General features: G+C 45.9%; 1 protein-coding gene across 1 annotated transcript; it reads right to left on the reverse strand.

Annotated features, from left to right (window-relative positions):
• Positions 1-10935: 10935 nt before the first annotated feature.
• FAM240B (family with sequence similarity 240 member B) lies at positions 10936-36225 on the reverse strand (the record flags this gene model as incomplete). The annotated part of the gene is made up of 3 exons (XM_079789537.1): positions 10936-11029; positions 26809-26954; positions 36199-36225. The coding sequence occupies 3 exons, from the start codon at positions 36223-36225 to the stop codon at positions 10936-10938; spliced, it is 267 nt and encodes an 88-aa protein (XP_079645663.1).
• Between the last annotated feature and the right edge of the window lie 35864 nt (positions 36226-72089).

Genomic DNA, 72089 nt, shown 5'->3' on the forward strand with positions numbered 1-72089 from the left:
TAAACAGCTGGTGCTTGGAAGGAGTTTGGTCAGTCTCCAGGACTCAGCCTCCCCTGGCAGCTCACTCAGCTTCCTGTGCTATGGGGGCCTGAGGGGAGGGCACCGGAGGGGCCTTCCTTTGCACTGTGTTTTCCGGGATACTTTGAATTTTTCTCTTACCATGGGTATATGCTATTTGAACTTCTAATATACTGATATAAGCATGCACCTGCCCAGCACCTATTTAGTGCTCTGGGGTGACTAGGACACTTTCACACACATCTATCAGCCCGAGCAGGGGAAACTCCCCTCCTGTCTTTGCTGAGGGCCAGGGGTCCCAACCCCCACTGGAATACCATTGGCACAAGTTTTGACTTATCTGTGCACCATCTGTCTTATTTGCTTAATATTTAAAAATATACTCACTTTTTTTGCATAAGTAAATGTGTTGTTATTTATTTATATTTTTAAGATTGCTCTCTAGAGAGAAAGGAAGGGAGAGGGACAGAAACATCAACGTGAGAGCAAAACCTCCATCAGCCACCTCCTCCTTGCTCCCTACCAGGGACTGAGCACAAAACCCTGGCATGGGCCCCAACAGCAACCTTTCAGTGCACAGGACGACACCCAACCAACTGAGCCACACCAGCCAAGGCAAGTAAATGTGTTTTTTAAAAAAACCTTTATAGGTCTCAATCAGGCTTTACCCAATAGTATATGAATGTGCATTCACATCTATTAAGCATTTTTAAAAACCTTTCACCGCATTGGTCTGATTGTCACATAGTAGGAGGAATTGGTGGTGAGAAAAGACTGAAAAAACTTAACAGTTGGGATGAAGTAAAGGAGGGGTCCCGCAGCCCCAGGCTTCTGAGAGGCTACATCACCTGCTTTGGGACAGATGGGGCTTTTCAGGGGTCAGCCTGTATTTATGGCCCTGGGGAGACATCCTGGGCATCAAGGAGGTATCTGAAGGGTTGAAAATTTTCTCCCTGGGAGAAATTGTAACACATTTTTGTACCATTCAAAAAATAAATAAAAAAGGAAAGGAAATACTGAAACTCAGCCCTTAACAAACAGCCAAGAAGAGCAACCTTGGCAGGAGGTCGCCTCCTGCCCCACCTCCCAAGATGCACTGTGACCACAGTTTACACAAGAAGAAGCTCAGTGGACACTTCAGCCAGTTCAGAAGCCAAAAGTCAAGGTGACTTTGGTTCCCAAATGGCTCCTTTACTACACCTTCTACTATCACCTCCTTTCAACCAGCCTCCTGCCAGGTCACGTGACAGTAGAGCATGACCTGCTCCCTGCCCTCTGCTGGTTGTACTAGTATTTGTGTGAAAACACAAGTACAATAGCATGCAGGAACTTTGCTTTCTGGTCAAAATGAGTCCTCAGGTGAGGCAATAAGGGGAGAAGTACATTGTAGACTTTGTGCTAACATTCCTTGCAGACTTTTGTATGTAAGGTGCTGAGCAAACACTTTGCTTATGTAACCTTCACAGCAGCCCTGAGGTTCAGAGAGGCCAGAGGTACAGCCCCAGGGCTCTCACCTGGCAGCCCAGGGCTGCTTGCCCCAGAGTTCCCCCGCAGGCCCAGAGCACAGGGGCCTTGGAGAGTCCTGATGCCTGTCAGCATGTCATGAGTCTGAGAAGGTCAGCAGTAAACACTTAAAATGAAGCCTTACTGTTCTCCAGTTTGGAGTTTCTCACACTTAGTTCACAATGGGTCCCCTTGCGCCAGGCCTTTTTGGATGGAGTTAATATTCCCCGGAAATAGAAGGGAGTGAGCCAGGCCTCTGAGGACCCTCTCAGCAGCTGTGGGAAGAGCTTCCCCTCTCAGCTCAGCTGCTGGTGGGCCTCTCCCCCAGCACTCTGTCTCTGTCCAGCCTGGGATCTGTCACTGTGGCCAGACGGCCAGAAGGGATCACTGGGTGCCACCTAGTCTAGGCCCTGGAGTCCGTGCCTGTTTACTGGGGACACACCCAGAGAAGGACTTTTTTCCCCCTTATTCAGGATATTTTTTAACTATAAGAAAAAAGACAACTCCAGTGATTTAAGGGAGAAAAAAAATGGAGGGAGGTTATGTACACATCTGCTCGAGAAATCACAGGCTCTGCCAGGGCAGATAGCTAGACATTAATAAAGGAAGAGGGCAAAGGGGATCATTTTCTTAAGCATAATCAACTAGGGAGTACAGGCTTGCTTCACTAGGAAGCTACAGCTTCACACACTCCCCAGGGCATCCTGGCCCTGAGGACATAATCCCCCCAGGTCCTCAGCAAGGATCATGGGAGGGGGAGGTGATAGAAATTCCTCTGCTGGGCACATGCTCAGCACAAGTCAAGATGGTGACCACAGAGGCCTGTCAGTCTAGCCTGAGAAGAGGATCTGATTGGATAAGGGACACAGAACCCCGGAAGATCTAGGAAATGGATTGGTTGGAGCGTGGAACCAGCCCAAGATCATGAAAGATTATAAATTGATTAGTTTGAAGAAGCACCTGGTCAATCATAACCTGAGATTATATAATCAAACTAGAGGCCCGATGCACAAAAATTCATGCAAGAGTAGGCCTTCCTTCCTCTGGCTGCCAGCACCAGCTTCCCTCTGGCACCCAGGACCCAGGCTTCCCTCCAACCGCCAGCAGGCACCTGGGATCAGGGATTCCCTCACAGCCTCAGCTTTGTCCGTAGGTCGTCCGGAAGGATGTCCGGTATAATTAGCACATTATGCTTTTATTGTTATAGATTAACTAACAAGTGTGCGCTCGTGCTCGCGCTCTCTCTCTCTCTCTCTCTCTCTCTCTCTCTCTCTCTCTCTCTTTCCCTCCCTGGCTCTTGCTGGTGACATGCAGTTGCCCCATTACTTTGCCATTTTGCAGTAGCCATGCGGGTCCAGCAGCTGCCTGGGGCCTGCAGTGGACCACACTGGCTCCTAAGGGCTCAGCTGTAGCGCCGCACAGAATCTCTGGGCACTGCTCTTTCCTCTGGGCCTGATGAAGACAAGGCTGCACTTTTGCCACAGAGATGTGACAGTGGGTACCTAGGGGCCTGCCCTCTCTTTCCACCCAAAATAAATCTTACCATGCCTCAGTCTCCCATGCATGGGTCCCTGGCATGCTTTTCTTGTGATTCTGAGAAAAAACACGATTTCCACCGGCCAGACATCCCTGGGATAAAGCTTGTTCCAGATCTGTCTGAGCTCAGGAACTCTCGGCACCCACCCCCTTGTCCCAGCTTTGCCTCCCCGTGTGTTGGCTTCATGCTTGGGCAACACTCTCCCCACAGTGAACGGCAGCAGTTCCAGGCTCCATCATTACTGCTGTCCCTTCCCTTCAGTTCTACTCCAGGCCCTGGGCCATCCATTAGCCAATCTCTGGCACTTCTCTGATGGGGCAGGCTGTGTCACAGGCCTAGAGGTGGGGTTAGCCGCCCTTCCCCACAGGAAGGTGAGTTAAAGATGAGCATCTTCCCTATAGCACCTGTTTCAGGCTGCTGAAAGGGAAGGGGAGTGACGCCAGTCAGGCAAAGCCACTAGCTCCAGTATGAGGGGAGGTGCTGTGAGCAAGGAGTTGTCTACTCACCTCTCAGAACAGATCCGGTTCGTAGAATTTATCCTAAGCAGATAATGGACAGACATGCAAAACATGTATGTGTATGTATGATGTTCATTGAAATGTTGCTTATCATAGTGAGAAACTAAAAAGTCTTTAAAAAGGTAATTGTTTAAATAAATTATTGACACCCAAAACTATGCAACCATCAAAACGATGATGTAGTCTGTAATCATTAATTTTGAGATTTCCAGACATATTGGTGACTGAAAACACAGGTAACAAAAATCATTTGTGGTAAGATCAAAATTTTGACAAGTTATTTATCATTTTTATTCTGCATGGATAAAGAGCTGCTCAATACTTTTTTAAATACTGCATTAGTAGTGTTCATTGCTGCATGGTAGACTTTGGGTAATTTTTTTTTTTACTTATTTAAAAAAACATTTTTATTGATTTCAGGGAAGAAGGGAGAGAGAGAGTAACATCAATGATGAAAGAGAATCATTGATCAGCTGCTTCCTGCATGCCCCCTACTGGGGATGAAGCCTGCAACCTGGGCAGGACCCTTGACTGGAATTGAACCCAAGACCCTTCAGTATGCAGGCTGATGCTCTATTCACTGAGCCAAACCAGCTAGGGCAATGCTCAGTTTATTTTATTTTTTTTAAATTTCTTTATTGATTAAGGTGTCACATATTTGTCCTCATCACCCCATTCCCATCCCACACCCCTCCCCACGGATGCCCCAACCCCCTGTTGAACTTAACCATTGGTTAGGTTCATATGCATGCACACAAGACCTTTGGTTGATCTCTCCCCCCTCCCCGCACCCTCCCCTATCCTCCCTCTGAGGCCCGATAGTCCGATCGATGCCTCCTTGTTTCTGGTTCTGTTGTTGTTCATCAGTCTATGTTGTTCATCATTTCCCCTAGATGAGCAAAATCATGTGTCACTAGAGATAGACTTATAAGAACTGAATGTGAGACGAGCAATAATAGTTATGCTGACAGGCAAATGAATCAGTCTGTAGTGAGTTTCTTTCTGGACCAACAGTTCTTTTAAGACCCAATATCAATGTCCACCAGTTCCTTATGAGTACATGTCGGCACTGACCCCTCAGCTCTGGATGGTGGACAAATGGTGGTAATGCAGGTCTGACTCCCTCTGGTTTGGTCTCGGCCGGACCCAGGGGCACGGCTTCACCCGGACCCAGGGGCATATGGCCTCACCCGGACCCAGGGGGTGCGCGGCCTCACCCAGACCCAGGGGCGCGTGGCTTCACCCTGACCCAGGACCCAGCCTCACCGGAATCCAGGGGCACACAGCCTCACCCGGACCCGGGATCTAGCATCACCCAGACCCAGGGACGCGTGGCCTCACCCGGACCCAGGGGCGCGTGGCCTCTCCCAGACCCAGGGGCACGTGGCCTCACCCGGACCCGGGATCCAGCTTCACCCTGACCCAGGGGCGCGTGGCCTTACCCGGACCCAGGGGCGCGTGGCCTCACCTGGGCCCACTTTGGGTAATTTTTACAAGCCTTTTACTTTCCTGAATTTTTAGCACACACATGCATATGTTTACAATCAGAAGAAGTACAATTATTTATTCTTTTCGGAGAACTCTAATCTAATGTAAGATTCTGGGCATGGGCGATCCTACTTTTGCCTTTAGAATCTGTATGTTCTCAAGGAGCAAGTTGGCCAGCGGGGGCTGAGGGCATGGCCTGCAGCGCCTTGTCCTTAAGGTACTGCCTCCTGTCCTTGTCACGGTCACCTGGGAGGCCTGGCTTTGGGCCTGGCTTACACTTTCCCAGCGTCCCATGTTCGTGGTGTCTGGGTGAGGTGGCCCAGCATTTCAAGTCATCCTCTGATTTGCCCTCCAATCTTTGGGTGCTGCCCATCTCTCTGAATGCTAGGACAGGAAATCTTCTTTGACCAGTGTCTCCCTCCCTCCCTCCCTCCCTCCCTCCCTCCCTCCCTCCCTCCTTCCCTCCATTCCTCCCTTAGTCCTTCCCTCCCTCCCTCCCTCCCTCCCTCTGTCCCCTGCTCCCTGTCTCCCAAAGCAAAGCCTCTGCCTGCTGCTCTCCGGGCTGGGCACGTATGTCCAGCTTGTCTGCACCAGAAGCGGCCTGAGGGCCTGGGCTGTGGTCTGGAAGCAAGAGTTCTTCTTAAGTTTACACTGAATTGCTTTGTGAAGTCAGACGTGTTCTGCTCTCATTTCTTCTGCCACTGCTACTGACTCATTTGTCCCCAAGTCAAGCGGATCTGTGTTGCTACGCATCAGTCAAACAGAAGCAAAGCTGTGGCTTCAATTCAGTAAAGCCTTTCTGAGCAGCTGAGCTCACTTCTCAGTTGGTACATTCCGAGATTTTGTCATTTTCCAGCCTACATGTCAGCAAGGTTATTAAAGGAAAAGTGCGAATTAATTTTCAGATAAAAGCTGGAAGTACAAAGGTGTTTACCTTGAGTCTCAGCATGAGGCATATTTGCCACGTTTCCCCCTAATCTCCACCACTTAGACCGCCCTCTTATGTGCACCGTCTCTCACCTTGAACAGAGTGGAGGTCACATAAGGAGCACGTTTCCAGTTGGGCTGGTTGGGTGATCACAGTTTTAGCAAAGACAATCCCTAACATCTGTGGAGTGCATTCCCCACCCGCTGCCAGGGTGCTCTCACTCAGCCACTAAGACCAGACTTAGCAAGTCACTGCCCTGCTTAGAAACCTCTGATGAGTCTCCATTGCTTTTGTGACAAAGTCCAAACTCCTTAGCCAGCATTTCAAGGGCTTCCCATTTAACCACAACCTCCCTCTCCTTTCCTCCCTCCACTCCCCTGGCTGACAGCATAGCTGACTCCTCACTCTGTTGGGAGACCTCCCCACCCCCCACCCCCCACCCCCAGGCCGACCTCCATAGCAGCACTGGTGCTCTTCTTACCACACTGACTCAGTCTCTCCCCTTTACTGAAGTATAATTGACAAGTAAAAACCATATATATTTAAGGCATAGAATGTGATGTTTTGATACACATATTCTTTGTGAAATGCTTTACAAAATGAAGTTATTTAACATTTCCATCAGCTTAATTACTTTTTTTGTGTGTGGTAAGAACACCCAATCTACTGTCTTAGAAAATTTTGAGTCTACAACACAGTATTATTAGTTATAGTGGCTGCTAGAGGCTGGGGCAGGGCAGTGGGGAGATGTCACAATTTCATTGATTCAGGACGACTAAATCCTAGCGATCTGATGTGCAGCCCGGTGACCAATCAGTTTAATTGCTTCTCCACCGGCCCCTGCACCCTCTGGGGAGCAGCTCCCACATCTGGCTCCGCATCCAGAACTTCTGGGCAGGTTGATACAAACACAGCATTCCTGCTCCTCACACCAGCCCCACAGAATTAGAACCCGTGGGAGTGGAGCCCTGGATGCATACATTTAAACAGTGTTCCAAGTGACTGTGGTCAGCAGGCAGGCTAGTTAACCACTGCCCAGGACGAGCCCTCGCGTCCGGTGGGCCCAGCCGAGTGACAGCGGGGATGGAAGGAGGCAGAGCTGAGGAATGGGGAGGCCTCGCTGCAGGCCAGGTCCTGCTCTAGGAGCTCTTACATCAGCTACTTAATCTCAGCCACGGGGAAGGGAGATGACAGGATGTCCATTACCACAGACAGGAAACCACAGATGAGGAAGCCAGAGCTCGGGTCCCAGTAACAGGACCAGCTCTGCGGTCTCTTTAGGCTCCTATTCTTTTTTAAATATATTTCTATTGATTTCAGAGAGGAAGGGAGAGGGAGAGAGAGTTAGAAACATCAATGATGAGAGAGAATCATTGATCGGCTGCTACCTGCACGCCCCCCGCCTCCCAAGCCATCAATCCGGGCATGTGCCTGTAAGACCCCCAAAAGGAGACCCTTACTCTGCCCCACGAATCGACGGCAACCCCAATCAACCGCAGGAGGCATCACTTGATGCAAACAGCAAGAGGCTTTATTCCAGCACGCTGGGGCTCAACTCGTGACTCACGCAGGAGCAGAGGAGTTGAACGCCCAGTAGATAGTCTTACAAGCTTATATAGGCAAAAACTACACGTTGGGAGGGGTCACACACGGGAGGGGGGAAATGGGGACCAAAGCTGCCGGGGAATTCCAAAGGGGAGCTGGGCTCGTTAATTACATGTTTTATGACAGGGCTTAAGGGCTTAAGTTTAGCCAGCAATCCCACCTGGTAATCTCATATCCTGTCCGTCTGAGCACTGTTTGCCCTGGTTACTCTTTGCTGGGGGCTTTTTCCGGGGACAGCTTTAATAGTCTGGTTCCTATCACCAGGAGGGAGACTTTGAGGAGTTGAGATAAGACACACAGCTTTTCAACCTTAATGGTCTCATTCCCATCACAGGAAGGGAGAGACCTTGGGGAGATAAGACACATAGCTTTTTAAAAAATTCTTTATTCTTACATGCCCTCACCAGGAATCAAACCATGACCTCCTGGATCATAGTTCAGTGCTCAACTACTGAGCCACACTGGTCAGGCCCTATTCTTTTTACTTAACCCGTGTTAATTAAATATTAGTTAAAATAAATTGACATCTTGTTTTAGGAACTCTCCTGCATTCAGTCCACCTGCCTCTCTGCTCAACTTTCTGGGAAACTGCCTCCTCCTTCATGTCTCCCCATCTTGGGCCATCTCCCCTCTAATCTGCTTTCCCAACTGCTGACAAGTGATCATTTAAACTTGAATGTCTGCCAAAGCCATTCTCCTTATGGAACCTGTGGCCACGTGTAAAGTTTTCATTTTTACACCGACAGCCATGTCTCTCTTTCCTTTATGTCTTTGAGGTTCTCAGACATATAATGGGTGTCTAGGCAGGCCTGCCCTCTAGACTTTTAATGCAAATGGCAATCCAGGGATTAAACTTACAATGTGTGAAGAGTTTGTACACACTGACATAGAAAGACTAACGTAGTCAAATGGACACTACGTCTTCATAAGCAATTCACAGACGAGAAAATTAAACTAGTGAAAAAACAAATGAAAAGAAAGCTGGTCACTGGAGGTAAAAGAAAACAAAACACGAAGCGATGTCTACATCCCTTGGACTAGAAGAAATTGAGAAGGGCTGTCACGCGCACCGCTGGCCGTGAGGAGGGAGAAGGGAACTCTATAAACTGCTGGTTCCGGTGGGAATGTCACCGCCTTTCTGGAAAGCATTCCAGAAACATTAAAAAGTAGAAACGGCAATGCTGTTTGTTCTCATCCTCCACTCCTGGGGTCTATTTCCCAGCATAACACCACTTGCATGAAGGACCCGTGAACAAGACTATTGACTGCTGACTTGTCCCCAGCAAACACCTGGGCACTGGGTGCCTGTCTGTCCCAGAAGAGCTCTGACTTTATTAGGAAACACCCAGAGCATAGTGACACAGTAAGACCCGTGAGAAATGGGAGGCACAGCCATACTCACCTGGAGGCGGGAGGAGGTGCAGTGAGGAAACCAAAGTGCAGAGCGTGAGCTACGCTGGCCCCGCTTTGTGAAATGCTTCCACACACACACCCACACGGAGCCCTTTAGATGCACAGTTTCTGTGATGTGTGAGTGAGTGCCAGTGTCTGCACATGGCCCTGTGAGCACAGAGACAACTGCCTGAGGACCCACCCTGGGCTATTAACCTGGGTTAGGGGAGGCCGGTTGCTGATGATAGAGAAGAAAGGGAGGGAGTCAGCAAAGACAGGGAGAAAAGGTTAATAGTAAACTGTAACAAAATCACATCAGCACGTATGATATGATAATACTTATGAACGTCTATAAATTCTATACATGTATGTATGTGTATTACAAAATCTGAAAAGTTTAGAAATGCAAATCTAATCAGCTCATTCTTCCTAAAACCCCTGTGGGTCAATCCAGAATCTCAGCCTGGGCAATGGAAGCCGCTGCTCAGCTCCCCACCCTCCTCTAGAGCAGCCCCCCTCCTCCCTCTGTGTCATGGACCCACATTTCCTCAGGACCCCAGGCCCTGCCCTGCAGCTTCTGCTCCTCTAGCTCTTCACATATGCTGCTCTTTCTGCCAAGAGCATCCCTCCATGCCTGTTTTCCTGGATGACTCTTGCTCACTTTTATTGTCTCAGCTTAAAGAGCAGTTTCTCATAGGAGTTTTCATGACCCCCAGATGGGGTTAGGTACCCTGATTTATATTCCCAATGATTCTTTGTCCTTACTAGTATTCCATTTTTTATTAGTCACGATTTTTAAAAACTTTGCACACATTTCCCCGGCTGTTGTTTACTGTTTTTTTATTGTATCCAGATGGGTAAGAGCCCACAGCAGGTCCTGAGGATGCGTTCTGGCTCTGGTAACTGTGGTGACCGAGAACCACCTCTTCAGCCCTCATGGCACCCCATTGCTCTCTCAGACATGATGAGCTCTTGTAGTTTTCCAGGGGCAGCAGTTTATATATTTAACACCAGATGGCATCACTAGCATCTGCCACCTCACCCCCTGGTACCTCTGGCCATCGGGGTTCCTTGGCTGCCCAGGCCTCCGCACTCTGCTCCTTTCCCCTAGAGAGGAATCCCTGGGCAGAGCAGCCCTAGTTGCTGATGGAATATGGGAAGAGCTAGAAGAGCAGAAGCTGCAGGGCAGGGCCTGGGGTCCTGTGATCATGATCTGGGCCTGAGAGGAGCTGCAGTGAGGGTGGCTTGAAATTCCAGAGCATGTCTGGAGGCAAATGGAACTGGCACTGCTATTGCACCTGAGAACTGACCAAGACTGGGAATTAACACAAGGCACACCCCAGCAAGGCCACCGCAGCCACGTGTACTAAGCATTATCTTGTTGTCACTGCTTATTTCTAATTAAGCATGCTTATGAAAAAAAGCAATCCAAATCATATGTAAAGAAATTAGTTCTGTTTATTTTCAAACCACATCTTCTCTTTATAGTAATTGCTTTATTTCTGTAAGTGGTTGCATTTTTGTCTTCACACACAGGGGCAACAGGAAGCAAAGATTACATGACTGTTTTCCCAAAAAACTAAGGAAGCCAGATTCCCAACAAGACCATTGCCCTAGGTCAGCTTAGATAAGGCATTCAGCTTCCACAAGGAAAGAAAAGGTGGAAATAAGCTACCCTGCATGGATCCATGAAGCTGGGGGATTGCTATTCCAGGAGCTTTTATATTCAATCACCTGAGCTTCATATCCCATTGGCAGTCATCCTGCTCCTGCAGGGAGGAATGCCTTGGGCAGGAACTTCCATGAGCACAGGAAGGATTCGCATGTAAATGGGAGAGCAAACAGAGTGTCCTGCTCAGTAAGTGGGCATAATGGAAGCATTCATTTTATCTCCTAGGAAAGTGCCCTTGGCTTGTTATCTGTGAAGTGGAGGAGGCAGGAGGCCATTAGCCCACAGTGTTCGCCTCCTGGGGCTTCTCCTCAGGATTGTCCAGCATCCTCAGTCTTTCTTCCAGTCTCCTCTTCCATCCTTCTCTGAGCCTGAGGGGGAGAAACAGTACACTGGCTTAGTGCATATGCCTCCATGTCTGCTGGTCCCATGAAGGTGGTTTTATTTTCCTTGTAAAAGAACATCATTAAGAGAACCATATGACTTTTACAAATTAGTGAAGAAAAAAATGCATAGACAAATGAGCAAATCCTCTGAATATATAATTTCCCCCCAAAGTTTATTTCTTCCTATGTGGATTCAATGTAACCTAAATCAATGTCCCATCTTTTGTATATAAGAATAAGCAGTTTCTGAAGTTTATATGGAATGGCAAAAGAAATAGATTAGCGAAAACAATTTTTAAGTAAAAGAAAGTTGGAGAACTCACACTGCATGATTTTGAGACTTAATATAAGGCTACCACCATCAAGACAGTGTGGCGTTGGTGAAGATCTATTCCAAATAGATAAATGGGTTTAAATAGAGAGCCCAGAAATAAATATACACAAATATGGCCAATTGCTTTTGACAAGGGACAAAGACAACTCATTGGAGAAAGGTATCCTATCTAATAAAAGAGAGATATGCAAATTGATCATACCTCTGCTATACCCACAAGCCACGCCCAGCAGCCAATCAGGAGTGAGTATGCAAATTAACCCAACCAAGATGGCTGTGGCCACAGAGAGAGCAGGAGGCTTGGGTTACCCCTGGCAATGGAGGAAGCCAAGCTTTCTGCATGCCCTGGTGGGCTCAGGCCTCCGCAAAGGCTACAAAGTTTCAATTATAGAAGTTAAATAAATCCCAGATACCAGGGCCTCCGCTTGGGTCGCTGGGGGGTGTGGCCAGCCTGCAAACCACTACAGGCCCCTCGCCCAGGCTGACCCATGCCCCAAGGGGACCTCCACCCTGATCTGGGACACCCTTCAGGGCAAACCAGCTGGCCCCCACACATGCACCAGGCCTCTATCTTATCTAATCCTATCTAATAAAAGAATAATATGCAAATTGATCATCACTACAACACACAAGATGGCTGCTCCCATGTGGTCAAAGATGGCTGCCTCCATGTGGACACAAGATGGCCACCACAAGATGGCCAGCAGGGGAGGGCAGTTGGGAGGGATCAGGTCTGCAAGGGAGGGCAGTTGTGGGCTATCAGGCCAGCAGGGGAGGGCAGTTGGGAGGGGCCAGGCCAGCAGAGGAGGGAAGTTGGGGGTGACTGGGCCTGCAGGGGAGAGCAGTTGGGGGGACCATGTCTGCAGGGGAGGGCAGTTAGGGGCAAACAGGCTGGCAGGGGAGTGATTAGGGGGTGATCAGACTGGCAGGCAGAAGCGGTTAGGGGCAATCAGGAAGGCAGGCAGGCGAGCATTTGGGAGCCCAGCATTCCTAGATTGTGAGAGGGTTCCCAGCTTGGAGAGGGTGCAGGCTGGGCTGAGAGACACACACCCCCGTGCACGAATTTCATGCACCGGGCCTCAAGGAGTCCCAGCTTGGAGAGGGTGCAGGCTGGGCTGAGAGACATCCTCCCCCCCCCCCCCCCCCCGTGCACGAATTTCATGCACTGGGTCTCTAGTATATATATTAGTATATATATGTTTTAACAAATGGGGCTAGGACATCATACATCCATATTCAAAAGAAAAGATGGACTTTGACCCATATTCCACATCTTATACAAAATTAATCATAGGTCTAATGTAACTGTAACACTAAGACTTTTAGGAAAACACCCACAAAACAATGTCTTTATTATACTCCTTGGGATAAGGAAGAATTCTTAGATACAAAACAAAAGGCGTGATTCATTTAAAAAAGGAAGATTTGGGACTTAAATTTGCTCTGTAAAAGATACTGCAAATAAAATAAAAGACAAACAGAAAAAAGATATTTAAAAATCACATATTCAGGGACTTGGTTCCAGAATATATAAAATTTCAAACTCAATGATAAGAAAATAACTGGTAAAAAATTTGAACAGACATTTTACCAAAGAAGTTGTATGGATGACAAATAAGCCTATATAAGATAATCAAAATAATTAGAAAAATGGAAATTAAACCACAATGAGGTACCACCCACTTCATAGAATGATCAAAACAAACAAACAAACAAACAAACCAGATACCAAAAAACCCACCAAGAAAAACACACAAACAAGAGAAATATAAAAAACAAAACACAAAAAATTTTGCCCTAGCAGGTTTCACTCAGTGGTTAGAGCATTGGCCCTTGGAATGAAGGGTCATGGGATTGATTCCACTCAAGGGTATGTACCCTGGTTGGGGAGAGTGTGGGAGGCAACCAATTGATGTGACTCTCTCCCATTGATGTTTCCCTCTCTCTGTCTCGCTCTCTCTCTTCCGTTCTCTCTAAAAATAAATGGAAAAATATCCTTGGGTAAGGATTAACAACAAAACAAAAAACTCTCACAATGGAAGCCAAAACAGGTGTTGGCAGGACCCCTGGAAGGTCAGGGGTTGCCACTATGATAAGGGCAAAACAAACCTTATCCCAAGCAGTGCAGCTGTACTGCCTATGGAAACTGCAGAGATTCAAGACTGGAAGACCACAGAGGTAAAAATCTTCCAATCCAGTGCCAACTGTTGGAAAATAGTAGGAAGACCTTTCAGAGATAAATGTGTAAGCAAAGGAGGACAACAAGTACCATGAAGAACCACAGTAAAGAAGATGACCAGAAAGGAAAGGAAAAATCCACAGAAAGCAAACTGAAACACATGGAAATATGTGATATAAATGACAGAGATTTCAAGATTGCAGTTCTGAAAATACTCAACAAGATGAGAGAAAATACCAACTGGGAATTCAGTGCACTCAGAAAACAAATCAAGGAATCCAATGAGTACTTTACCAAAGAGACTGGAGTTTTAAAAAAGAATCAATCAGAAAATCTGGAAATGAAGAGTGCAATTAAGGAAATGGAGAATAAACTACGGAGTATAGAAAACAGAACCAACAAGATGGAGGAAATAATTAATGATATGGAAGATATGAAGCAAGAAATGATGCAGAGGGAAGAAGAGAGAGACCTGAGCATAAAGAAAAATGAAAGACCTCTATAAGAGCTATCTAACTCCATCAGAAAAGGCAATATTAGAATTATAGGCATTGTGGAGGAGGAAGAGAGGGAGCACGGAATGGAGAGTCTATTAAAACAAATAATGGATGACAATTTCAAAAATCTATGGAAAGACTAGATCCTTGAATCCAAGAAGTAATCAGAACACCTAGTTATGACAATCCAAACAGGCCCTCTCCAAGGCAGTTGGTATTTAAGCTGTCAAAATTAATGACAAAGAAAAAATTATCAAGGCAGCCATGGAAAAGAAGGAAGTTGACCTACAAAGGAAAACCCATCAGAATTTCATCTGAATTCTCAGCAGAAACTCTATAGGCCACAAGAAAGTAGAACCAACTATTCAAACGACTGAAAGAGAGCAATTACCAGCCACAAATAATATATCCAGCAAAATTATCCTTTAAATATGAAGGAGAAATAAAAATATTCCTAGACATACAGAAGCTGAGGGATTTTATCATCAGAAAAGCTCAATTGCAGGAAATACTCAAGGGAGTTATTCTACTTGAAACAAAGACCATAAAGTCACAATACTATTAGTAAGATCACCAAGAAAAAAACAAAACTTACAACATAAACAGGGAGAGTTTGTGACAATAAAAATATAAAAAGGGAGGGGAAAAGTCTGAAGTGGCAAAGAAAGATGAAGATCAGATGCACTAAAAAATGAAAATAAGAAAACAAACTATGGTATATATGCAACTTCATTTTTTATAAACCTAACTAGAGGCCTGGTGCACGAATTCATGCACTGGGGGGTCTCTCAGCCTGGCCTATGGGATTGGGCTGAAACCTGCTCTCTGACATACCCCAAGGGGTCCTGGATTATGAGAGGTCGAAGGCTAGGTCAAGGGACCCACTGGTGCACGATTGGGGCTGGGGAGGTTAGCCAACCAGGGAGGGGCTGCAGGAGGGCTCCAGGGTGTGTCTGGCCCATCTCATGTCCCAGTTGGCTGGACCCCAGCTGCAAGCTAACCTACTGGTTGGAGAGTCTGCTCCCTGGTGTTCAGTGCACATCATAAGGAGCAGTTGAGTAGCCTTAGCATATCATTAGCATATTATGCTTTGATTGGTTGAACGGACGATTGGACACTTAGCATATTAGGTTTTTATTATATAAGATGGTAACCACACACAGAAATCCCCAAACCAGGACGTATAGCTTAAAAACAGAGGAAACAGAAGAAAGATGTATGGAATATGATCAAACAAAAACAACAGAAACATAAAGGAAAAGAACCAATGAAGGCACAGAACTATCATAAAACAAAAGATAATCGGGCTATAGGAAATCCTCATTCATCAATAATTGTCATAAATGGAAATGGTCTGAAGTCACCAATGAAGAAGCACAGAGTAGCAGAATGGATCAAAAACCAAAACTCAACCATATGCTGCCTACAAGAGACATATCTAAGCTGCAAAGACAAAGGTAGATTCAAAGTAAAAGGGTGGAAAAGGATTCTCCAAGCAAACAACATCCACACAGAAACAGGTGTGGCCATCCTTACATCTGACAAAATAGATTTCAAGATAACAAAGATAACATGTGACAAGGATGGATACCTTATAATGACAAAGGGAACACTACATCAATAAGACATAACACTTCTTAATATATATGCCCCCAACCAGGGAGCACCGAAATATATAAAACAACTACTCACAGAACTAAAGGGAGAAACAGATCAAAACACAATGATAATTGGGGACCTTAATACTCTATTGACAGCTCTAAACAGATCAACCAAACAGAAAATCAATTAATAAATATTGGCCTTGAATGAAACACTAGACCAAATGGACATAATTAACATTTACAGAACCTTGCATCCCATAAAATCAGATTGTGCATTCTTTTCCAGTGCACATGGGACATTCTCATGGGATACATGTACATGGGATAGACCATATGTTGGTCACAAAATTAGCATCAACAAATTCAAGAAGATTGAAATTATACCAAGCATATTCTCTGACCACAATGCCTTGAAATTAGAAACGAACTGCAAAAAAGACGTAAAGAAACCCACAAATACGTAGAGATTAAGCAATATACTACTGAAAATTAACTGGGTCAAAGAAGAAATAAAAGATGATATCAAAAGATATATAGAGCCAAATGAGAATGACAATAAAACATATCAAAACCTCTGGAAGTCGGTGTAAGCAGTAATAAGAGGGAAGTTTATATCATTACAGGCCTAGCTCAAGAAACAAGAAAAACCCCAAGTAAATAGTCTAACATCACATCGTAAGGTACTAGAAAGAGAGAACAAAAGCAACCCAACCAAAGTCAGCAGAAGAAAAGAAATAATAAAAATTAGAGCAGAATGAAATGAAATAGAGAATAAAAAGACTTTGCAAAAAATCAATAAAACCAAGAGTTGGTTCTTTGAAAAGTTTAATAAAATAAGAGATCAACCAAAGGACTTGTATGCATGCATATGAGCATAACCAATGGACACATATGGGGGGAGGGGGTTGAGGGCATGTGCTGGGGAGTGGCGGGGAGCGGTCAATGGGGGTAAAACAAGACTTATGTAATACTTTAAACAATAAAGAATTTAAATAAAAAATTGACAAATCACTGGCTAGACTCACTAAGGGGAAAAAGGGAAAAGACCCATATAAGCAAAATCATAAATAAAAGAGAACTCACTACAGACATCGCAGATATACAAAGGATCATACTAGATTCTAACTATATTCTAGTAACTGGAATATTATGAAAGACTATATGCCTCCACATTCAATTAACAAGAAGAAATGGATAAGTTTATAGAAATATATAACCTTCCTAGACTACATCATGAAGAATTGGAACATCTAAATAGACCAATCAGCAGTGAGGAAATTGAAACAACCATCAAAAACCTGCCAAAAAACAGAAGTCCAGGACCAGATGGCATCACCAGTGAATTCTACCAAATATTCATAGAAGATTTAAAATCTATCCTTCTCAAACTCTTCCAACAAATTAAAGAAGCAATACTTCCACCATATTCTATGAGGTCAATATAACCCTGATACCAAATCCTGGCAAAGATAACACAAAAAGAAGAAAACTACAGACCAGTATCTCTGATGAATACAGGTGTAGAAATCCTAAACAAAATACTGGCAAATTGAATATAACACTAAATCCAAAAAATAATACATCACAATCAAGTGGAGCTCATTCCAGGGCACAAAGATGGTTCCACACACACAAATCAATTAACATAATGCACCACATTAACAAAAGAAAGGATAAAATTCATATGATCTTATCAATGGATGCACAAAAAGTTTTTTTTATAAAATACAACATCGATTTATGATTAAAACACTCAATAACATAGGAATAGAAGGAGAGCACCTCAACATAATAAAGGCCATATATGATAAACCCTCAGTCAATATCATACTCAGTCAATATCATATCATAAAAGCCTTTCCTCCAAGATCAGAAACAAGGAAAGAATGTCCACTCTCACCACTCTTATTCCACACAGAGCTGGGAGTCCTAGCCAGGGCAATAAGGCAACAGAAAGAAATAAAAGGCATCCAAGCAGGGTGCCTTTTTACACATGACATGATGCTGTATATAGAAAACCCTAAGACATCACTAAAAACTATTAGACACAAGTAACAAATACAGTCAAGTTGCAGGATACAAAATCCATTGCCATTCTGTATACTAACAACAAAACTCCAGAGAGAAAAAAGCACAATTTCTTTTGTAATTGCAACCAAAAGAATAAAATACCTAAGAATAAACTTAACAAAGAATGTGAAACACCTATATACTGAAAATTACAAAGCATTATCAAAAGAGATAGAAAAATACACAAGATGGAAAAATATTTTGTGTTCATGGATTAGAAGAATCAATGTAGTCAAAATGGCCATATTACCCAAAGCATTACACAGGTTTAGTGCAATCAAAATAAAAATCCCAAGGTCATGTTTTAAAGAAATAGAATGAGAAATCATCAGGTTTGTATGGAACCACAAAAGACCCTGAATAGCCAACGCAATCCTGAGCCAAAAGAATAAAGCTGGAGGCTGCTGGGGAGCACAAGAGACTTGGTTGGAAAGTTGTGAGTAGGACATTCTGAGGAAAGGAGTATGTGGAAGGCTGCTGGTTCTGTTTATTGGAATTCCGACTTAGAGGAGACTTAGGGGCGTGTCGAAGGTGTGTCCCTGATTATTCCTTGACCTTTCCAAACAAGTCTGTGTATGTGCAGACCCCCAGCTGTTTACTGGAATCATTATGCTCAATCCCTGGACGCCCTTGCCTAGAGGAGAATGTAACATGTGTCCTCCCAAGATTACTCACCCTGCTGATTGTATCTAAAGATAATAATTCCAATACAGTAGGTTCTCAGGTTACGTAGGAGATCCATTCCTAAGGTGCGACACAATGCGATTTTTGCCATAAGTCAGAACCCACCTACATAAGCACTTACGTCACTTACATGGAGCACATACACAACAGTAATGACTTGAAACAGTAAAAATAATTAATAAAGGTAACAATTCCTGACCTTTACTTGTGGCAAATAAATAATAAAAAACAGAAAGCACATATGTACATATATCAAAATGACGGAACTTTTTTTTAATAAATAAATGGGAGATGGCGACGTAACCATGAAACAATGTACATCGGGTCCGACGTAACCCGAGGACTGCCTGTAAAGGCCTAACGAGGCAGGCAATAGAGGCTGCTCTGGCTACTAAAGCCAGGGGCCCCTTAGCCCTCTCTTGCACAGTCAAACTGTGTCTGAGTAATCTGCTCATCTGTTGTTCAGGAGCTACTGGCCAGCCCCGGCAGGAGGTATCACGCAACCTGACTTCAAATTATACTACAGAGCTACAATAATCAAAACAGCATGGTATTGGCAGAGAAACAGACACACAAATCAATGGAACAGAATAGGGAGCCCAGCTACAAAATCACATGTATATGGACAGATACAGACAGAGGAGGAGCAATACAATGGACATGACAGCTTGAAGAGAACTTTTTCCAAATGCCTAGAAACATTGAGCTCACTTTTCAAATGGAGACCAAATGATGTTTCCTACTTATTGTTCTAGATTTATCTGCTTTGTGGGGGAATTGTAGTTAATATCTAGGAACACTAATTACCCTTGATAAATAAGGGGTTTGGCTAGAAAGTAGGATGGTGTTCATGAGATTCTTGAACCAGAATCTTGTTGTTCTCACTGGGAACTGGTGAAGATCAATTGGGCACATAATTAGATACTTTCTCTCATGTGCTCGGCACTATGTATATGTGTCAGTCTGAGTCCTCCAAGTAGCAGATTTGGAGGATTCACCCACAAAAAATAAATGGGGGAGGGACCAGAAGTGGTAGGGAGAGCCTTCAGACTGCCATGCTGGGAAAGGACAGCGAGAAGGAAGGAGGGCTGAGCTGGGAAGAGCCCACACCAGCACAGCTCTGAGAGAGCTTGTCCCTGAGCAAAGGTCGCCCGCCAGAGGTGCCCTGCCATGTGGGAATCGCCCAGGACTAGTCAGTCACCCGTGCCGGGACCAGTCATTGTCTAGGAGCAGTTGGGGTAAGTGTGGCCTCAGCGCAGAGGCAGTGGCAGATCCAGAAAGGTGGCACCCGGAGCTCCATGCGGCTGTGCTCCCCATTGCAAGTGATCTTGAAGGAGCTCCAAGGAGCACTTCTGTGGCCGCCCCAGTGGAGAGAAGACAGTAAAATGGTAATCCCTGTCGTCAAGGAATTGATAGTTACTGAGTTCTTGGGCTCCCCTTTCAGATCTCAATAATCAATCAGAACCACTGCACTTTTGCTTTGACACATTGCGGACCAGTAGTTTTATTGCCAGCTTTACCCAGTGGCCAAATAAGTTTCTATTGAACGAGTACACAAAACGTTTTACTTAAATGTTAAAGGCATGCCTTAAAATTAAATACCCATTGCAGTTTGAAGTTATTTATTACATGTTCTTACAAGCTAATATCTTTTTTAAAGTATGATACTTTGTAAAACATTGTGTAATATGAAAACATGAGAATTCGTGTGATCTGTCCTTAATATGAAAGGTCAGATGATGGCTTTGCCCCTCCTGCTCCAGCACAGTAGTGAACATGCCTCGCAGTTGTCTGTCCTTAGCGAGGACAGATGGGCCTGATTTTGGTTTTCCTGTGACCTGCAGCTCCCCCGTGGGTCTGGTCATAGGGCAGATCATGTCCGTGGTCAGCTCAGGCTTGCAGCCCCGGCACACCCCACTGACCAACCCAATTTACCAGCCACTTTCCTCACACACTCAGTTTGAATGGGAAAAAAAAAATCTAACTAAATTTTTTATCACTGGTTGTTGTTTGTAGATGAACTCTTATTTTATATAAAGGTTAAAATACTGATTTCATCTGGCTCGGAGCTATGAGTCGAATATTTTGTTACCTGCAGCTGACAGCATTCTGAGGGACACAATTGATAAGCAGGAATCTGAACAAAGGAGGTGAGTGGTCTTGCGTTGAGGCTTGCTAAACCAGTCTGCCCACTCAGGCCCACCAGACGTGATGTCTTCCTGACACTGTGAGTTCTGCTAAGTCCCAAAGAGGTATTTTGAAGACTCTCTCTTGCATAGAAGCACGGCAAGGTTCTCAGTTACAATTCCAGACTGGTCCCGTAGACTTAGGTGTCCATTTAATTTATTCTCTAAACTGACAGGCTGTTGGAAATTAAGGAAGTGCAATCCACAATTACCGCAGAGTGATAGCTGTGCACCGGGACTGTCCCACAAGCCAGGCAAACGCTGCCCTTGACTTTCTCAGGTTGCCTCCCTCAGTGATTTGCATGCTGTTTTCACCTTCTCCCACTTACGCTGTGTTGCTTCTTTGCAGCTGCACTGGGAGAGAGCATGGTGTGTCTAGTTTTGGTGTCACACACTTTGCCTTGTGATCTCAGCTCCAGGGCCTCTGCCAGATGCAACTTCCACCAGGTAAATGGCTCCCCTGCATCCTTCGCCTCTGTGACCCCGCAGGCATGTTTACCGGCACCCATTTCCCTTCCACCATTTCCCTTCCACCACAAGCCCTGGCTGGTCACTCAGCAAAGTGAGAGGAACATAAGGTAATGTCGACCTTGTTCTATCAGCACAGGGGTTGGAAGAAAGTTTCGAGGTTTTTGTCTTCCTTGTTCACTAGAACATTTCTTCATGGCACAAGGACTTGCATTTGCTGAGTTAACAAATGTTCTTATTCCCTTTTTGGTTTGAAAACATTTTTTTTTCCTTTTTGGTGCAACCTGGTTCATGAGAGATATATGTAGGTGTGTGTTTTTGTGTTTTAGCAAAAATAATGATAAATCCACTAAGTTGTCATTCATTATTTACCAAATTAGGAAGGGTCGGATTTTATTCACTGTTCATAAGGTGACAGTGCTGGTGAGTGAGACTCCAGCCCAGAGGAGGGGACACAGGAAGCTGCCTCCACTCCCCCCCCTTAGGCCTTCCTCTGCTCCACGCAATGCAGCGGCCCTGCCAAGTCTTCAGACTTTTATTTGGGGGACGGAGTGATGACGTGTTTCAGGAAGAACACATTTTTTTGTCTTTTTACATATATTTTTATTGTTGATATTATTACAGATATCTCCCATTTCCCATTCCCTTTACCTCCCTCCTTCCAGTCCTCCCCCCCCACCCGCCAGGTCTTCACCACCCTATTGGCCGTGTCCATGGGCTATGCATGTAAGTATCTAAGTTCTTTGGTTTATCTCTTCTCGCACTCCTCCCTAACCCCACATCGAGGTACGTCACTCTGTTCCATGCCTCCATGCTTCAGGTCCTATTTTGTTGTTCAATTCATTTTGTTCATCAGATTCCACAAATAAGTGAGATCATGTGATTTTTTTCCCCTGAGATTGGCTTATTTCACCTAGCATAATATTTTCCAGGTCCATCCTGCTGTCCCAAAGGGTAAGAGATCTCTCATTTTTTTTTTTACAGCTGCATAGTATTCAATTGTGTAAATGTCCCAGAGCTTTTTGATGCATTCATCTACAATGGGCACTTGGGCTATTTTCAAATCTTAGCTATTGTAAATGACACTGTTATGAGCATAGGGGTGCATATATTCCTTGTGATTGGTATTTTGGGGTTTTAGGATATATACCCAGAAGTGGGATCGCTGGGTCAAACAAGTTCCATTTTTACTTTTTTTTGAGGAAACTCCATTCTGTTTTCCACAGTGGCTGCACCAATCTGCATTCCCACCAGCAGTGAACTAGTATTCCCTTTTTTCCACATCCTCCCCAGCACTTGTTGTTTGTTGATTTTTTGATGATAGTTATTCTGACAGGTGTGAGGTGATATCTCATTGAAGTTTTAATTTGCATTTCTTTGGTAATTAGTGACTTTCAGCATTTTTTCATATGTCTCTTGGCCATTTGTATGTTCTCTTGGAGAAATGTCTATTGAGGTCTTCTGTCCATTTTTTAATTGGGTTGTTTGTCTTCCTTTTGTTGAGTTGTATAAGTACTTTATATATTTTGGATATTAATCCCTTATCAGGTGTATCATTGGCAATATGTTCTCCCATACAGTGGGTTCTCTTTTTATTTTGATGCTGGTTTCTTTTGCTGTGCAGAAGCTTTTTATTTTTTATGTTTTTTAAATATATTTTATTGATATTTTACAGAGAGGAAGAGAGAGGGATAGACAGTTAGAAACATCGATCAGCTGCCTCTTGCACACCCCCCACTGGGGATGTGCCCACAACCAAGGCACATGCCCTTGACCGGAATCGAACCTGGGACCCTTGAGTCCGCAGGCCGACGCTCTATCCACTGAGCCAAACCGGTTTCGGCCAGAATCTTTTTATTTATGTGTCTGTCCAGTTTTTCCAACACCGTTTGTTAAAGATGCTGTCTTTACTCCATTGCATGTTCTTGCCTCCTTTGTCAAATATTAATTGATGTAATGGTGTGGGCCAATTTATGGGTCTCTGTTCTGATCCATTGGTCTATATGCCTGTTCTTGTGACAGTACCAAGCTGTTGGGGTTATAATGGCTTTGTAGTATAGCTTGATAACCGGTATTGTGATCCCTTCTACTTTGTTCTTTCTCAAGATTGCTGCAGCTATTTGGGATCTTTTAGGATTCCATATAAACTTTTGTAGTGTTTGTTCCAGCTCTGTGAAGTATGCTATTAGTATTTTAATAGAGATTGTGTTCAATCTATAGATTGCTTTGGGTAGATAGATATTTTAATTATGTTAATTCTTCTAATTAATAAACATGGTATATGCTTCCATTTGTTTGTATCATCTTCTATTTCTTTTTTCAATGTCCTATAGTTTTCCAAGAATAGGTCTTTTACTTCCTTGGTTAAGTTTATTTCTAGGTATGTTAATATTATATATTTTTTTTGTTGCAATGGCAATTGGGATACCTTTTTTAGTTTCTCTTTCTGAGAATTCATTATCTTATATAATAAAAGGACAATATGCAAATAGACCGAACGACAGAACAACCAAACAACCAATCAAAGCATAATATGCTAATGATATGCTTAGGCTGCTCATCTGCTCGCTATGACATGCACTGACCACCAGGGGGCAGACAGTCAACTGATTGACCAGTCGCTATGAGGTGCACTGACTACCAGGAGCAGATGCTCCAACCAGTACGTTAGCTTGTTGCTGGGGTCTGGCCGATTGGGACTGAGCGAGATGGGCCAGACAGGCCCTGGAGCCCTCCCCTGGTCCCTCCCTAGCGATCGTGCACCGGTGAGGTCCCTCAGCCTGGCCTGTGCCCTCTCGCAATCTGGGACCCCTCAGTGGATGTCGGAGAGCTGGTTTCAGCCCGATCCCGTAGTCCACTCCCATTGGAAGGGCGGCAGACACAGGGCTCATGGCTTGCAAGCACTGCTGCAGCAGTGAGAGCCTCTCCCAATGGGAACTGATTGGGCGTGAGCACACAGCAGGCACAGTGGGACCGGGATGAGCAGGAGCAGCAGGTAGGAGTTGCAGGCAGCATTGGACTGTGGGTTTCATCCTGATCCCTGCAGGCCACCCTGAGGGACCGCATCCATGCACAAATTTGTGCACCAGGCCTCTAGTTAGTGTATAAAAACGCCATCGATTTCTGGATGTTAATTTTGTATCCTGCTATTTTACTAAATTCATTTATTAAGTCTAGTATTTTCTAGTGTGAGGGTATGACTCAGAACAGGAAATCCCAGAGCCCTCAACCCTGGCTTATGCTTACACAGCTTCAGCCCACTCTGCACTCCCTCTGCTGTAGCCCAAGGTGAGTGGCTGCACATGAAATTTTGTGTGAGACATTTGCAGTTGACTCTCCCTAGCAACAACAACCCTACTGCTTTTCACAGCCACATGTTATGTGGGTACCTTTCTCAGTTCTGGTGCTCTGTGCTGGGGAGCCCAGCTTGGGCATTAGACCCCAGAGTTCTCAGGGGGAAAACCCCCACAGATGAGATGTCTTTCCAGAACTTCAGCTGCTGTCTGTTGGAGCCTGGCCAGCCCTTTACCACCTCCACCCTTCCTACCAGTCTCTAAGTGGTCTCCACTTTCTGTCTTTGGTTATCAGGGTTCTCTCCAGCTGGTCTTCAGTTGGTTATTCAGAATGGTTGTTTTTTTAAATTTTAGTTGTATTTCCAGTTTGGTCCCGGGAGCGTGTCTGTGTAGCCTCCACTTACTCCACCGCCATTTTTAATCAAAGTTCACATTTTAAAGATTTATTATTTTGCCCATGGAAGAAAAGCAAACTAACCCAATCTTTGACTAGGTCATTTCGGTGGCACATGGGAGCCTGGAGAATTAATGCATTTGTTTTATGCACCATTTGAATTTGGTGGCCTTTTCTACATATTTTTTTTCTTTAATTACAAAATGGCACAGTATTGTTACAGAAACTTTGGAGAAAATAGAGCACACACACAAACTCTGCCGTCCCAAGAGTCAAATATTATCACTCTTAATATCTGAGTGTATTGTCTTCTAACCTTTTCCCAATACATACAGGCAGACTTTGTATGTGTGCATATACACAAATATTTTTACCAAATCAGATCATGTTGCACGTTTTGCTTTTAATATTGCACCCAGGGCTTCTGGAAGGGAAGCTGTGGTACAGGGTTCTTACTGGCATCTGGTTCCATGAGCTTGTGGACCAGGACTGAGCGGAGGAAGATGCCAGGACCCCACCACCGACTCTTCTTGCTCTCCTGGAATTGCCAGGACTGCATACTCTAACATGTGGGCTCTAGCATGCGGAAGAGCCTGGTTTTTACATTACACAGGAATGGAGCTGGCTTGGTGGCAGAGCTCATGTCTGGGTGTGGACACAGTCTATTTCCCCTCAGGAGCTAAGGAAGGCTTTTCTAAGTGAATGTTGATTCAGTACATGTGAATTACACTTGTTTTCATGCTCAGAAACATGGAGGCACGGTGCCTTGCTGACTAGCAGAACGCCCAGCTGCCACTCCACTTGCATGTGGACATCTCGCCAAACAGACCACTTGCCTGGTCTGTTCCTATTTTAGGGGCAGAAAACATAGACAGTCCCTGAAAAACTGAGCTGATTCGTGTGCTACAAGGCCCTGCACATGTGCAGGCAGGTGCTGCTCCTTGTACTCAGAGCGATGTTGACACATGTCTTCTCACATGAGTAAGTGTCCCCCTCTGAGCAAACTCTTTTAGCCAGAACACAAGCTCATTTGACAATGAGGAAAAGGCCTCATTAGCCTTCCCCCACAGATCTTAATATGTATAACCCTAGACGTGGCGTCTTTCACACTTACACATACCTGTTGACCTAATCTTGAAATTTAGTATAATCTCATGTGCTGGGGATGGTAACACAGGTGGGGTGGGGAAGATATTTTGTAGTTCATCTAGATATAAACAACAGAACCTCATTGTTATTTATATAAAAATGCCCATTTTGTCTATAAGTCATTGGTTCTCAATGGGGTGACTATGCCTTCCAGGGCACATTTATTAATGTAGGGAGGTAATTAACAGGAATTATCTGGCCCTAAATGTCAAATGTGCTGAAGTTGAGAAACTCCGGTGTAGATTGTGGTAAGACTGGATGGGTAGAGGATTTAACATGTCTTTAATTTTTGATACTTTATGATATTCTGACATCGTGAAATGCGTGCTGGCCACAGAAGGACTGTCCATCCCAGGACTTGCCCTCTCTTAGAGACAGCAAAAAGCTTGGCTGCTAAGCATCTAGATCAATCCTGCTCCTGTGACCCCAACTACTTACTCACCTAATAGTCCCACGTGAAGCCGTATTTCCTCTGTCCTAAATCATCCCATGGCAAGGGACCAGGCAGCTAGGACCACATCCACAGACTAAACAAATCCACTGGGATTATTCAAACTAACAGTCCTAACCTGTGTACCTGCCCTTCCTTGCCTTTCCTCGCCTTTCCCATGGAGACCCCAGGAAAGGCTCTGGCTTAGACTTTCCCTTTGGTTCTGTCTCTGCCATCTGATGAGAAGCTGGTGCTTCTGCTGTGGCTCCCCTTGGCCCGTGGTGCGCCCGCCCCGCCCCCCGCCCCAAAACCTCATTCTTCCTTCTTCTTGGTGACCTCCACTTCAGCACATCACAGCCAGCATTCGCACTCTCAGAACAATGGGTCATGAAAACGTCCCCTCTCCCCACCTTCACATCTGGTCTGTTTCTGGGGAAGCCTACTTTTCAAAAGTAGCAGAGAAACACCCCACATACTTCCTCAGGGCGCTCCTTCCCTGACGCTCTTCCTCCAGCTCCCGATAGTAAGTCTGTTTGCTAATTTCTTTTTCCCAGAAGCTTTTGAGCTCGTGACAAGTTTCACAGCAAAAGACTTCCCGACGGATGTATTGATTGTTCATCCCCTAAAATTAAACAAAAACAAATCTCAGCCCCTCAAATAAAGCCACTCTAATTTGGGAGTAGAGAAAGATGGGTTTGAATCAAGACATTGCCTTTTATACTTTCAGTGAGTCTGAACAAGTCACCCAGCCACTATCAGCCTGCTTTCACAGCTGTAAATGTGAGTAATAATCAGAAAATATTGCAAAAAGATTTGAAATGAACTAAAAGGTGTTGAGTAACTGTTCCAGATTATCTGGTTATATATTGGCTGGGCACTTCCATTGTCCTTGAGCTGGTTTACAACTCTGTAAATTATAGAAAAAAATATAGTAGTACCAGTCATTCTTGAACATAGAAATTCAAATACATTTTGTCCAGTGGGATGTAATTTATATCTCTATGGATACCAACCCATTTTTCATAAACTTGTAAATTCATCTCAGTATTCTTTATTGCCTATATGTGTTTTCTAAAATTCTCCTTGAAATACATTGTAATATCTTACTAGTTACCTCATTAATTAATTATTAAGCTTGGTACAATACTTGAAATGTTTATTTTACATTTTAAGAGAGTCATGATTTTAACTTTGTTAAAAAATTATCCTTTAACAGTTGCTTTACAGTTGCATGTGAAATGGATAACATATGCAAATAGTAAATAGGCACTCAACAAATGTTATGCTCTTCCTATCCTTCCTCAGAGAATAACAATGACCTCTATGGTTTACTGAGCACATAGTGTGACATGGGCATTTTACACACACGGGTTCATTTGATCCTCACTACAACTTGGAGATGGGCAATTTCACACTCGTTGGTCTGATGAGAAAATGAGAGAATTTGCCTGTCGTTTCATTACTGAACATGAAGGAATGGGAATTTGAACCTAGGTTTGTCTATCTTCAAAGTAGATGCTCTCTCCTCCATCGATCCTCATGATAAGAGATGGCCACTGGGAGCTGAGAAGGAGGACAAAGGACTGTTGCCATGATTATGACTTCGGTCCAAAACCCTTCCTGTGCTCTGAGCCCAAGTTTCCCTATCCATGAAGTGGAGAACAAATGTGATCATATAGAGGAAACTGCCCAACACACTGCCATCCACTCCCCAACGTTCATCTGCCCAGCAGCAAATGCTTGCTCTTGGGAGCTCACAGTCTGTGCCCCACTCCTTCCCAGGAAATCACCACCTACGTTCTCACTCTCTCTAGTTTACGTATGATATTAAATGCTTTGCTCCTTATTGACTCTGCCTATATTTAAGGTTTTTCTATCTCTGTTGCTGGGCTGACAAGACTAGGAATTCTTTAATCTCAGGGGCAAGATGCTTCCTTTCTTGTCCAAGGTCCAGTGTTGGGCTGTGTCCAGAGAAGCCTTTAGCAAAAGCTCTTGGTGGTGAGTTTCACTCTTACACCGTTTAGGATGAACATTTGGGAATCACTGTGAACAGTCATTGAGGGATGCCCGACACGCCTAAGAAGTGGTTATGTTACTACAGTTGACAGTTGCCACTTTGCTAAAGACTGGACTCAATCCCCCATGTTATTGCTCAGCCTAACTGCTTGTTTTGCTGGGAACTGCTGGGAACCTGAACTAAGATCATGCCGACTTGTCAGAACTGCTACAAGGGGAAATGCATTCTGTTTTAGAGGGCTTGTAACATCCCCCAACCCCCTTTTTTTACTTGTTTTGGATTTGTTGCTCCATTTACTATGCTGAGCGTGAGAAGCACGTTAGCAGCTGGGATCATCTGCTTTATACTGTTAAGAAACGAAATTGATAGCAATTTTAGGAAAACATCAAAATAAAGCAGGGAGCAGAGAATGAATGGTGTCCAGTTTTCCCTGTGGGTCCTGACTGCTACTCCCTGCACCTGCAGAGGGCGCTGAGGACAGCAACAAGGCATCACTTTCCCAAGTCCTGCTCTCAGTGGGACCAGGGAGAAGGGAGCACACTGTGATCTCCTAGAGACAGATCCGTGGTGCTTTTCTAGTCACAGAAATAAATTCTAAGGAATGTGCAGACATGTGACGTATAGGTACCTGAAACCTCCCGAATCACTTAAAGATCTTGGAGATAAAACTCACATTTTTTTCCTGAGGAATTTTTCAAAATGAGGTGTCTCCATTCTGTTCTTAAGCAACTTTTTAAATAAACCCCGTTTATATTTTTGCAGTCATTCATCTAAATTTCAATGAGCTACTTTCATACCATGGTGTTTGCAGATGGGCGGGAAATACACTTCCCAGTTGACCTCTCCTGAGATTCTGTACGAATATAGGATTTTTTAAAATTGATACCCAGAGATCTGTATTTCCCTTCACCCTCAATGGCACAAAACTCAGCATCAGCAAGTGTAAATAACTACAATGGCTAGAAGTTCACATGAGTGAGTCATTCTGGTTATCTTCACAATAAACCCTTAGGAATAGTAGCTGCTTCCCCTTTAAGAATATCTATCAGGATCACTGAGTTTGCTTTTTTGTCCCCAATTTTGATATAAACATGGGTACAGAGACATATTTCTCTTTTTTAAGATAGACAATAGGGTGAAGGCATTGGTATTGGCAATGATGCCCAGTCCCGGGGTGACAAGAAGGAATGACAGTGATTTAGGGATGAAGCAAGACTGTTCTCACTAGTGGCCAGATGAAACCTGCCGACAGGCCCTCACCTCCTGGCTGGTGGGCTGCTGGTCTGTGACCTCTGGCTTATTGCTATGCTCTTCATTGAGCACATGTTGAATGCCTTCAGTCCTCAAAGTGCTGTGCAGTCTTCAGTCATTTCTCACAAGCCCACTCTTGGCCAGATTTGCAGAGGAGGTGCAAAAAGGCAGGCCATTGCCTAAGGTCACCCCATTGAAGGGGATGGAGTTGGGATTCAAGTCCTGCCCAACTCCAACACCTGTGCTCATCACTGGCACATGACTGGGCAATCAGCCACAAAGATGGTACTCATGGAAAGAGCTGGGTGGCTCGAGAGGCATACCTCCTGGTTAAATTGTTCTGAGCAATATGAAGATCATTATTCTTTGTCAAGGCTGGACTAGATGAACGTTTTCAAGAGTAGTCCATGCTATTACAGTGAGACAGACTTCCTTTTCTCTCTTTAATACCATTTGTCAGAGGAGCACACCGCAAGCTGTTTTATGTGTTTCATGGTAAGGACATACGCACAGACACACACAAACACAATGCTCGTGGGACCCTGACTCTTCTTACACCAGCACTTTGTAAAATGTACACCTCACCATCCCACACAAACGCCCCTTCCATCACCCGGCAATTCTGCTTCTACAGGTGCCAAGGACGTGGCTGCCACCTCATTTCTTCTCAGGTGGACCTTGTCACTCGGGATGAAAACACCTTAAGGGATGATGCTCCTAGGCCCAGGTGCTGAGATGAGAACAGCCTTTGGTGGGATTTGCTAGGTTTCTCCTCCCATTCCCGCTCTGGGCCCCATTGGACAGAGATTAAGATGAGATTTCTTTGGTCCCCTTTTCTCCTTCACAGAGGGAAGTGGGAGCAATGTGTGAGAGTGCTGCTCCTCTGGTCAGCACCTTTTAGAAAACATTTTCTTTTTAACCTCTCCTCCACAATTCAGTCAAGCTCTTTGGATTTAAGTCTTGAGTCCCTGTCCACAGTTTGCCCTCCAATTAATGTCCTTCAAAGCCTTTCAGAATTTGCTCACAATTTGACACTTGGGACTTAAGAAAAGGCGCAAGTGAAATAAAAGGCCACGTGGGGCAGTAAGAGAGAAACATATATCCTTCCTACAGCTTAAATATCTCATATTGAAGAAAAAGGCTTTTTCCTGTGAATTAACTGTAGATTAGCAGCCAAAGTGCCTAACATAGAATAGAATCTGACCCACTGTAAATGCTCATCGTCATCATCATCAATGCTCATAGCAAACTGCATTGAGTACAGTCTTAAATGCTATCTCATTTAATTCTCAACATACTGTGTTAGTTTCTATTCCCGTATTTGTGGGTGAGGACGTGAATCTGGGAAGGGAGTGACCGTCCCTCAGCCTCAGAGCCAGGAATCTAGCCCAAACCTGCTGCCCTCTCAGACCCGGGTCTGTCCACTCACTGGGTGCTGACGTGACACCTAAGTAACAGTGAGCCGCACATCCTCCTCTGCAGATGCCAGTGAGATACTGAGAACTGTCTTCATGATAACAGTAGCTCCGGGAAGTAAGTCTCATCATTTCCCCAGTTACCAGAGGAGAAGCCAGGTTGAGAAGTTCTAAGTGCTTGTCAGTATCACAAAACCAGTAAATGCTGGTGCTGAGCTCTGAACCTACACTGTCTGGTTCCAAAGGTCCTGTCATCACCTCCCACAGTTTGAACCACCTTCCTCACTCATTTGAGGGAACGTGTACTTGCCTTAGAAAAGAAGACTAGTTAGTGTTAGTGTCTGTCATCAAAAAGGATAATCACCACAATAGCCCTGCCAGGGCATCGCTTAGACCCACCCACATCTAACCGGTGCTCTCAGTCCTGTGAGGTTGGTCTGGTGTCTTGGTCACTAGATCAGACAGCACCCTTGGAGAAGACAGGAGCTCTGGGCACCCAGCTGGGAATGAGGACCAGTGAGATCATAAATATCCATCTAGTTAGTTGATTGGTTCAAAAATTAAATTTCAAACTGCTATATAGTTCAAAATTGAGTCCATGTACAAACTGGAATATGGACCATCACAGGATAGTATGTACATTAAACTTCCTGAGTTGACAACTGTGCTCTGATTATGGAAGAAAATGACTGTGTTCTTAGGACATTCACAATGAAGTATTTTAGGTGAAGGCTCATGATGAGTCAACTTATTCTCAAATAGTTCGTCAAACTATGTAGAAAGATGAAGCAAATCTTAAAGCAAAGGGGGTGGTGGAGGGTTTACTTGGGTTAACAGTATATGATAATTCTTTATTCTGGTAATATTTCGCAGCCTTAAAATTACCTTCAAATAAAAATGAAGTAAATAAAAATGACTTTTCTTTCCTTTTAAGAGAAAAAAGGTTATTTGGCTTGCTTCTCTCAAATTTACCCCCCTTCTCACCCAGACTCTTGTGCAATACACAAACATCTGTAGATAAACCCCGGTCAATTTTACCTTTTGACATTCTTTGTCGTGAGCATTTTTAATGCCAAGAGTAAGCAAGGGCTTAAGACACAAGTGGGGGCATTGCAAAAACACAGAGGAACCGTCTTGAAAGAGCTCCCGATACCCCAAACTGGAAACAATTTGAGCAGCAAGATAAGTAACATGATATTGAGTACAACCGAAAGAATGAATCCAAACCAATATAAATTATTGAAATAAATAAATAAGGGAGGATCAACTATTGTTTTCAGAAATATTCTGATGAATAAATGCAGAAGAAATGAAGGGATATAAAATCATCATGAGAATATCACAGTAATAATTGCTACAGACAGGATCCATTAACCTATACTAATAAAAGGGTAAGATGCTAATTAGACCGGATAGACTGGACATCTTTTGGTTGTCAGGTCCTCCTTCCAGATCAAGCCACTGTGGCGGGGGCCAAGGCAGAGGTGGTTAGGGGCAATCAGGCAGGCAGGAGAGGGCGGTTAGGGGTGATCAAATAGGCAGGCAGAGTAGTTAGGGGTGATCAGGCAGGCAGGCAGGTGAGCAGTTAGGAGCCAATGGTCCTGGATTGTGAGAGGGATGTCATATTGCCATAAACCGGAAGTCAGACATCCCCCAAGGGGTCCCGGATTAGAGAGGGTGCAGACCGGGCTAAGGGATCCCCCCCTCGTGCACAAATTTCATGCACCGGTCCTCTAGTGAATAATAAAATTAGTGGATGAAACCTTAAGGAAAAGCAGGGTATTCTCATAGCCTTAAAATATCCCTCCAAAAAAATTGCTAATTATTGTGGTGGTTTTAAAGATGACCACAAATTCCAAGGGGGAGCTGAACGCCTTCTCCTTGCATCTGTTGTGACTTGGTGACTGATGGGAAAATAATAACTGCAGTGGAGAAACAAACAGCACCTCAACCATGTGATCAAGGTTCACATCACTGGGAATAAGCAATGTTGATATCACATGACCCCCTGCCACCGTGTGACAGCTGGGACATTGCCTCTGTGGTATCCTTCCCCTAACTCCACAAACATCAGTCTGTTCATGAGAAAACTGTAAACAAACTCAAATTCCAGCAATTATACAAAATACCTGACTACCACCCGTTAAACATGTCAAGGTCACTTGCCATGCTAGGCATGTAAGTCAAAGAAAGACTGAAAAAATTGTCAAAGATTGAAAGAGATTAAAGAGACATGAACCCTAATCAGTGTTATTTCTTTCTTTTAAAAGAGTGGGCGTGATCCAGAGTCTGATTGCACAAAAATAATTGAGTTTCCAGAAACATCTTTTCTTTTAGGTCATCGAATATCTGGATGGCAGGCTCCTTAATCATCTCTATTTCCCTGTTGAGTGAGATTTAAATGACGGTGGTTGTCCCACATTCCTATCGCATAGGGTGTGCTTTCTAAACAAGCTGGATGACTCTGATCAATGGAGAGTAATTCCTCAGAAACCCAAGTGGGGTGAGGGGCAGCCCGGCTGCCCAGGGGAGCAACGCAGCTGCACACTTGCTGCTGGTGCTGCGGGGAGTCAGACACTGAGCCACAGAAAGGAGACAGACTCGCCTTCACTGTCCCTTCCCTCCCCGAGCGCTGCAGGAGGTCTTTGGTTCGCGTGTTTGGAGATACACACATGTGAAAATTACTGCACGCCATAATTCACCCAATGGCTCTCTTCAGAAAATCCCCACAATAATTTGGTCAACGGGTTTCAAAGTTTTACACCATGAGCAATGATGCTCCTTTAAGGCTACATCAGGAAAACATGTAAATGTAGTCCTTGGACACAGCAAAACACTTCAGAGAGTACTGAAGCATCGAAACCTAGTAGTCACAGTCCTTTACCTCCTTTCTTGCTGTAGCCAGCTACACTTCCCAAAGATACCCACTGTTAAGGGTGTCAGGGTGTCTCATTTATCTTTCCCTTTTAATGAAAGCATGTGTGTGTGTATACAGAGTGGGGCAAAATAGGTGTACAGTTGTTCGTACCGAAAACAATCCAGTAATTAATAAATAATAATAGAAGAATAAACTCTGTTTTGCGTATGCACAACTGTAAACCCACTTTTGGCCCACCCTGTGAGTATATGACATTTTCGTTTCTGCAAGCAGGACCATGCTTCATGTACTGCTCTGCGTTCTGATGTTCTCACTTAAGAAAGTATTTCCTGGCCAACAGACATGTGTTTCATAGCCTCCATGGCGTGGATATGCCATAATTCATTCAACCAGTCTTACACTGATGGACATTTAAATCCATTCCTGTTTGGGTCTACTACCCAAAAACCCAGAGTGAATCATTTTGTTCACATATATAAGCATATCTATAGCGCAGAGTCCTAGAAGTGTAATTGCAGGTCAAAGGCCACGTGTCTTTAAATGTTGAGTGTATAATTGCGTATCGACCTCTGCATTTCCATGAGTGTTGGAACATATGTGGACAGAAAACCCTCTTCTATGAGGAACGCCCCATCTCCGCTAGGGCAGCAAAGACCAGGCTGTCAGCTCATGTGGCTCTTGGTGAAAAGGCACAAGCACAGCTTCTGGTCTTGGACTCAGGAGACCACACCTGAATGGCACCCCCAGACAGACCCTGGAAGCAGCTCGCACTCAAACATCTGTTGGATTAATGAATAAAAAAGCCATGCTGTGCTGAGACGGAGACAGTATGTGTTTTAATTCTGCTACACTTCAAACATACAAACTCAGTGTTAAACCAATAAACATTAACTTCAGTTTCATTGCATTCTTATGCTGATAGGAAAGACACACTTCGAGGTCAGTAAACAAATGGTCAGGTTCTAACAGTCAACAGATATCTACATGGCCAATTCCAATTCCTGTTTCTCTTTTAAAAATAATAATGTTTGTCTTACAGTTATTTCAACCATATTTTTATTAACACATAGTTACTACTTAGTACATGTTTAATTGCCTCTTATTTCATGTGTTTCGTTGACTGTTAGGAAAGCTTATTTTGTAGAATTTGGCAGATTCTTCCCTCAGTGTCCTCACCTGTGAATTGAGGTGTTTGGTTGAGAGGTTCATCGAGGCCCCCTGGCTCTAACAGGCAAGTAAATCCATCAACATCAAGTTCAACATGGGAGGGGCTTTGTATTTTAGTTATTTCAGTCCAAATGAGAATATCTGGTTGCCCTACCCATATGTGAAAGGCAATATCAGTAATTAGACAGGCTTTTAGGAAAAGGGGACTGCTCTTTGATAAATAAAGAATTATATTTCTCTGTATTCCCCACAGCAAAGGCATTTTTACTAGCCTTTGTATCTATTGAGAGAATTCGATTTATTTGCAGTAACTCATTACTAATTTGGAAAAGTCATAATTCCAATGGCAACTCTTAAATTTACTTTACTGATTAAGTAACACTTAAAGAGTACTAGAACTCCCTTTTAATAAATACTTATCAAATAACATTTGTTGAACTTTGACTTTGTGTAAGCTCACACACTATGTCTAATAAGGGATTAGATAATGCTGAAATGTATAACCTAAAGTAAAAGAAAATTCCAGTTTAACTTGCCAAGTTCCAGGTTACTCTGTCAGGTAAAATCCCCAATGAACGTTAAAATCTCCTGACCATCAGCTTTCTGAGAAGCCTCCAGCATTCTGGCCCCTCTAGTGAATGTTTCCTTGGGACTCAGTTACTAATCAATCACGATGGGATACATTCTGTGTTTTACTTCATCTTAAGAGAGCCTTGTTCAGTGAGATCAACACTAACTTCTGTTTTGTTACACTCTGCAACAGGAAATTCATGCATTACTGACAGCTGTAAGTCAGAGAGGGAAAAACGCTCTGGGCCTGTGGAAATCACTTCCCAAATGGTGAGGCTGGGCCGCTCCAAAGGAGGAGGAAATGAGTCCAAGTGGGCACCAAAGGCACCGGAATAAGAAGCGTGTCCAGCTTTCAGCCCCCGACGAGCTGTTCACACTCCTGACAACACAAACTCAACAGACTGTACCTTAAAGATGGACTGGCAGGTGAACTAATATCCTGCTCGGTGCCAAGGACGTCCGTCTCCCAGCCCCACTCCTCACTGCTCAGCTCTGACTTGTGAAGGCCACTGGCGCGGTCCGGAAAGCTCACTGAGGCAGCCCTTTATATGCGGAGTGGAGGACTCACAGGAATCCCTCGACCTTTCAAGGTCATTTGAACCAAATTAGTAGCAGAATGAGACAGTACCTTTCCAGGGACATTGCAGCCTTCCCTGGTGGTGAGAGATGCTCTAAGCATCTTTTGCTGCCCCGCCTGCCCCAGGGCAGGCCAGCTTCTGTTTGGCAGGTCCCATGAGTGCTATGACTTGGCCTGAGACAAGAGAGATGATTTAGAACATGCGGGATTATACATGTGCCCTGTCCGTCTGACACTTGTGAAAAGCCACTGTCTGCCCCTGGGTGGGACCGGAATGGTGGGACAAGTCACTCTTGGGTGTAACATTACAGGGAGACTTAGAAAGGCATCTTGTTCTTTGAGCCATTAATCCTTGAAGGGATCTGGTGATGACATATCACGTCTGCCTAGTCCTCTCCCAGCTGGAGCAGGCGTTGACCTTCCATGAGTGGTTTTCAATAAAACGCATCCAAGTGAGATCAACTTCTCATTTTAGAGTGGGCCTTACCCTATTGCAGAGGAGGACATGTCCTTCTGAGCAAAAACACTTAGAATACTCACTCCTCTGGTAACAACAATAGCTCTGCTTTTCATCAAATACTTCTCCTATTCTACTAGTTGCATACCCATCACTTGGTTTAGTGGGTTATACATCTATAATTTAGGGTACACATGACAGCTCACTAATATTAATGCTCAGATTTTATCTTCTTGTAGTGTTAATATTGAATATTGAATGTATAAAAGTAGTTTAATAAGCATGTTCACCTTAAACTGTATTCCTACTTTAATAGGAGAACCAAATTCTACAGATGACATTTTCTTTTATCCTCACCATAGGATATATGTTTCATTGATTTGAGAGGGAGAGTAAGAGCCAGGGCAAGAGCGAATGAGTGTGTGTGTGTGTGTGTGTGTGTGTGTGTGTGTGTGTGTGTGTTATGAGAAACACCAATTGCTTGCTTCCCACAAGTGCCTCAATGAGGGATGGAATCCCACATGCAACCTGGGTAGGTGCCCTGACCAGGAATGGAACCTGCCACCTTTTGGTGCATGGGATGAAGCTCCAAACAACTGGGCCACACTGGCCAGGGCAAGAATTTTTCTTTTTTATAAGTAAAGAGAGGAATTAATTCTGAAACCATATTGCAGGGTATGTCCCACAACAAAAGCAATAGAAGTGAAATTTCATATACAGTGTACACATGTATCCTGCTAAGAAAATAGAGTGAAACTGAATAACCAGCAGATGACAGATTAAGACATGAGAGTTTCTTTTCCTTCCCCTCCCCTCCCTTCCCTTCTCCCCTTCTCTCTCCTCACCCCTCCCCTCTCCTTTCACTTCCCCTCCCCACTTCTCCTTCCCCCTCTCGCTCCCTCTCCCTACTTTCCCTCCCTGTTTATCACTGATATTCCAAAAGTCTTGAAGGTTATTTCTGTTACATGGGATTCCTCAGTCTTTGTTAAAACCCGTGGTCTGCAAAGAGTGGCTCGCAAGCCACATGCGGCTCTTTGGCCCCTTGAATGTCGCTCTTCCACAAAATACCACAGCCTGGGCAAGTCTATTTTGAAGAAGTGGTGTTAGAAGATGTTTAAGTTTAAAAAATTTGGCTCTCAAAAGAAATTTCAATCGTTGCACTATTGATATTTGGCTGTGTTGACTAATGAGTTTGCCGACCACTTTAAACCATTAGCAAGATTACAAGAGAACAGTTATCCAAATACTTCTTACATGATGTTATTCCACTTGGTGTAGAGTGATTCTATAAATACTTAAAGCTACTGACATGGAATTTTGCACAATTAATAACTTGCTGAAGTGTCCCAAATCATTAATTGTGCAAATTTAATTCTACTGAAGTTTTAATCTCCAAGTATTTGGATGTTTAAATTTTGGTTTTCTTTTCTATTGAACTGCATTGGGAGAACAGGGGCATAAAGAGGTGAGGTCACATGGCTAGGAAGTGGAAAATTTGGGATTTGAACCTAAGCTGTTCAGCTCTCCAGCTCTTACTCAAAAGAAATGCTCAGTTTCAAGAAAGTGTGTGACTCTGCCCCAGGGCACATGGGGTCCCATCATTCATTCCCCTACTGATAAAGAAGGAGAAAAAGGAAAAGAAAAAAATAGACTATGTGCTCAGGTCAGAGACCCTCCAAGACTCCTCCGGCTGGAAGGTGGGACAGGGACAGGAAGAGCTGTGTAGTAGAGGCAGGGCCCACATATGGCCCGGCACCAGATACACAGCTTGCTCTCCTCGGCCATTTTCAAGCATCACTGCCTCCTTCCACTCCTTCTCCACCGACTGGAGCCCTCACTGCCCTTTTCCTTGCCAATTCCCTCCCTTCCTCCCCAAGACAAGAACTGCGAATGCTTTCTCCTCCCTAGCCACAAACATCCTTCTTCCAAATCCAGATAATTTATTATTTTCATTTCTTTGCTTCTATTAGATTTTCCCCTTAGAGCATACATCATTTCTGATTACAAGATCCATTGCTCATTATCATTTTCCATTTTTTTCATCTTGCCTTCCTTGAATTTATTTTTCTAATATAAATGTCATTTTTTTACAAGACTTTTTGAACTGCATTCCAAATTGGGGATTCCTGTTGGCATTGAATTGGTGACTGTGACCTTTGGTTGACAATATATATGTCACATATGTGACCAATAAAAGGTTAATGTCAATCAGCAAAATATAAGTCAACTAAGAACAATGGGCAATATACATGGGCAAAGGTGTGAATAGGCAGCTCTTAGAAGAAATTCAGATAGTGAATAGCTATTTGAAATCCCAACCAACCTGATTATTAAAGAAATACAAAGTAAATAATAATAAATTTGTTCAGGTATTTGATGATGGAGAGTGATGACACCCAATGTTAGTGAGCATTGTGGAAACAGGAACCCTTATACTCTGTTGGCTGGAGCATAAATTAAAAAGTATGTACCATAATTTTTATTCCTTTTGGGAAATAAGTTGCTTTAATTTTCTAAGGAGTAAAGGATTGACTTAAAGACTTTACTGGCCTAAAAGATTGAAAGAGCACCCTGTCTTTAGAGATGTGTTTAGACATGAAAGTTTTCTCTCCACCACCATTTCCTCTCACCCTGCCCCATCTCACTCCTCTCCCTAAATGCCCACTGTTAACCTTTTGTTGTGCATCTTTCCAGTGCTTGTCAATCATATGCATGCAAATGTGTGTGCTCACACATAGATGTATTCTTCTTTTTGAGTGGACTCATACCATTATATAAATCTACAACTTGCTTTTGTCACATAATCTGTATGTTTAAGTTTTCTTTCTACATCAAGACTTAAATGATGATGGCATTCCTTTTAAATGGCTGCATCGTCTGTCTTAGTATGGCTATAGTCTCAGGAGAGGGGGCATTTTGCCCCCTGGTGTGTATCTAAGGACATCTAGAAACAATATAAACGTCACAGCTGGAGAGGTGTGTGGGCTACTGACATTTAATTGGTAGAGGCCAGGAATGCCACTGAGCACCTTATAATGCAAAACACAGACCCTGTTTCAAAAAATTTTGAACCTTATTATTGAGCTCAAAAGTTAATAGTGCTGAGGCCAGAAAACCTTGGGTGATACTTAAAATTCCCACTATTTCTAAGTATGTAGACTTTGTTAAATAGTTATCATACCTGTACTTGACATCTTTGTGTACACTGTGCAAGTCTGTGGGAGATCCAGTTTTTACGGTTACTACAGCTTATGTAATATTGGAGTCCTCTTTAGAAATATGATTATGAAATAAAAAATATAAAGCTGCAGGGGTCCACACAAATGAGCAGACTGAAGCTTCAGTAGCTTCACAGTAAATGTTTTCATGTCAGTTATTTTTGTAGGACAGGTGCCTGGAGGTAAAAGTGCTGAGTGGGTGAGCATGGTCCCTGTCATAGACTGACTGTCCCCTGCAAAATTCCTATGTTGACTCTAATCTCCAATGTTATGCTATTTGCAGGTGGGACCTTTGGGATGATCTATAATAATAAAAGCATAATATGCTAATTAGACTGGACAGCCCAACGACCTTCTGGACGTCCTTCTGGACGACCTTCCAGATGAAGCCGGGGCTGTGAGGGCTGAAGCAGCCGCCACAGCTACGAGGGCCGAGCCCCTTGCACGATTTCGTGCATCAGGCCTACTGTTAGGACATAAGAGTCACTCAGTCATGTGGATCATTCACTATCTTACCAATGGTATTAATGCCCTTATAAATGAGACCTCTCTTACCCCTTCTACCATGTGAGCACACATTAAAGGAGAGGGTTGTCCATGAGCCAGGAAGGGGGCCTTTACCAGACACCAGAAGCTGACCATGCAGGCACTCTTATCATGGACTTCCAGCCTCTGGAATGGTGATAAACAAATTGCTCTTGTTTATAAGCAACCAAGTCCATGGTGTTTTTGTTAGAGCCCTCTAGCTGATGAATTTTAAATTAAATCAATTAATTTTTTCAATTTATTGTTGAAAATATCACAGATGTCCTTCTTTCCCCTTCATTAAGCCTCCATTAACCCTCTCCTCCCCACTCTTACCCGCTCCCAGGCCTTCACCCCAGTGTTTTCTGTGTCCATGGGTTTATGTATATATGCATATAAGTTTTTTGGTTGATCTTTCCCACCCTCCCTTTCGTCTAAGAATCCTCAATCTGTTGCAAGATTCCATGTGTCTGGATCTATTTTGTTTGTCAGATTATTCTGTTGAATAGATTCTTATAGGAGTGAGATCATGTAATACTTGTCTTTCTCTGACTGGCCTATTTCACTTAGCATAATACTCTCCAGGTTCCTCCATGCTGTCTCAAAGGTTAAGAGATTCTCCTTTTTTTACAGAGGCATAGCATTCCATTGTGTAAATGTGCCACAGTTTTTTTATCCATTCCTCTACTGATGGGCATTTGGGTTGTTTCCAGATTTTAGCTATTGTAAATTGTGCTGCTATGAACGTAGGGGTGCGTATATGCTTTCTCATTGGTGTTTCAGGCTTCCTAGGGTCTCTTCCTGGAAGTGGGATCACTGGGTCAAATGGCAGTTCTGTTTTTAATTTTTATTAAATGTCAAATTTAAATCATGAATTTATATTTTGTGTCAGTTGTTCTGAGATTACATAACAAAGGTTAATGAAAACAATAACAAATTAAATAGTACAATTTAAATAAGTATAAACTTCTACTTCTGCATTGATGAAAGTAAAAAACTTATTACCTGCAGAAAATAGGTTGAGATGTGCAACAACATGGATGAAACTGAAGGGCGATATACAAAGGAGGAACCAAGATGGCGGCAAAGTTAAACAACTAAACTGCCGCCTCACACAACAATTTCAAAAATACAACTAAATGACAAAACGTCTACCACCCAGAACCACGGGAAAGCTGGCTGAGTGGAAGATTTACAACAAAGGAGAGAAAGGAGCACAAACGCTGAAAAGCTGAGGTACGGAGGCGCGTGAATTGGGCTGATGGCCGGCAACTGGGCGCGAGGCTTTTCTTCAACCCGAAGGGAGACAAGCTCCCAATCACTCTGAAATCCAGATTCTGGGGACACCCAGGGGACCCAGGCGCCTACAGGGAGAAGCTGGACTCCCGGCCATCGGGTCGGAAAGTGAGAATGACTTTTTGGCAGAGGTGCGCCCAGCAATCAGTGTTTACTGCACTGGAGTGCGGGGCACGGGGACTTGGAAACGCAAGAAGGCAGAGATGGCTGACAGCAGCTATCGCTGTTTGCCACGCCCTAGCCTAGTGACGCCCTGAGACCCCGCTCCGCCCTGAGACCCCACCCTGCACATTCTACAAACCCACCCAGGCTCCACATAGCGGCTTTTGCATATAAATGGCCTGTTCTGTGGAAGCTTAACCAAATTAACTGCAGCTCCAGTCAGACTGCTCCAAAACCGCCCAAGCAAAGAGGAGAAAACTGTAGTTCTTGCTGTAACTGCTGCTGGGGGGCCTCAGACAGTAGCTGTCCTGCACCCCATTGGAGATCCAAACACTAAGGTATCTAGTGGTCGGTGTGAGACATCACCAGATTTCAACCACTCTCCTAAGGGACACATTCAAGAGGCAGACTCAGTGAGCACCAAAGCCCTACTGGAACAAGTCCTGCCCCATAAACGTGTCTCCAGCACAGCAATTCTTCCATAATAGACACAGCGGGCCCTCACAGCCAATTGGCCTGGAGGTCAATTCCTCCCAGTGACACCAACAACAATCAAGACTTAACTACAACAAGGCTGTACACACACAGTCCACAAAGGGGTACACCAAGAGTGTCCACCTCAGGTAACTGGGAGGCTGACCCGTTGCACCAATAGGACACCTGGTACACAAAGCTACCCAACCAACTCAGGGAAGCAGCAAAAATGAGGAGGCAAAGAAACAGATCCCAAACAAAAGAAATGGAGGAGAACAAACGAATGGACGTAGAGTTCAAAACCATGGTTATAAGGTTTTTCAAGAATTACATGGAAAAGGCCGATAAATTTAATGAGACCCTCGAGGATATGAAAAAGGACCAACTAGAAATTAAACATACACTGACTGAAATAAAAAATATTATACAGAGACCCAACAGCAGACTAGAGGAATGTGAGAATCAAGTCAAAGATTTGGAATACAAAGAGGCAAAGGACACTCCTCCAGAGAAGCAAGAAGAGAAGAGAATTCAGAAAGTTGAAGATAGTGTAAGAAGCCTCTGGGACAACTTCAAGCGTACCAACATAGAATTATGGGGGTGCCAGAAGAAGAGAGAGAGCAAGATGCTGAAAACCTATTTGAAGAAATAATGACCGAAAACTTCCCCCACCTGATGAAAGAAATAGACTTACAAGTCCAGGAAGCACACAGAACCCCAAACAAAAGGAATCCAAAGAGGACAACACCAAGACACATCATAATTAAAATGCCAAGGGCAAAAGACAAAGAGAGAATCTTACAAGAAGCAAGAGAAAAACAGTTAGTTACCTACAAGGGAGCACCCATACGACTGTCAGCTGATTTCTCAACAGAACCTATGCAGGCCAGACGGGAGTGGCAAGAAATATTCAAAGTGATGAATAGCAAGAACCTACAACCAAGACTACTCTACACAGCAAAGTTATCATTCAGAATTGAAGGGCAGATAAAGAGCTTCACAGATAAGAAAAAGCTAATGGAGTTCATCACCACCAAACCAGTATTATATGAAATGCTGAAAGGTATTCTTTAAAAAGAGGAAAAAAGTAAAGATAAAAATTATGAACAACAAATACATATGTATCAACAACTAAATCTAAAAGTCAAGTGAATTAAAAATCTGAGGAACAGAATAAACTAGTGAACATAATAGAATCAGAGGCATAGAATGGGAGTGGACTGAAAATTCTCAGGGTGAAAGGGGTGTCTGTGTGGGGGGTACGGGAAGAGACTGGACAAAAATCATACACCTATGGATAAGGAAAGCGGGGGGGAGGTAAGGGCTGAGGGGGGGTGGGAACCGGGTGGTGGGGAGATATGGGAGGAAAAAGGAAAAACAATTGTAATAATCTGAACAATAAAGATTTATTAAATTTAAAAAAAAAGAAAAGAAAAAGAAACTGAAGGGCACTATGCTAAGTGAAATAAGCCAGAGAAAGACAAAGACTGCATATTGTCATGTACGTGCAACTCTAAAGAGAAACAAAGGTGTCTGCCAGGACTGGGGTTGGTGGAAATGGTGGAGCCAGGTCTAACACAGGGACAACTTCCAGTTATAAGATGAGGCCTGAGGCTCTAACAGCTGACAACATTGAAATTTGGTATTCCTGTATGCATGCATGTAAGCATAACCAATGGACGCAAAACACTGGGGGGTGAGGGTGTGTATGGGAGTGGGGTGGGGGGGGGGCAAAGGTAAGATATGTACACATATAATACCTTAATAAAAAAAAGAAAAAAAAGAAATTTGATATTTTTGAATTTGCTACAGTAGAACTTAAATGTTCTCACAAGAAAAGAAATAAAAGTAAATATGTGCGGTGAAAAAAACCCCACAAAAACAGAGTTGAAGACAGAGGAGATTCTGAGAGGATCCATCCCTGTGAAATATCCAAAACCCCTGTGAGTACTTCAGACTTTCAACAGCGATGACATTGGAGATTGGTGGATTCATGCTAAGATCTCCAGGAGATACAGTCACCAGGTAATGCCTGGCTTCCATGAGGAATCAATGGAAAACTGATAAAGGCCTGGAAGGTCCAGAGCACAGGGATGGGGCCTGCTGGCGGGAGCGAGGGGCAGTGTTCAGCCTCCCTCTCCTGGCCCTCTCTTTCCTCAGGAGCCCTTTGTGACCTGGCTCAGCTGTGATGTGAGCCTGGGCCTCTAGGCCTGCATGGCTGCCAGTGCTCCATTGCCTGAGGGCAGCTGTGCGATTCAGATCATGGAGAACCTTCTCTGTCCTCTGAAAAGCGCTATTGCTACCTGGCAGCAATCCAGTCCTTGCTGGGTGATCGATGCCATCGTGGGCGTCGTGTGTGGGGTGCTGCTCTTCCTTGTGTTCGTCCACTGCTCAGAGAGTGATGGACCCTCACCACCACCGAGGGAACATAGAAACTCCAGGAAGGTAAGGATCCCTTGGCCAGACCCAACGGAGATGATCTTTTTTCTATCCTTTTTCCCACTTTTCTGAATGACCATTGGAGACTCCTGTGATGGGAGGAGAGAGCAGCTGCTCTCAGGAAAGAATAGAACCTCATCCTGCTGGGAACCAGCCAGGCGGGGAGGGTTAGAGCAGGCGGAGGATTTCTATGCTGAGCTCTCCTACCAGGAGGCAGGTGTGGTGGGGGCTCTAGGGCCCAGCCCCAAACACAGTGACCAGTGGCCAAGGACGGAAATCTAAGGTTTGGGCCTCCGTGGGGGACAGGCCCAGAGCCCTGGTTCCCCACCGCCTTCCTTGGCAGGTGCCTTTAGCGAGCCTCCCCTCTGTGGGGCTGATCTGAGGGAGCCCCTGGGGGCCGCTGAGCAGGGGCTGGGTGGGCTGTGGCCTCAGGAAGCAGAGTCCTACCTGAGGGAGCTCCAGGCGGGCCTGCAGGTCTGAGGATGTGTGTGTTTCTCAAGCTGAGGAACAGTGATGGAAGAAATCCCTGCTCGGTCTCCAGTAGAAATAGTCCCTTACCTTTTTCAAAGAAGAAAAACGTGAAATGATTTTTATGCACTTCACATATGAAAGGGGAAGAACCAGAGAGCCCGGTAGGTAACTGTAGAAAGTCATATTGTTCACGAACCCTGAGCGTCTGCTGCTGGTCTAGAGAGGAGAGTGAGATGGGGTCCCAGCCCCTCGTTTTTCTTGCCTCAGCGTTCAGTGGTGCCCAGGAGGAGCAGCAGGAGCCGGAGCAGGAGGAAAAGTGGAGCTTTGAAAGGTGAGCTTCTGCCCTCACTCAGCCCTGCCTGAGGCTTTGCCTCCATCTGCACTGTCCCTGAGGCCAGGCGGTCCCCAGGGTGCCAGCGGCAGAGCTGTCTCTCAGGAAGCAGAGCCTCGGGAGGCTCCTGGAAGGAGGCAGAAGGCAGATGCTTCCCAGATCCCGTGCTGGGAACGCAGCCTCGGGGCCTGGAAGTGGGTGCTTCCCTAGTAGGGGGTCCCAGGAGGGGCATTGGGCTGTTGTGGACCAATAGTGCCGGACTGGGAGCTGGGACCCCCAGGTGCAGCTGTGGGCGTGCTGTTTACCTTTGCTCAGATCCCTCCCTGGTGCCCCTGTCCTTTCTCCCCCTCAGGGACTTAGGGAGGGCCGCAGGGGATAGTGGATGTGGAAACACTTTGTAAATGACAAAGCACTACCTGTCCTGAGCCTTGCCATCGCTGTCAGGGGTCATGTGGCCTTGACCCTGATACTTAGGCTCCTGAGTCAGCTCTCCAGGGTGTCACTCTTAAAGGGCCATGGCACTCAGCCTCCTGTAAGAACCCCTGTCCCTGGTCCACCATGTGACGTAGTCTCCTGATTTCCAGGCTACAGAGAGTGCCTGCAGTACCTGGAAAAGGCTCGGGAATTGATTAGTCTTCTGCGAAGGTAAAGAACCTTGCCCTTCTCTCCTAGGTTCTCTTTTGTCCCAAATCTAGATGTGACCCCAGGGCTACAGGCCGCCTTCCACTGACCTGGGAGGAGCCATGGGGTGGGCGTGGCTATGGCCTTGGGGTGAGGAATGGCAGGAGCACTGGGTACTCAGGGGTCAGGGCCATGGAGGACCTTGGTCCCCAGGTGCCCACCCTGCCCAGCCTGTCTGCCTTTCCCTGGCTGCAGCCTGTGCCTCTGTCTCCTGCAGCCACCTGGGGAGGCCCCCTGACCAGTGCGGCTTTCGTCAGCGCTCCCATCAAGACAAGTCAGCTTCCCAGGAGCTCCATGACCGCAGTTCAAGTGGAGGGCGCTGCCAGCAGGAGCCCCTCAGACCGCAGGACCCATGTCGCAGACAGAGCAAGAAGTGTGTCCCCACTGAGGAGAGGGAGGGCAACAGGAGGCCGGATCCAGGGAAGCACAGAGGGGGGTCGGCAGCACTGAGGGCCTCTCAAGCCAGTGGGATGAGCACTGCCCAGGATCAGAAATCCGCAGAGCCAGTCAGAAGCCAGTCCTACCGGGGCTTGTGGGAGGGACAGGCCCCTGCAGAAAGCCTGTTCAAGAAGAGGATGAGGCACCTTCTTCAGGGTGTGCTCCCCAGGAAAGGCAAAGGACGGGAAGGTCCCCAGCACAGAGGCCCGCCTGCAGCAGCCACTGCCCGCAGCTGGGGGCCAGCCAGAAGCAGATCAGGGATGGACAGCAGAGCTGCGGAGGCTCACGTGCTCCAGACAGCTGCTGGCCCAGAGGCGGGCACAGCACTTCACCCGGGACTTCATGCCCCAGAGGTACATGGGCGCAAAGGAGGACTCCAGGCTCCTGCAGGTCCCCATCTCTGCCGCCTCGGGGTTCTCTGCCACAGAGGGGTGGCCCGTGATCACCACGCCACCCACAGTGGCCACAACAAGAGCGGGTGGAGCACAACTGGGGACAGCAAGGGGGCCTTCCCACCCAGGGAGCCAGAGGCCCCAGGCAGACACTGCCAGCATGGGCCGAGGGTGGCAGGGCCCTCAGGCCGACCCCGCCACTGCCCAAGGCCCTGTCCCAAGGCAAGATCTGACTCCTGGGGTCGGCCCGAGCACGCTGCGCATGTCTTTCCTGATGGGACTTACGTACAAGAAAGCACATTTGCTCTGTACAGGGAAACCCTTTCCTCCTGTGTGCGCCCAACACCAGCATCGTTGCCTCTCCTCTCACGGACAAGGACAACAGTGGTGATGGTGCGGTGGGCACAGAAGAGATAAATAGTGATGGGAGAAATGATAATAAAAATGTAAAACTTTCTCTCCTCTGGTCAACCTCAATGTGCTTCTCATGTTTTTCCTGATAAAAAGAAATTTCAAAAATTTCAGTTCATAGAGAGAAATCCTTCTTTTTTTCTCCTTAGCACATGCTGTGTGCACTAATGCCTTCTTCCTAGCACAAATTTGTTTCCAAAATATATGATTTTTGCAGTGAGAGCTGGTGGCCTCTGTGCCCTGCGGGGGAAGAGAAGGGATGGGGGTTTGGTCTTCCCGAGTGCCTGCTGTGGCTTCCAGAAGGAAGGGGGCCATGGAGGGGGTTGACCACACTGAGGCACACCCACCCTCACCCCCTTCCCTCAATACACCTTGTCTCCATAGTTCACCCTCACAAAGACAAATGGACACATTCAGGGGTTGTCAAGAGAATGGTGACTGAATTGCAAAGGAGTTACTGAATTGTCTTTGCATGTGATTGCCAGGCAGATTTATAAGCTGGAACTATGCCCCATGGTGAGGTTCCGGATGGAATCTTTGCAAGGGGAGGAAGGGTGATTATGAAAGTAGAAGTAGGAAAGCAGACCCTCCACCAGAAGTATCTTTTCTTGCAAATAAATATTAAGAGGTATCAATTGTAGAACCCATGGAAGTTGAAGATGGGGAAATTGATTTCCTTAAATCGATCTCATGAAAAGTCTGTGCACATCCCAGTGGGATGCATATCCCAGTTTGAAGACCACTGGTCTAGAGCAGTGAATCTCCAAAGGGCATGAGATTTGCAATCCAATGCGTCATGGAAACAACAGAGCAGAACTTACATCTGAACTTATTCTTATCACAAAATCAGGAAGTTCCAAGTATAAAATACATCCTGGCTGTTGTGTACCGCGGTGACTGCAGTTAATACCATTATGTTGTGATTTTGAAGGTTACTAAGAGAGCAGATCTTAAAAATTCTCATCACAGGAAAAAAAAATTGTACCTGTGTGTGATGATGCATGTTAACTAGACCTATAGTCACCATTTCACAATATAGACATACTACTAGCCCATTTGCAAGAAAATCCTGCAAGCGGTTGTTGCGGCCGCGTGCGCTGCTGCCGCCTTTGCGGCCACCGTGCCTGCACTGGCTCGCCACTGCCGCCTGCCCCGCTCCGCCCCGTTCCACTCTGCTCCGCCCCGCCCCGGCTTTCTCTCTGGCAGCCACCTTGCTTTCGATTTTCCTCCCTCTTCCTTCTAAGTTGTCTGCAGTCTTCACTCCTCCCTCTCTCCGCGTATGCAAATTAGCTGCCATCTTTATTAGGTAATTTGCATACTCGCCCTGATTGGCTGGTCGGTGTGGCTTTGGCTGGTGGGCGTGGTTTGGGCGTAGCAAAGGTGCAGTCAATTTGCATATTACTATTTTATTAGGTAGGATATCAATTTATTGTGTCAGACACCTGAATAATCAGTAATAATAAAAGCATAATATGCTAATTAGACTGAACAGCTAAACGTCCTTCCAGACTTCCTATCGGACAAAGCCGCCGTGGCTGCCAGGGCCAAGGGCAGGCAGCCATGGTGGCTGGCAGCCACAGCAGCAGTGGGGTGATGGGGGCGGCACCATCCCCTGATAGGCCCGGTCTCCTCCCAAAGTAGGACATTCCCTGAGGGCTCCCGGGCTGTGAGAGGGGACAGGCCAGGTTGAGGGACACCCCCCACCCCCTCCGGCCAGTGCATGAATTATTTTTGTGTCCTGGGCCTCTAGTGTAATTTTATATGTCAATTATATTCAATGAAAAAAAAGTTTCCATATGCATGTTTGTTGTTTTACATGTGGAAGCCTGACTCTTACATGTTGGCATAATTACAGTGGGTGAGAATGAAAAATACACCAGTTCTGTGCTGTTAATGTCTGTCTTGCACCACATTTTGATGGTATAATTGTCTTGAAAGATGCCCAGGACTGTGACTGATGCTACTACATTAGAACCTTATACTAAGCCAATGAACCTTTTGTAACTGGACAAACAATGGGTCCATGCTGCCTGTCAGTACTTGAGCCAATTAAGCAGACACAGGGTTGAATCATATATGAGGGATTATTCCAATGTTGCTGGCAGTATGAGAGAGCAGTAAGTTATCCACAAAAATCTGCTCTGCAGCCCACCATGCTTATATAGGTAGAACTACAAAGGAAAAGTAGGCAAAAGGGCAGTTTACAGATATGCAAAAGGACTGGGGGTCTTTAAAGGGCTGAGTGATACGCAAGGGCTGGGGGGCTTATAGGGGAAATAGCCAAAGGGAGTGCCAGGTGGGCAGGTCACAGGTGAGCAGGCTGGAGGTCTGCAAAGGCCTGCAGGTGTGCAAAGGGCTGGGGACCTTCAAAGGGCTGGCGATTCTGGTTTCTGCAGCAAAGTTGTTCATCTTTCCATGAGAACCAGCAGCTCCAATGGGGAGGAAGGGCTGCATCTCCAGGTCAGCTCCAGCCAGGGTGGAGTGTGCCTCCTTTAATCAGAATAAAACAGTCATGGTGCACAGAGCGATTCATACTTCTCCCAATACTAGCTGGTTCCCCAAATTCTATTGCTGCCCCCTTTCACTTCCATAGACGTTTTTGTAATGCCAGTGGCTTAGGAATAGAGTGAGGGTTTTTGTTGTTTGTTTGTTTTACGAAAAATGTGTTTGGAAAAATGAAGAGATAATTTTGCTTTACTAATACTTAGTATATGGGTTGATGCTTGCTCCATATGTGAGAAAGACCCTGAGTCTCTTGAAAGAAGAGTGGAATTCACACCAGTTGTTTGCTTTTAGCATTTTAGTGCCCAGTTCAGTGGTTTAATACACCTCATTATTTAATTGTAACTAAATGAATTCACACACATAATGAAGCTTAAAAATACTCGAAAAGAAACCAAGAATTACAGATAATTTCAATCAGGCAAGCACAAGCAACTAATGAGATGTAGCCTTACCATTTCACTCCCCTTGAGGCCCTGAGGTTGGGACAGGCCCGATCTGCTCCTCATTTTCCATCCCCAGTACAAGAGTTCCCCATCTTTTGTCAGGCTAATGAGGAAGCACCCTAACTGATTTCTGCTCTCACATCTTCCCCAGCTCAACACCCCCATTTCCAACACCCAGCTTTGAAGCCTGACTCTGAGCAAGCACTTCCCTGTTTGACTAGACCACTCAGAAAACCAATGACACTTGGCCTTAACCTTCTCCCACTCTTGCCTTTACCCATGCAGACTTTTGTCCTTGCTGAAAATCAATCCACCTACTCATTAAGATGCAGCTCCAATGTCATGTTCTTTTCAAATTTCAGACAGAATTTTTTGCCCCTCCTTTTGGATCCCAAGGGCCTTTGATGTTGCTTGTCTATTGTGTATACCAGTTTTTGTGTCATTTCTCCTAAATTGTGAAGTCCCTGAGAGCCTTGATTGCTGTTGGCTGCGTGAACGTGCATGTGTGTGTGTGTAGTAGTAGCAGGAGTAGTATCTTGTTTGTTTCGTTTTGTTTTGGGCACCTCGCACAGACTTGGTGTGTAAGCAGCATTAAACGCTGCTTGAAGAAGCAGAGGCTCAGAGGGGCTAGATGGCTTGCCCAAGGTCGCCGAGCTACTTCAGACTGCTGTGAGACCTCCATTTGAATATCCTAACTCTAAAGGCAATGGTCTTTCCACCTCCTGTGCTTACACATATTATTACCTTCACCAACAGGTGCATCACTAAAAATCCTCCATTGCGCTGAGTGTTAGCAGCCACATTCTGACCTCCATCCACAGAAGAAAGGGCCCTAAAAAGCACCTGTGAATACCAAAGTACTTCCCAGAATCCTCAAACCTTCCTGTGCATGCAAACTCCCTGGGCAATTATTAAACTGCAGCCTGTGACATGTGCTCACAGTGATGCTGGTGCTAGTGGTGAGAAGTAAGATTATGCAACCACCTCATTAAGCTCAGTTTCCAAGTTTCCCCAAGGAACAAAGGACGTAAGGCAACAATTTCTAATCCTGGCTACATGGAAGAATCACCTGAAAGTGTAAAAATTCACCGAGACTGTGGCCCCATCTCCTCAGATTCCGATTTCAATGTACAGCCAAGACTGAGGACTACTGCTTTAAGAGACTGACTTTGTGGAAGCAGCAGGAATGCTTCGGACAGAAGTTCAGGCCATGCAACTCACTGGCCAGTGTCCACCTGAGCCCAGGGTGGGATTGACTTCCAGAGCTGCCAGCATGCTGCCCACAGTCATGGTAATTGAAGGAAGCCCTCATATAGAGCGTGCTGGGTACCAGGCCCTGTTCTGAACACTTTTTATATATTATTTTGTTTACCCCTCACCGTATAAGGTAGGGACTATTCTGCACATCCTCATTTGACAGGTGAGAAAACTGAGGAGCAGAGAGGTCAAGTAACTTGCTTAAGGACAGAATTCAATATTTAAACCCAAGTAATATGGCTTCTGGGCCCATGTGTTTAACCAGGAAGCTCTACTGCCTCCCACCAAGAATATTTCCTGAGTCCTGTTATGAGCTGAATTGTGTCTTCTCCCCTGACCCTTCTCCAATTCAGATGTTGAAGCCCTAACGTCTAGTACCTTGGACATGACTGTATTCAAGACAGGGCCTTTAAAGGGGCAATAAAGTTAGAATGAGGCCATTAGGTGGGCCCTAATCCAATCTGACGGGAGACATCTAGATGGACAGGAAGACCCCAGAGATGTGCACCAACAAAGGAAAGACCATGTCATGTGAGGACATAGTGAGAAAGCAGCCATCTGCCAGGCTAGGAGAGGGGCCTCCAGAGAAACCAAACCTGCCACAACTTGATCGTAGACTTCTAGCCTCCAAATCTGGGAGAAAATGAATTTCTGTGGTATAGTCTGTGGCCTTTTTAGCAGCCTTAGTCAACTAAGAGGGAGCTTCCACCTATTGCAGTTTGTTAAGGACAGAAATTATGTAGCTGATATGGAAACGGAATCAGCCCCTTTCTTTCCATTTCAACAAGGTAGAGTTCAGAAGTATTTCCAACAACTTGTCTGCTCGCTGACCTGCTGAACTATTTGAAGTGTCTCCTAACTGGTGCCTGAAACGCAGCCCTCTCCTCTCTAAGCCTCCCTCCTCTCAGGACTGAGGAGTCACCCATCTCTTACAAATCTCCAGTGGATTGCCATGGCTGCGGAGTAGTCACGGTCCCATAATTTCACATCCCAGGCTCTTCACAGTCTGACTGACCCACTTTGCATGCCTCCTCTCTTTCCTACCTCATCCCCACTGTTGTACCATCATCCAACCCCCAAGTGCAGAGTCCAGCCAATATTTACACCTGTCGCCCACTGCTATTCTGAGGCCACTCCTTTCCCCCTCTTCTCCTCTATGCAAAATCTCACTCTTGCTAAAGACCCAAGTCACGCCTGCCTTGATGTCAGAAACACAGAGCATTCTTGTTCACCAGAATCTCTCTCTCCTCTTCTATACCCCAAGGCACCCAGCTAGAGAACTCAAAACAACACCCCTCGCAGCAGGCATGGGACAGTAACCATGGTTACGTGCAAGATCTTTGGGGACAAGGATCTTATTTCTCTTTGCTTCCTGGGCACCTGGAGCAGTCCCTCACACAGGTGTTTGGTAAATGTTATAGACCCCAATTCAATCAGGATAATTGCACAATTATGTCCCTGAAAGACAGTCTTATTGGAAAGTCTGCTGAATGCTAAATGTAGCCATTAGTGAGAGTTATATGAGCTACTAATTGTTCACCAATCAATACTTGAAAATAACTATCGTAGCCAAAACACAAGATAAGAATATAAATGACCTAATAAAAGAGAAGGATGAAAATTGACCATACCTTCACGACGCCCACCAGCCAATCAGGAGTGAGTGTGCAAATTAACCCAACAAAGATGGTGGGTTAATTTGCATACACAGGCGCTGAGCAGCTGGGGGCGGGATGCTTGCTTCGTTGCCATGGTGACAATGCAGGCGTTTCACACCTCCCCAGCCGCTCCAGGCCTCTGGTCAGCCTGGGAAGGTGGAAAGGCGACTCCAGGCTGGAGCTAAGGCAGAAAGGCGGCTCTGGGCCAGAGCAAAGGCAGAAAGGTGGCTCCAGCCAGAGCGAAGGTGGTGTCAGCAGCCAGGGGAAGGAAGGCCCATTGTTGCACGAATCTTTGTGCATCGGGCCTCTAGTCATGTAATAAGTAGGATTTTTTTCTCTCATTCTTTCACAAGGTCTGAGCTGATTATGGCCCATTTCTATTGGAATCTCAAAATTGGCCCAAGGGAATGTCAAAAATAAAGAAAGGCAGTCACTAGTTAAAGTGTTAGGGACAGATTTTAATCGGTAACAACCATTGACATGGGGGAAAGAGTCCCGTGTGAACTGAATTTCACTTGGATTTGTACTGAGGTGACTGTGCATTTTGAAGCAAGAATGAGAGAGTAAGGAGAGGGGCAAGTGGGCTCAGGAAAGTCAGGAAACTTACAAAGGGCTAGTCAGTGTCAATGCTAAGGGAGGCCAACTGTGCCCGGTAACTGGCAATCATCACAGATAGAATTGTATCCTCCCACGGAGCCTGGAAGACAGAGATCTGATCTTCAGGTGTTGGCTGGAACAAACATAATTGTTTTTGACCAACTTGAGTTTCTCAGGCAGGCACTTTAAGGAGGGCTGGGGTCTCCTTTGGGATGTGGCCTTGAGCTATTACAGACTGTGATAGTGTTTGTTCAAGGCCTATGTTGAGGCCTAGTTCACAAGAGGGCTCAGAGAAGCTTTGCCAGGGCCAATGAACCCAGGAGAAAATGCAGGAAAGACGAGTGTTTTTGCAGCCTCCTTAGCACAGGGCTAGATGCACTTCACATGCTGCATGGGAGCAAGACGTGTTCTCTCTAGAGATCGTTTCATTTCCGAGTGCAGCCAGGGTTTGGCATCCCTGCCTCCCTTCTTCACTTTGCACGTTATCACATTTCAGACCAGTAAGAGCTGAGAAAGGGGTCCAAATGTCACATTCTAATAAAAAGTGCTTTACTACGGGGCGCCCCATTTAAAAAATCCCACACTCCCTTTCCCAGGGAGACTTTCTGGGTCTACCTGTCTGTTTGCTCTCACATTCCTTGGCCGTGACCAGTTCAGCACTAGCTTGTCTGGAAGTGACCTCCCCTCCTCAGCATTTTTTCGTGTGTAAAGTGTCAATTTCACCTTCTCTCTTTATCATGAACTATTGTGCTTTTTATCTACCTTGGAGGACAACACATACACCCATACAGAGATCTTTGTGATCCCCTCTGCTTAGCATCTGGTAATTAATTGGTGAGTAAATATTTGTTGAGCTTAAAAAGAAAAAGTGCACCTAGGTGGGGAAAACATCTATAAACTGTGACCTTGCCTAAAGCCAAAAATCAGACTCTGCCCATACTGACAGGAGCTCCTTTTCTTCCATCAGAGCCCCGCCAAAGAGGAGGATCCCTGATGCCACAGGGGGAAATGTAACAGTGCACATTGTGGCACACGGTGGGTGCTTTAAAAAGCTATCAGCATCCAAAATTAAAGGTTCGGAGTGAGCTGGGGTCACACACCTATGTATCAAAAAGCTTTTATTTCAGGTGCCTGGGTGTAGACTGGCTGAGTCCGACAAAAAGGAGTCAGAGGAGAGTGCAGGGAGGGGGAAGACTTTTAACAGCTACTAGTGGCTCGGTGCACAAAATTCGTGCACATTAAAAGGGGATTAATTCAAGGAAATAATTTAATATTGCTATTTGCCCTTTCTCTATAATAGAAGTGTCAGAGATGAAAGAAAATTAGTAAAATGTATATGAAAACCTTCCTCCTGTCAGAGTCTGAGGCACAACACAGGATCCAGAGTCAGGTCCCCGCCCGCCCACATGTGCCTCAAAATCGTTTGAGACCCAGACCTGGCTGAAACCCCTCCCCTTTGGGCTAGATCCAGACCCAGCCAGTCCCACCCTTGTCAAGCCCCTCCAGGCAGGGGGTGTAGCCTCTCGTCCCCTGGCCCAGCGCCAGGACTGGGGGCATGCCCTGAGGTCCCCAAGCCCAGACCGGGGGGCGTGCCTTGAGGTCCCCTGTCACGTCCCACCAGGTGAGGGGGCACAGCCTCAGGTCCCCTGATCTATCACTGGGAGTGGGGAACAGCCTCAGGTCCCCCATCAAGCCCCACCAGCAGGGGGCACAGCCTCAGGTCCCTGGTCAAGCCCTGCTGGGTGGGGGGCACGGCCTGAGTTCCCCTGACCCAGCACTGTCAAGCCCCATTAGGTGGGAGGCACGGCCTGAGGTCCCCTGTCAAGCCCTGCCAGGTGGGGGGTGTGGCCTGAGGTTCCCTGTCAAGCCCCACAGGGGTGGGGGAGGGCGTAGCCTCAGGTCCCTGCTGATTGCTCATTAAGGCTCCTTATGGGAACTTGGCCTCAGCTGTGGGTGCAGCCATCTTTGTAATGGAGTGATGGTCAATTTGCATATTCCATCTTTATTAGATAGTATTGCTGGCTGCAAGCAGTTCAGCTGACATAAGGGTATGGTCCTTCCTTCCTCTCACCACTAGGTGTCTTCTGAGCTATGGGGTGTTCAAGGCTGCAAGCTTTCTGCAAGCTATCTGCTAAGGACAGTAAGTTTTTCTTTGCCCCGTTTTATTCTCTTTAACCCTTTCACAAAATATCAATGGTAACGGAATATTTTGGTGGGATTTTGCCTTTCTTTCCTCTGTGATTATTCTGGGCTGGGAAGAAAAGAAAGGGAATTTTTTCCCCCTGGAGTCAATAATCTTCTCAATGACTGGACAGTTTAAAAAGCAAAGCTAAACCATGACACCTGATTAAAAAAAAAAAATACAGGGGTGGCAAACACTAGGGGTGAATTGCGACTTAGGCAAAATGAAGCCAAAAAGTGCGGAAACTGTGCTGGGCCTTGGAGAAACAGGTGGGAGCCCAGTCTCTTGGGGGATCAGGGAGATGGAGGAGGAAGAGAGGGGTGGAACACAAGGAATGCTTCACGATCTGTGTGAAGAATCCCTTGAGAAGAGGAAGGGGTGTGTGTGCAGATGGAATATCTTAGCCTAGTAGGGAATGAGAAGAGTACGGGATTTGTCAGGAAGGAATTTCCAGAGGAAATGACGCATAAGCAGAGTGAAAGTTCTCTGTTCAACTTCAGCAGAAATCTCCTGGCCAACTCCTTGAAAAGGAAATAAGAAGAGTCAATAAATGTGAAAAAAATCGAATTACACTATAAATTAATGCAAATTCAAGTATCAAGGATATATGATTTTTTAATCTATAAGATTAATAAAAACCAAGTTCTTTAATGATAACCAGACCTGGTGTGGCTGTGTGAAATGGACCTTCTCATACGTTGGCAATAAGAGTGTATCCTCTGACACTGTTTCCAAGAATCATGTGGCAATTTTCTGTTCATGGCACTTGTTGCCTTCCCTTTGCCTAAATCTAAATTCACGTTTAGTGTTGCAGAAATTAAAAATAAATAAGTTATGTATCATGGCTTAGCTTTGCTTTGAATTGAAAAGATCACCAAACCTTGAAAGAATCCCTCCGTCTCTCCACAGCCAAAACAATCACAGAAGAAAGAAAAAGCCCCACCAATTCATTCAAGTCACCATTGATATGTTGAATGTTGACTGAGTTTTTTAAAGCATCCACCATATCCTGGCAATGTTCCTTTACCCAATATTTTCCATCACCAGAAAGTTCCTCTCTGAAAAGATCTTCAAATGTTCTCCAAAGCAGCCGAAACCGGTGTGGCTCAGTGGGTAGAGCGTCGGCCTGTGGACTGAAGGGTCCCGGGTTCGATTCCGGTCAAGGGCATGTACATTGGTTGCGGGCACATCCCCAGTAAAGGGTGTGCAGGAGGCAGCTGATCGATGTTTCTCTCTCATCGATGTTTCTAACTCTCTATCCCTCTCCCTTCCTCTCTGTAAAAAAATCAATAAAATATATTTAAAAAAAAAAAAAAAAGAAAAAAAAGAAAATGTTCTCCAAAGCAATTAGAGCGTTGATCGCACAGACTTCATGGGAAGAACTACCAACTGGGTATCCAGCTGCCGCAGTCCTCTTAGGACCAAGAGGGTTCCCAGGATACAAGCCTTTCAACTCTAAAAGCAGAGAAGTCCCAGGCAAACCGAGGCTATTTGATCACCCTAAGTATCAGGAATCTTTCTGGGGTAATAAATTGACAGCAGTGAGTTATATGGGTATACTAGAGGCCCAGTGCACAAATTTGTGCACCGGTGGGGTCCAGCCAGCCTGGCCCCAATCGGGGAGGATCAGGGCCAGGCCCGTCAGGAGGAAAAGATGGTGGGAAGTTAGCCGGCTGGCCTGCCACTATTGGGGCTCTGTCAGGGTTGGGCTGGTTGGGGGAGGGGCTGTGGGTGATTGGCCTGTGGGCCCTGCCCCCAATCAGAGTGGGGGGCCAATCAGGGGCAGAGCTGGCTTGGGGGAGGGGCTGTGGGCCTATCAGGGTGGTGGGGGCCCATCAGGGTCAAGACAGCTGGGGGGAGGGGCTGCAGGCAGTTGGCTGGCCAGCTCTGCCCCTGACTGGGGTGGGAGGGCCAATCTTGGGTGGGGCTAGGTGGGGGGAGAGGCTGCAGGCCGATCAGGGTGGTGGGGGCCCATTGTGGGTGGGGCTTGCTGGGGGGAGGGGCTGCAGAAGGCTGGCCATGCTGTCCCCCCACATATTGGGGTGGGGGGCAATCAGGGCAGGTCTGGCCCTGCCTCCTGATTGGGGTGGGAGGGTCTGATCAGGGGTGGGGAGGCTGTGGGGAGGGGCTGTGTGAGGTTAGCTGGCTGACCCCACCCCCTATTGGAGTAGGGGGAGTGATCAGGGGTGAAGTGGCTGGGGAGAGAGGCTGCAGGAGGTTGGATGGCTGTCCCTGCCCCCTATGGGAGGGGCTACCAGGGGTGGGACCAGCTGGGGGAGCAGCTGTGGGCTGATCAGGGTGGTGGGGGCCCATCGGGGGCAGGGCCAGCTGAGGGGAAGGGTGGGGGGGTGGTGTTTGGCAGGCCGACGTGCCCTTGATCGGGGTGGGAGAGTCTGATTGTGGGGGACCAGCCAGAGGGAGGGCCGCGGGAGGTTAGCTGACAAGCCCCACCCCAATTGGGTGGTTTGCTGGTCATAGTGGGCATCATAGCGACTGGTCATTATGGTCATTAGTGTTGTCATGGCATTACTATCATTGGCTTTTTATATATATAGACTAGAGGCCCATGCACGAAATTCGTGTATGGGGTAAGGGTGTACCTCAGCCCGGCCTTCACCCTCTCCAATCTGGGACCCGTCGGGGGATGTCCGACTGCTGGGAGGGATTGGGCCTAAACCAGCAATTGGACATCCCTCTCACAATCCAGGACTGCTGGCTCCTAAACGCTCACCTGCCTGCCAACCCGATTCCCCCCTAACCACTCCCTTGCTGGCCTGATTGATGCCTAACTGCTCCCCTGCTGGCCTGATCATCCCCAACTTCCCTCCCCTGCTGACCCAATTGTCCCCACTGCCCTCCCCTGCTGGCCCGATTGCCCCCAACTATCCTCCCCTACTGGCCTGTTTGCCCCCAACTGCCCTCCCCTGCTGGCCTGATCACCAACAACTGCCCTCCCCTGCTGGCCTGTTTGCCCCCAACTGCCCTCCCCTGCTGGCCTGATCACCCACAACTGCCCTCCCCTGCTGGCCTGTTTGCCCCAGTTGCCCTCCTCTACTGGCCAGATCACCTCCACTGCCCTCCCCTGCTGGCCTGATTGCCCACAATTACCCTCTCCTGCTGGCCTCTTCGCCCACAACTGCCCTCCCCTACTGGCCTGATCACCCACAACTGCCCTCCCCTGTGGGCCAATTTGTGGCTGCCATCTTGTGGTGGCCATCTTCTGACAATGTGAGGGTGACCATCTTGTGGCAGCCATCTTGTGATGATGTGAGGGCACAAGGACCACCTAGGCTTTTATTAGTATAGATGTGTTTTCAAACTAAGCAAACTGTATATATAGGATATCTACATTTTACTGTTTATAAAGTACATTCAATACTAAAAAGAAAATAAATCATATTTTCTCTAAAGGCCACAAGTATAAGGTAGAGAAAGCATGAGAGGACGGCCAAGCCACATCTTATACTTGTGCTCATCTTGACAACCCCTGAATGCGTCCATTTGTCTTTGTGAGGGTGAACTATGGAGACAAGGTGTATTGAGGGAAGGGGGTGAGGGTGGGTGTGCCTCAGTGTGGTCAACCCCCTCCATGGCCCCCTTCCTTCTGGAAGCCAAAGCAGGCACTCAGGAAGACCAAACCCCCATCCCTTCTCTTCCCCTGCAGGGCACAGAGGCCACCAGCTCTCACTGCAAAAATCATATATTTTGGAAACAAATTTGTGCTAGGAAGAAGGCATTAGTGCACACAGCATGTGCTAAGGAAAAAAAAAGCAGGCTTCATCTCTATGAACTGAAAATTTTGAAATTTCTTTTTATCAGGAAAAGCATGAGAAGCACATTGAGGTTGACCAGAGAAGAGAAAGTTTTAAAATTTTTATTATCATTTCTCCCATCACTATTTATATCTTCTGTGCCCACCGCACCATCACCACTATTGTCTTTATCCGTGAGAGGAGAGGCAACGATGCTGGTGTTGGGCGCACACAGGAGGAAAGGGTTTCCCTGTACAGAGCAAATGTGCTTTCTTGTACGTAAGTCCCATCAGGAAAGACATGCGCAGCGTGCTCGGGCCGACCCCAGGAGTCAGATCTTGCCTTGGGACAGGGCCTTGGGCAGTGGCGGGGTCGGCCTGAGGGCCCTGCCACCCTCGGCCCATGCTGGCAGTGTCTGCCTGGGGCCTCTGACTCCCTGGGTGGGAAGGGCCCCTTGCTGTCCCCAGTTGTGCTCCACCTGCTCTTGTTGTAGCTACTGGGGGTGGCGTGGTGATCACGGGCCACCCCTCCGTGGCAGAGAACCCCGAGGAGGCAGAGATGGGGACCTGCTGGAGCCTGGAGTCCTCCTTTGCGCCCATGTACCTCTGGGGCATGAAGTCCCGGGTGAAGTGCTGTGCCCGCCTCTGGGCCAGCAGCTGTCTGGAGCACGTGAGCCTCCGCAGCTCTGCTGTCCATCCCTGATCTGCTTCTGGCTGGCCCCCAGCTGCGGGCAGTGGCTGCTGCAGGCGGGCCTCTGTGCTGGGGACCTTCCCGTCCTTTGCCTTTCCTGGGGAGCACACCCTGAAGCAGGTGCCTCATCCTCTTCTTGAACAGGCTTTCTGCAGGGGCCTGTCCCTCCCACAAGCCCCGGTAGGACTGGCTTCTGACTGGCTCTGCGGATTTCTGATCCTGGGCAGTGCTCATCCCACTGGCTTGAGAGGCCCTCAGTGCTGCCGACCCCGCTCTGTGCTTTCCTGGATCCGGCCTCCTGTTGCCCTCCCTCTCCTCAGTGGGGACACACTTCTTGCTCTGTCTGCGACATGGGTCCTGCGGTCTGAGGGGCTCCTGCTGGCAGCGCCCTCCACTTGAACTGCGGTCATGGAGCTCCTGGGAAGCTGACTTGTCTTGATGGGAGCGCTGACGAAAGCCGCCCTGTTCAGGGGGCCTCTCCAGGTGGCTGCAGGAGATGGAGGCACAGGCTGCAGCCAGGAGCAGGCGGGCAGGCCGGGCGGGGTATTCATGGTCCTGACACTGACTTCCCAGTGCTCCTGCTGTCCCTCATCCCAGGGCCATAGCCACACCCTGTCCCATGGCCCCTCCCAGGTCAGTGCCAGGAGGCCTAAGGTGACATCATAGGTCAGGAGGGAAGAGGACCCTGGAGAGAAGGGGAAGATTCTTTACCTTCCAAGAAGATTAATTAGGCCCCGGGGCTTTTCCAGGTCTTGCAGGCACTCTCTGTAGCCTGGAAATCAGGAGACTACGTCACATGGTGGACCAGGGCCAGGGGTTCTTACAGGAGGCTGAGTGCCATGGCCCTTTAAGAGTGACACCCTGGAGAGCTGACTCAGGAGCCTAAGTATCAGGGTCAAGGCCACATGACCCCTGACAGCGATGGCAAGGCTCAGGACAGGTAGTGCTTTGTCATTTACAAAGTGTTTCCACATCCACTCCCCCCTGCGGCCCTTCCTAAGTCCCTGAGTGGGAGAAAGGACAGGGGCACAAGGGAGGGATCTGAGCAAAGGTAAACAGCACGCCCACAGCTGCACCTGGGGGTCCCAGCTCCCAGTCCCGCACTACTGGTCCACAACAGCCCAATGTCCCTCATGGGACGCCCTGCTAGGGAAGCACCCACTTCCAGGCCCTGAGGCTGCGTTCCCAGCACGGGATCTGGGGAGCATCTGCCTTCTGCCTCCTTCCAGGAGCCTCCCGAGGCTCTGCTTCCTGAGAGACAGCTCTGCCGCTGGCACCCTGGGGACCGCCTGGCCTCAGGGACAGTGCAGATGGAGGCAAAGCCTCAGGCAGGGCTGAGTGAGGGCAGAAGCTCACCTTTCAAAGCTCCACTTTTCCTCCTGCTCCGGCTCCTGCTGCTCCTCCTGGGCACCACTGAACGCTGAGGCAAGAAAAACGAGGGGCTGGGACCCCATCTCACTCTCCTCTCTAGACCAGCGGCAGACGCTCAGGGTTCGTGAACAATATGACTTTCTACAGTTACCTACCGGGCTCTCTGGTTCTTCCCCTTTCATATGTGAAGTGCATAAAAATCATTTCACGTTTTTCTTCTTTGAAAAAGGTAAGGGACTATTTCTACTGAAGACCGAGCAGGGATTTCTTCCATCACTGTTCCTCAGCTCGAGAAACACACACATCCTCAGACCTGCAGGCCCGCCTGGAGCTCCCTCAGGTAGGACTCTGCTTCCTGAGGCCACAGCCCACCCAGCCCCTGCTCAGCGGCCCCCAGGGGCTCCCTCAGATCAGCCCCACAGAGGGGAGGCTCGCTAAAGGCACCTGCCAAGGAAGGCGGTGGGGAACCAGGGCTCTGGGCCTGTCCCCCACGGAGGCCCAAACCTTAGATTTCCGTCCTTGGCCACTGGTCACTGTGTTTGGGGCTGGGCCCTAGAGCCCCCACCACACCTGCCTCCTGGTAGGAGAGCTCAGCATAGAAATCCTCCGCCTGCTCTAACCCTCCCCGCCTGGCTGGTTCCCAGCAGGATGAGGTTCTATTCTTTCCTGAGAGCAGCTGCTCTCTCCTCCCATCACAGGAGTCTCCAATGGTCATTCAGAAAAGTGGGAAAAAGGATAGAAAAAAGATCATCTCCGTTGGGTCTGGCCAAGGGATCCTTACCTTCCTGGAGTTTCTATGTTCCCTCGGTGGTGGTGAGGGTCCATCACTCTCTGAGCAGTGGACGAACACAAGGAAGAGCAGCGCCCCACACACGACGCCCACGATGGCATTGATCACCCAGCAAGGACTGGATTGCTGCCAGGTAGCAATAGCGCTTTTCAGAGGACAGAGAAGGTTCTCCATGATCTGAATCGCACAGCTGCCCTCAGGCAATGGAGCACTGGCAGCCATGCAGCCTAGAGGCCCAGGCTCACATCACAGCTGAGCCAGGTCACAAAGGGCTCCTGAGGAAAGAGAGGGCCAGGAGAGGGAGGCTGAACACTGCCCCTCGCTCCGCCAGCAGGCCCCATCCCTGTGTTCTGGACCTTCCAGGCCTTTATCAGTTTTCCATTGATTCCTCATGGAAGCCAGGCATTACCTGGTGTCTGTATCTCTTGGAGATCTTAGCATGAATCCACCAATCTCCAATGTCATCGCTGTTGAAAGTCTGAAGTACTCACAGGGGTTTTGGATATTTCACAGGGATGGATCCTCTCAGAATCTCCTCTGTCTTCAACTCTGTTTTTGTGGGGGGTTTTTCACCGCACATATTTACTTTTATTTCTTTTCTTGTGAGAACATTTAAGTTCTACTGTAGCAAATTCAAAAATATCAAATTTCTTTTTTTTCATTTTTTTATTAAGGTATTATATGTGTACATATCTTACCTTTGCCCCCCCCCCACCCCACAACCATACACACCCTCACCCGCCAGTGTTTTGCGTCCATTGGTTATGCTTACATGCATGCATACAGGAATACCAAATTTCAATGTTATCAGCTGTTAGAGCCTCAGGCCTCATCTTATAACTGGAAGTTGTCCCTGTGTTAGACCTGGCTCCACCATTTCCACCAACCGCAGTCCTGGCAGACACCTTTGTTTCTCTTTAGAGTTGCACGTACATGACAATATGCAGTCTTTGTCTTTCTCTGGCTTATTTCACTTAGCATAGTGCCCTTCAGTTTCTTTTTCTTTTCTTTTTTTTTTAAATTTAATAAATCTTTATTGTTCAGATTATTACAATTGTTTTTCCTTTTTCCTCCCATATCTCCCCACCACCCGGTTCCCACCCCCCCTCTGCCCCTACCTCCCCCCCGCTTTCCTTATCCATAGGTGTATGATTTTTGTCCAGTCTCTTCCCGTACCCCCCACACAGACACCCCTTTCACCCTGAGAATTTTCAATCCACTCCCATTCTATGCCTCTGATTCTATTATGTTCACTAGTTTATTCTGTTCCTCAGATTTTTAATTCACTTGACTTTTAGATTTAGTTGTTGATACATATGTATTTGTTGTTCATAATTTTTATCTTTACTTTTTTCCTCTTTTTAAAGAATACCTTTCAGCATTTCATATAATACTGATTTGGTGGTGATGAACTCCATTAGCTTTTTCTTATCTGTGAAGCTCTTTATCTGCCCTTCAATTCTGAATGATAACTTTGCTGTGTAGAGTAGTCTTGGTTGTAGGTTCTTGCTATTCATCACTTTGAATATTTCTTGCCACTCCCGTCTGGCCTGCATAGGTTCTGTTGAGAAATCAGCTGACAGTCGTATGGGTGCTCCCTTGTAGGTAACTAACTGTTTTTCTCTTGCTTCTTGTAAGTTTCTCTCTTTGTCTTTTGCCCTTGGCATTTTAATTATGATGTGTCTTGGTGTGATCTTCTTTGGATTCCTTTTGTTTGGGGTTCCGTGTGCTTCCTGGACTTGTAAGTCTATTTCTTTCATCAGGTGGGGGAAGTTTTCGGTCATTATTTCTTCAAATAGGTTTTCAGCATCTTGCTCTCTCTCTTCTTCTGGCACCCCCATAATTCTATGTTGGTACGCTTGAAGTTGTCCCAGAGGCTTCTTACACTATCTTCAACTTTCTGAATTCTCTTCTCTTCTTGCTTCTCTGGAGGAGTGTCCTTTGCCTCTTTGTATTCCGAATCTTTGACTTGATTCTCACGTTCCTCTAGTCTGCTGTTGGGTCTCTGTATAATATTTTTTATTTCAGTCAGTGTATGTTTAATTTCTAGTTGGTCCTTTTTCATATCCTCGAGGGTCTCATTAAATTTATCGGCCTTTTCCATGTAATTCTTGAAAAACCTTATAACCGTGGTTTTGAACTCTACGTCCATTCGTTTGTTCTCCTCCATTTCTTTTGTTTGGGATCTGTTTCCTTGCCTCCTCATTTTTGCTTCTTCCCTGAGTTGGTTGGGTAGCTTTGTGTACTAGGTGTCCTATTGGTTCAACGGGTCAGCCTCCCAGTTACCTGAGGTGGACACTCTTGGTGTACCCCTTTGTGGACTGTGTGTGTACAGCCTTGTTGTAGTTAAGTCTTGATTGTTGTTGGTGTCACTGGGAGGAATTGACCTCCAGGCCAATTGGCTGTGAGGGCCCGCTGTGACTATTATGGAAGAATTGCTGTGCTGGAGACACGTTTATGGGGCAGGACTTGTTCCAGTAGGGCTTTGGTGCTCACTGAGTCTGCCTCTTGAATGTGTCCCTTAGGAGAGTGGTTGAAATCTGGTGATGTCTCACACCGACCACTAGATACCTTAGTGTTTGGATCTCCAATGGGGTGCAGGTCAGCTACTGTCGGAGGCCCCCTAGCAGGAGCTACAGCAAGAACTAGTTTTCTCCTCTTTGCTTGGGCGGTTTTGGAGCAGTCTGACTGGAGCTGCAGTTAATTTGGTTAAGCTGCAACAGAACAGGCCATTTATATGCAAAAGCCGCTATGTGGAGCCTGGGTGGGTTTGTAGAATGTGCAGGGTGGGGTCTCAGGGCGGAGCGGGGTCTCAGGGCGTCACTAGGCTAGGGCGTGGCAAACAGCGATAGCTGCTGTCAGCCATCTCTGCCTTCTTGCGTTTCCAAGTCCCCGTGCCCCGCACTCCAGTGCAGTAAACACTGATTGCTGGGCGCACCTCTGCCAAAAAGTCATTCTCACTTTCCGACCCGATGGCCGGGAGTCCAGCTTCTCCCTGTAGGCACCTGGGTCCCCTGGGTGTCCCCAGAATCTGGATTTCAGAGTGATCGGGAGCTTGTCTCCCTTCGGGTTGAAGAAAAGCCTCGCGCCCAGTTGCCGGCCATCAGCCCAATTCACGCGCCTCCGTACCTCAGCTTTTCAGCGTTTGTGCTCCTTTCTCTTCTTAGTTGTAAATCTACCACTCAGCCAGCTTTCCCGTGGTTCTGGGTGGTAGACGTTTTGTCATTTAGTTGTATTTTTGAAATTGTTGTGTGAGGCGGCAGTTTAGTTGTTTAACTTTGCCGCCATCTTGGTTCCTCCTTTGTATATCGCCCTTCAGTTTCATCCATGTTGTTGCACATCTCAACCTATTTTCTGCAGGTAATAAGTTTTTTACTTTCATCAATGCAGAAGTAGAAGTTTATACTTATTTAAATTGTACTATTTAATTTGTTATTGTTTTCATTAACCTTTGTTATGTAATCTCAGAACAACTGACACAAAATATAAATTCATGATTTAAATTTGACATTTAATAAAAATTAAAAACAGAACTGCCATTTGACCCAGTGATCCCACTTCCAGGAAGAGACCCTAGGAAGCCTGAAACACCAATGAGAAAGCATATACGCACCCCTACGTTCATAGCAGCACAATTTACAATAGCTAAAATCTGGAAACAACCCAAATGCCCATCAGTAGAGGAATGGATAAAAAAACTGTGGCACATTTACACAATGGAATGCTATGCCTCTGTAAAAAAAGGAGAATCTCTTAACCTTTGAGACAGCATGGAGGAACCTGGAGAGTATTATGCTAAGTGAAATAGGCCAGTCAGAGAAAGACAAGTATTACATGATCTCACTCCTATAAGAATCTATTCAACAGAATAATCTGACAAACAAAATAGATCCAGACACATGGAATCTTGCAACAGATTGAGGATTCTTAGACGAAAGGGAGGGTGGGAAAGATCAACCAAAAAACTTATATGCATATATACATAAACCCATGGACACAGAAAACACTGGGGTGAAGGCCTGGGAGCGGGTAAGAGTGGGGAGGAGAGGGTTAATGGAGGCTTAATGAAGGGGAAAGAAGGACATCTGTGATATTTTCAACAATAAATTGAAAAAATTAATTGATTTAATTTAAAATTCATCAGCTAGAGGGCTCTAACAAAAACACCATGGACTTGGTTGCTTATAAACAAGAGCAATTTGTTTATCACCATTCCAGAGGCTGGAAGTCCATGATAAGAGTGCCTGCATGGTCAGCTTCTGGTGTCTGGTAAAGGCCCCCTTCCTGGCTCATGGACAACCCTCTCCTTTAATGTGTGTTCACATGGTAGAAGGGGTAAGAGAGGTCTCATTTATAAGGGCATTAATACCATTGGTAAGATAGTGAATGATCCACATGACTGAGTGACTCTTATGTCCTAACAGTAGGCCTGATGCACGAAATCCTGCAAGGGGCTCGGCCCTCGTAGCTGTGGCAGCTGCTTCAGCCCTCACAGCCCCGGCTTCATCTGGAAGGTCGTCCAGAAGGACGTCCAGAAGGTCGTTGGGCTGTCCAGTCTAATTAGCATATTATGCTTTTATTATTATAGATCATCCCAAAGGTCCCACCTGCAAATAGCATAACATTGGAGATTAGAGTCAACATAGGAATTTTGCAGGGGACAGTCAGTCTATGACAGGGACCATGCTCACCCACTCAGCACTTTTACCTCCAGGCACCTGTCCTACAAAAATAACTGACATGAAAACATTTACTGTGAAGATACTGAAGCTTCAGGCTGCTCATTTGTGTGGACTCCTGCAGCTTTATATTTTTTATTTCATAATCATATTTCTAAAGAGGACTCCAATATTACATAAGCTGTAGTAACCATAAAAACTGGATCTCCCACAGACTTGCACAATGTACACAAAGATGTCAAGTACAGGTATGATAACTATTTAACAAAGTCTACATACTTAGAAATAGTGGAAATTTTTAGTATCACTCAAGGTTTTCTGGCCTCAGCACTATTAACTTTTGAGCTCAATAGTGAGGTTCAAAATTTTTTGAAACAGGGTCTGTGTTTTGCATTATAAGATGCTCAGTGGCATCCCTGGCCTCTACCAATTAAATGTCAGTAGCCCACACACCCCTCCAGCTGTGACGTTTATATGTTTCTAGATGTTCCTAGATACACACCAGGGGGCAAAATGCCCCCTCTCCCGAGAGTATAGCCATACTAAGACAGACTATGCAGCCATTTAAAAGGAATGCCATCATCATTTAAGTCTTGATGTAGAAAGAAAAACTTAAACATACAGATTATGTGACAAAAGCAAGTTGTAGATTTATATAATGGTATGAGTCCACTCAAAAAGAAGAATACATCTGTGTGTGAGCACACACATTTGCATGCATATGATTGACAAGCACTGGAAAGATGCACAACAAAAGGTTAACAGTGGGCATTTAGGGAGAGGAGTGAGATGGGGCAGGGTGAGAGGAAATGGTGGTGGAGAGAAAACTTTCATGTCTAAACACATCTCTAAAGACAGGGTGCTCTTTCAATCTTTTAGGCCAGTAAAGTCTTTAAGTCAATCCTTTACTCCTTAGAAAATTAAGGCAACTTATTTCCCAAAAGGAATAAAAATTATGGTACATACTTTTTAATTTATGCTCCAGCCAACAGAGTATAAGGGTTCCTGTTTCCACAATGCTCACTAACATTGGGTGTCATCACTCTCCATCATCAAATACCTGAAAAAAATTATTATTATTTACTTTGTATTTCTTTAATAATCAGGTTGGTTGGGATTTCAAATAGCTATTCACTATCTGAATTTCTTCTAAGAGCTGCCTATTCACACCTTTGCTCATTTATATTGCCCATTGTTCTTAGTTTACTTATATTTTGCTGATTGACATTAACCTTTTATTGGTCACATATGTGACATATATATTGTCAACCAAAGGTCACAGTCACCAATTCAATGCCAACAGGAATCCCCAATTTGGAATGCAGTTCAAAAAGTCTTGTAAAAAAATGACATTTATATTAGAAAAATAAATTCAAGGAAGGCAAGATAAAAAAAAAAAAGGAAAATGATAATGTGCAATGGATCTTGTAATCAGAAATGATGTATGCTCTAAGGGGAAAATCTAATAGAAGCAAAGAAATGAAAATAATAAATTATCTGGATTTGGAAGAAGGATGTTTGTGGCTAGGGAGGAGAAAGCATTCGCAGTTCTTGTCTTGGGGAGGAAGGGAGGGAGTTGGCAAGGAAAAGGGCAGTGAGGGCTCCAGTCGGTGGAGAAGGAGTGGAAGGAGGCAGTGATGCTTGAAAATGGCCGAGGAGAGCAAGCTGTGTATCTGGTGCCGGGCCATATGTGGGCCCTGCCTCTACTACACACAGTTCTTCCTGTCCCTGTCCCACCTTCCAGCAGGAGGAGTCTTGGAGGGTCTCTGACCTGAGCACATAGTCTATTTTTTTCTTTTCCTTTTTCTCCTTCTTTATCAGTAGGGGAATGAATGATGGGACCCCGTGTGCCCTGGGGCAGAGTCACGCACTTTCTTGAAACTGAGCATTTCTTTTGAGTAAGAGCTGGAGAGCTGAACAGCTTAGGTTCAAATCCCAAATTTTCCACTTCCTAGCCATGTGACCTCACCTCTTTATGCCCCTGTTCTCCCAATGCAGTTCAATAGAAAAGAAAACCAAAATTTAAACATCCAAATACTTGGAGATTAAAACTTCAGTAGAATTAAATTTGCACAATTAATGATTTGGGACACTTCAGCAAGTTATTAATTGTGCAAAATTCCATGTCAGTAGCTTTAAATATTTATAGAATCACTCTACACCAAGTAGAATAACATCATGTAAGAAGTATTTGGATAACTGTTCTCTTGTAATCTTGCTAATGGTTTAAAGTGGTCGGCAAACTCATTAGTCAACACAGCCAAATATCAATAGTACAACGATTGAAATTTCTTTTGAGAGCCAAATTTTTTAAACTTAAACTTCTTCTAACGCCACTTCTTCAAAATAGACTTACCTAGGCCGTGGTATTTTGTGGAAGAGCGACATTCAAGGGGCCAAAGAGCCGCATGTGGCTTGCGAGCCACTGTTTGCAGACCACGGGTTTTAACAAAGACTGAGGAATCCCATGTAACAGAAATAACCTTCAAGGCTTTTGGAATATCAGTGATAAACAGGGAGGGAAAGGAGGGAGAGGGAGCGAGAGGTGGAAGGAGAAGTGGGAAGAGGAAGGGAAAGGAGAGGGGGGGTGATGAGAGAGAAGGGGAGAAGGGAAGGGAGGCGAGGGGAAGGAAAAGAAACTCTCATGTCATAATCTGTCATCTGCTGGTTATTCAGTTTCACTCTATTTTCTTAGCAGGATACATGTGTACACTGTATATGAAATTTCACTTCTATTGCTTTTGTTGTGGGACATACCCTGCAATATGGTTTCAGAATTAATTCCTCTCTTTACTTATAAAAAAGAAAAATTCTTGCCCTGGCCAGTGTGGCCCAGTCGGTTGGAGCTTCATCCCATGCACCAAAAGGTGGCACGTTCCATTCCTGGTCAGGGCTCCTACCCAGGTGGCGTGTTCGGGTTCATCCCTCATTAAGGCACTTGTGGGAAGCAAGCAATTGGTGTTTCTCATAACACACACACACACACACACACACACACACACACACACACACACACTCATTCGCTCTTGCCCTGGCTCTTACTCTCCCTCTCAAATCAATGAAACATATATCCTATGGTGAGGATAAAAGAAAATCTCATCTGTAGAATTTGGTTCTCCTATTAAAGTAGGAATACAGTTTAAGGTGAACATGCTTATTAAACTACTTTTATACATTCAATATTCAATATTAACACTACAAGAAGATAAAATCTGAGCATTAATATTAGTGAGCTGTCATGTGTACCCTAAATTATAAACGTATAACCCACTAAACCAAGTGATGGGTATGCAACTAGCAGAATAGGAGAAGTATTTGATGAAAAGCAGAGCTATTGTTGTTACCAGAGGAGTGAGTATTCTAAGTGTTTTTGCTCAGAAGGACATGTCCTCCTCTGCAATAAGGTAAGGCCCACTCTAAAATGAGAAGTTGATCTCACTTGGATGCGTTTTATTGAAAACCACTCATGGAAGGTCAACGCCTGCTCCAGCTGGGAGAGGACTAGGCAGACGTGATATGTCATCACCAGATCCCTTCAAGGATTAATGGCTCAAAGAACAAGATGCCTTTCTAAGTCTCCCTGTAATGTTACACCCAAGAGTGACTTGTCCCACCATTCCGGTCCCACCCAGGAGCAGACAGTGGCTTTGCACAAGTGTCAGACGGACAGGGCACATGTATAATCCCGCATGTTCTAAATCATCTCTCTTGTCTCAGGCCAAGTCATAGCACTCATGGGACCTGCCAAACAGAAGCTGGCCTGCCCTGGGGCAGGCGGGGCAGCAAAAGATGCTTAGAGCATCTTTCACCACCAGGGAAGGCTGCAATGTCCCTGGAAAGGTATTGTCTGATTCTGCTACTAATTTGGTTCAAATGACCTTGAAAGGCCGAGGGATTCCTGTGAGTCCTCCACTCCGCATATAAAGGGCTGCCTCAGTGAGCTTTCCGGACCGCGCCAGTGGCCTTCACCAGTCGGAGCTGAGCAGTGAGGAGTGGGGCTGGGAGTCGGGCCTCCTTGGCACCGAGCAGGATATTAGTTCACCTGCCAGTCCATCTCTAAGGTACAGTCTGTTGAGTTTGTGTTGTCAGGAGTGTGAACAGCTCGTCGGGGGCTGAAAGCTGGACACGCTTCTTATTCCGGTGCCTTTGGTGCCCACTTGGACTCATTTCCTCCTCCTTTGGAGCGGCCCAGCCTCACCATTTGGGAAGTGATTTCCACAGGCCCAGAGCGTTTTTCCCTCTCTGACTTACAGCTGTCAGTAATGCATGAATTTCCTGTTGCAGAGTGTAACAAAACAGAAGTTAGTGTTGATCTCACTGAACAAGGCTCTCTTAAGATGAAGTAAAACACAGAATGTATCCCATCGTGATTGATTAGTAACTGAGTCCCAAGGAAACATTCACTAGAGGGGCCAGAATTCTGGAGGCTTCTCAGAAAGCTGATGGTCAGGAGGTTTAAACGTTCATTGGGGATTTTACCTGACAGAGTAACCTGGAACTTGGCAATTTAAACTGGAATTTTCCTTTACTTTAGGTTATATATTTCAGCATTATCTAATCCCTTATTAGACATAGTTTGTGAGCTTACACAAAGTCAAGGTTCAACAAATGTTATGTGATTAATATTTATTAAAAGGGAGTTCTAGTACTCTTTAAGTGTTAC

Source organism: Cnephaeus nilssonii (genome assembly GCF_951640355.1).
Source record: "Cnephaeus nilssonii genome assembly, chromosome: 14".
In the NCBI taxonomy this organism is placed as follows: Eukaryota; Metazoa; Chordata; class Mammalia; order Chiroptera; family Vespertilionidae; genus Cnephaeus; species Cnephaeus nilssonii.